Below are 72,089 nucleotides of genomic sequence, written 5' to 3' on the forward strand. Positions count from 1 at the left end.
TTTGTGCATATGTTTGTAACAGGCAAAAGGTTCCTTTTGAGAATATGCATAGAATCACTTTCTAAGTCGATTTATGCATGTCCGACCGTCCGTCTTTCTGTCCATGTTAAATTGTAAACACAGTACTGGTCGCATTTATAATCCGAATTGGATGAAATTTGACATAGGTCACTTAATTGGCTCAAGGACGAACCCTATTGAAATTGGAATAAACCGGTTCAGATGTGTATATAGCTCTCATATATATTTTCGTCTGATTTAATGTAAACGGTCTCTATATATCTTTCAATTAACACGAAATTTGGTACAGCGTAATGAATTAGGTCTAGAATGATGTGTGTTTAGTTTCATGGAAATCGGTTCAGATTTAGATATAGCTCCCATATATATTTTCGTCCGATTTTAGGTAAATAGTGTACCAAAGTCCTTCGATTTGCACGAAATTTGTCATATCGTACTGAATTGAGACTAGAGTGATGTGTGCTAAGTTTCGTGAAAATCGGTTCAGATTTAGATATAGCTCCCATACATAGTTTCGTCCGATTTTAGGTAAATGGTGCACCAAAGTGCCTATATATCCTTCGATTTGTACGAATTTGGTACGGTGTACTGAATTGGGTCTAGAGTGATGTGTGTTAAGTTTCGTGAAAATCGGTTCAGATTTAGATATAGCTCCCATATATATTTTCGTCCGATTTAATATAAAATATGTACCAAAGTCCCTACATATCTTTCGATTTGCCCGAAATTTGGCATAGCGTACTGAATTGAGACTAGAGTGATGTGTGCTAAGTTTCGTGAAAATAGGTTTAGATTTAGATATAGCTCCCATTTATAGTTTCGTCCGATTTAATGTAAATGGTGCACCAAAGTGCCTATATACCTTTCGATTTTTACGAAATTTGGTATAGTGTACTGAATTAGGTCTAGAATGATGTGTGTTAAGTTTCATGAAAATCGGTTCAGACTTAGATATAGCTCCCATATATATTTTCGTCCGATTTTAGGTAAATAGTGTGACAAAGTCCTTATATCCTTCGATTTGCAAAAAATTTGGCATTGCGTACTGAATAGAGTCTAGAAGACGTGTGTCAAGTTTCGGAAAAATCGGTTCAGATTTCGATATAGCTCCCATAAGTATTTGTAAATGGTGCACTAAAGTCCGTATATAACATTCGATTTGCACGAAATTTGGCATAGCGTACTGAGTGAGGTCAAGAGTGATGTGTGTTAAGTTTCGTAAATATCTGTTCAGATGTAGATATAGCTCCCATATATATTTTCGTCTGAATTTATGTAAATGGTGCACCAAAGTCACTATTTATCCTTCGATTTGCACGAAATGAATTGAATTTTTTGAGGCTTGGATTTGTTTTAAAATATTTTTTTCGTAGACTTACTTACCTATCTTATTTTTCACATTCGAATAAAAAAACAAATTTCAAAATTATTGTTTAAAGATATCTTTGCAAATTGTATTTTAACACATTTCCGTTTTTTTCTCAATTCACTTATCAAATATTTACACAAATACACAGATACATACATACGTTGTTTTTTATACAATAAAGTGAGTTTAAAAAGGTGTACTTGTACCAAGTCATATTTTTTTATTATTAAATATACTTAAAAATAATTATAATTTTTCTATTACTTAAAAAAATATTAATTTCATTAAAAAAATCTATTATTTAAACTAAAAACTGAGTTGAAGCGTTTTACTTAAAACTGTACACACACAGAAACAAAAGTGTAGCTCTCTAAGAGTAAAGATCGATTTACAGTGAAGGTTCATTAAAAGTTTACAACTACATGGATAAGCAACCATATTTCTGTTTTGGTGGTGTGGGTGAATTTTCAAATAAGAAATGAAAATAGTTTTGTTGTTGTTGTTTTTTATTTTTTCCTTAAGTTTACAACAAAGAAATTCTTGGTGAACAACCAATTTACACATTTTTATTTAATGAAGATTTCGATTAGTTAGGGTAGGGTGGGTGGCAGTTTGAAGGGTGAGGTGGGTAAGGGGTGAACGGTGTGTGTCACAGGGTGATTGGTAAATGTTTGGTTATTCGCTAATGAATTTTCTTTTTAGCTGCAAGTGGTTTGTGGCAGGGGCCTAAGGGGAAAGGTGAGGGGATAGATCATCTAAAGTGAATCTTCAATTAATGTGGTCTCAAGTAAATTTAAATTATTTTTATTATTTGTTGTCACCAAAACCACTCCAGATGCTGGACCTGACCCGAAACTACTACTACCACTACTAGCCTCTCTCACTGTATCACTGTTCGGGGACTTAGTGGTTGTTGTTGGAGGAAATCCTTTTGTATGGCAGGAGGAAGCGGTTAAGGGGATTACTGGCTGGGTTAAATTGTTGCTGATTGTATTGCCATTGATAGATGATGTTGGCGGCGTGGGTGTTGTTGTAGTACATCGCGGCATTGAGGTTAAATAGGATATTGCTGAGGGCATTGTTGTTGCTGTTGTTGTGGCGTTGCATGTCGACGCCATTGCGGTTGTTGCTGATAGAGCAACTAAATCTGTCGTTGTATTGTTGGAACTAAAATTTCCAGGAGATGTCGTCATTGGCATTTGGTTTAGAATAAAATTTGCAGATTCCTTTGAGGCGGCTGGACATGGTGTAGTTGATGTCATTGTTGTTGCTGTTAGTCTTTTACTACTACCTTTTTCATCAACATTCGCATCATCCGCAACCTGAATGGCACCATCGTCCAGTTCTTCCTCAATTGTGTTAGTCACAAGGGTGGTGGCAAGGGTGCCCCTGTCGTTGGCATTAATAACTGTTGTCATTTCCATTAAAACATCAGTGGCATTTGCATTCGTTGTTGTCGCCGGTGTAGTAGTACTGGTCTGCTGGTGTGGATGTTGATGTTGTGGCGTCACCGACACCGCCTGCGACTCCTCCATCAATGGCTGGCGTATCCGTGAATTATCCATGGTGCTGCGGCGACGAAAAATGTGCACATTTCTCAGGCCATTTAAAATACCAATCCGCCCTCGACTACCACGATGTTGCATAGCTGCTGGGGAATGACCAAAGTCACCGGGTTGCTGCTGTTGTGCCATGATGGCACTACTGTGAGATCTTTGACGTTGATGCTGATGATGGCGCTGGTGTCCTTCACCGCCCATCGACGAGGACGACATCACAGCACTCGATGCCCGCCTTTTGCCAGCCAATGACGACATCTCTTTTAGTCATACCTTCTCCTCGCCGGGCAGGGTGGGACCGCAGCGTACGAACTGAAATCAAAAGAACTAATATTTTTGGTATATAAACTCGCAAAGATAACTGCAATAGAAGTCGTTGTTGTTGGTGGTGTTATCTTTTTTTTTTGTAATACGAAAAAGCCAATTTGGATGAAATGGTGGTGATGATGATGATTATGAGGTTAAAACCAAAATAAAATTTAATAAAATGCAAAAAAGCGGTTCCAAGAGCAAAGCTTTTTAGAAAATGAGCAACGAAACCCTAAGAAAATTAAAATCAAGTACAAAGAACAGAACATAAAAAGCAATTTTTAACAGAGAATTTTTCAAAAAATATTTTTTAAGCAAGGATTTATTAAAAATGTTTTTTCGTCGGTTCGGTTCAGATTTAGATATAGCATCCCTATACATATATTTTCGTCTGATTTTATGTAAATGCTGCATCAAAGTTTTCATATATCTTTCGATTTGCACGAAACTTGGCATAGCGTACTGAATTAGGCCTAGAATGACGTACGTCATGTTTCGTGAAAATCGGTTCAGATTTAGATATAGCTCCCATATGTAGTTTCGCCCGATTTTAGGCAAATGGTGCACCAAAGTCTCTGAAAATCATTCGATTTGCACGAAATTTGTCATAGCGTACTGAATTAAGCCTAGAATGATGTGTGTTAAGTTTCGCATTAGATTTCGATATAGCTCCCATATATATTTTTGTCACATTTTAGGTAAATGGTGCACCAAAGTCCCTATATATGTTTCGATGTGCACGAAATTTGGTACAGCGTACTGAATTAAGTCTAGGGTGGTGTGTGTCAAGTTTCGTGGAAATCGGTTCAGATTTAGATATAGCTCCAATATATATTTTCGTCCGATTTTATGTAAATGCTACACCAAAGTCCCTATTTGTCCTTCGATTTGCACGACATTTGGTATAGCGTACTGAATTGAGTCTGGAATGATGTTTGTTAAATTTCCTGAAAATCGGTTCAGATTTCGATATAGCTCCCGTATATATTTTCGTCCGATGTTATGTAAATGGTGCACCAAAGTCCCTATATATCCTTCGATTTGCACGAAATTTGGCATAGCGTACTGAATTAAGTCTAGAATGTTGTGTGGTAAGTTTTGGGAAAATCGGTTCAGATTTAGATATAGCTTCCACATATATTTTCGTCCGATTTTAGGTAAATGGTGCACCAAAGTCCCTATATATCCTTCGATTTGCACGAAATTTGGCATAGCGTACTGAATTGAGTCTGGAATGATGTTTGTTAAATTTCCTGAAAATCTGTTCAGATTTAGATATAGCTCCCATATATATTTTCGTCCGATGTTATGTAAATGGTGCAACAAAGTCCCTATATATCTTTCGAGTTGCACGAAATTCGGCAAAGCGTACTGAATTGAGTCTAGAACGACGTGTGCTAAGATTCGTGAAAATCGGTTCCGATATAGATATAGCTCCCATATATATTTTCGTCCGATTTAAGTTAAAGGGTGCAGCAAAGTCCCTATATAACTTTCGACTTGCACGAAATTTGGCATTGCGTACTGCATTAAGTCTAGGGTGGTGTGTGTCAAGTTTCGTGAAAATTGGTTCAGATTTAGATATAGCTCCCACGTATACATACATATATTCGTCCGATTTTACATAGATGGTGCACAAAACTCCTAATGTTTATACGATATGAAAACGAAATTTTTAACAACGTATGAAATTGAGACTTGAATAATGTTATGGCGTTTTGCTGCAATTGATGCAGCCATAGCTTCCATATGTATTTCGAACGGGTGTCTGATTGAGATTAAAATTTTGAATAGTGCGGTGTATGAATAGCGTGTATCTAATTTTCTATAAATTCGTTTCCATAAATATAACCCATAGTACGCAGAAAACCCTAAACTCAAATTATTTTCTTTTTAAATTAATTTAATTTAAATAAATCACTTCCCTTGAAAAATTCCGCTTCATTTCTATTAATCTAAGTAACCAATTAAGCAATTTAATCTAAAGTATTCCTTTGATTAATTGATTATTTTCACACGCCAATTACCAGATCTTGTTAAAAATTTGCCCCATTTTTCAATTCAATGATTTTTGAAAGCCAAAGCATTTAAATTACAAAAATAATAATTTAATTAAAGCATAGCTTATGGTAGCGAGTGCGAGGGGGTGCGGAAATGGAAAGCAAAATATAGAAGAACATCTTATTGAGAAAAGTGAATGTGATTGAAAGAAAGACAGCCGACACTTACACGCACACACACATAAGTATACAAAATCTTACCGAGACCTGAGTGGCTGTGTATGAATTGGCCCGTGGTCGATTACTGAGGAATGCAGTGCGCCAGCGGCGCTTTACCTGGGCGATAACTTCACCGTTGCAGAAACAGAACAGCGTGGCGACGCAGAGGCCCTGGAAGTAAAAGAAGAAGAGGGAAAAACGGTGTTAATTAAAATAATGAGGAAAATCAATGGAAAATATATAAAGATGATTAAAATCCAGTTGGTCCTCGAAATATTTTTTTCAAAATCCACGGCACTGTGGGTCACTGAAAAGATATTTCAAAAAATTCTCGCTTCTAGTACATCATACACTTATTAATTACATACGATATATATTTTTCAATTCTAAGCTCCTGGTAGATCCTGAAAATTATTATTCACGTGTCTACTCTTCTTTGAAAAAAATTTCGTTAAAAAATCCGTAGTAGCCCCCACCTTATCATAGAGGTAAGAAAAAAATAAAATTACGCTAATCGCTATTTGCCACATTTAAAAAGCGCTCATACCCATCAGAAAAATTCTTGTTTTTTTTTTTTTCTTCGTTAAAATTCTTTGTAATCAACACAGCAGTAAATAGAGTAAAACATCCTGAACAAAGAAAAGAAAACCAGAAAGAATCCACAAAAAAGCAACAACCAACAAATAAAGTGCTTAACGCTGAATCCAACATCCGTGGCAGCAGACGGCAATGGGAATACGATAAAGAATTCCATTTGGCACACAGTGAATGGCTTAACCCGAAAGCGACCACATTTCAGGGCAGAAGTAAGCCCTACAAGTAAAATATGGAGGGAAATGAAAAACAAAACCCAGAACAGGAAAGGAAGAACGTGCGGAAGAAAGGACTCAAGCAGCATGCTTATGATTGTGAAGCTTATGGCTAGGTTTGCCAGTTTTTGTGAAAAAATAACAGCTGGTTTTTTGTTAGTTTTTTTTCATCCGCTCAGTACATTTTGTGCTTAACATAATATAAGGCTTAAATTATTTTGGCAATTACATCCCAAAATGGTGTTTATTCAGTACATAATAATTAAAAAAATGTTTGCAGAATTGTTTACAAATTACAATAAAAGCCTTAAAAAATATTCTTTATAAACTCCACGCCTTGGGTGGAGCATTGAAAAAATAATCTATAAACCAGTGAGCGGAGCAGTATAGTCGGACGGAGTCGACAATTCGATACCCTAAACAACTATCTCGGAACTCTAAATTTCTGCGGATGTTTATTCCGAGCCTGACCTATATTTCGCAATATTTGCACCCTTTTACCTGATTAGAGGTCAGCAGAACCTCTTCCTAACACTGATATATTTTCCCAATATTACTAATATTCAGTACAGTCCTTCTAATTACTTGTCCATATTCCCTTCACCATGGGTTGTGTTCTGATGTTCGGCTTATAACTGTGACCTTAGATCGACTGGAAAAAACTCAAAAAATTAAGTTTTCGGTCCACTTCATCCCAAAATTATTATCTGATCACCACCAAAAATATAGGCGTTGTCTTTGATCATAACTGGAATCTCATGGAAATTTCAAAGCGATCAGCGCTATATTTCCGCCCTAAAGTATGGTAATGGGTTACTAAATAATATCTCAGTACGTAAGCACCTGTAAATATTTAAGTGTAACTCCCACATCTGAGTACATACGACCATATAAATGGTATAAATTTAAAGGTCAACCACTCCTCTTGGATATACTATCAACTTTGCGGGTCTATGTTCTTCAGGGGTAAATATATATGCCATAGAATACAGGGTCCATTTGACCCTCTAAATATTGACCGATCTTTATCAAAACAGACAAGCTTATTCTTTGGCCCAATGCCTTTTTCCATGGAAAAATTCGGTGTTTGGGCCACAATTGCGGCATCTGGAGCGGCCAGAAAATCTGATAAAAATAAAGTTGTTGGTCCATTTCAACCCCTAAATATTAATCGATCTTTTCCAAAAACAATAGGGGTCTTCATTGGCCAGAACCCATCCTACATGCAAAATTTCGTGAAGATTGGTCCATAACTGGGGCCTTTATCATGTTTACAAATTATAATGTTTACAGATTGACGGACGGACACACGCGTCTAGATCGACTAAGCTAATCGAGATATGACGATCGGTACACTTAAAGGTGGGTCTAGGACAAATATTTCGCGGCGTTACAAACTTTTGGGGCCGCAAAAAGCTATAATACCCTGACAACATAGTTGTGTAGGGTATAAAAATCCACGCCTTGTGTGGAGCCTTGAGAAAATATTCTTTATAAAATCCACGCCTTGTGTGGAGCCTTGAGAAAATATTCTTTATAAAATCCACGCCTTGTGTGGAGCCTTGAGAAAATATTCTTTATAAAATCCACGCCTTGTGTGGAGCCTTGAGAAAATATTCTTTATAAAATCCACGCCTTGTGTGGAGCCTTGAGAAAAATATTCTTTATAAAATCCACGCCTTGTGTGGAGCCTTGAGAAAATATTCTTTATAAAATCCACGCCTTGTGTGGAGCCTTGAGAAAATATTCTTTATAAAATCCACGCCTTGTGTGGAGCCTTGAGAAAATATTCTTTATAAAATCCACGCCTTGTGTGGAGCCTTGAAGAAATATTCTTTAAAAAATCCACGCCTTGTGTGGAGCCTTGAAAAAATATTCTTTAAAAAATCCACGCCTTGTGTGGAGCCTTGAAAAAATATTCTTTAAAAAATCCACGCCTTGTGTGGAGCCTTGAGAAAATATTCTTTAAAAAATCCACGCCTTGTGTGGAGCCTTGAAAAAATATTCTTTAAAAAATCCACGCCTTGTGTGGAGCCTTGAAAAAATATTCTTTAAAAAATCCACGCCTTGTGTGGAGCCTTGAAGAAATATTCTTTAAAAAATCCACGCCTTGTGTGGAGCCTTGAAAAAATATTCTTTAAAAAATCCACGCCTTGTGTGGAGCCTTGAAGAAATATTCTTTAAAAAAATCCACGCCTTGTGTGGAGCCTTGAAGAAATATTCTTTAAAAAAATCCACGCCTTGTGTGGAGCCTTGAAAAAATATTCTTTAAAAAATCCACGCCTTGTGTGGAGCCTTGAAGAAATATTCTGTGGATCCTTATTCTTTAAATCCTTGTGTGAAGCCTTGAAGAAATATTCTTTAAAAATTCCACGCCTTGTGTAGAGCCTTGAAAAAATATTCTTTAAAAAATTCACGCCTTGTGTGGAGCCTTGAAAAAATATTCTTTAAAAAATCCACGTATTATGGAAGCCTTGAAAAAATATATTTGATAAATCCAGGTTGGTTAGCTTGTCTCTCTATTACGTTAGTACTTGCATTATAATTTTTCTTATCTTCCTTGCTATTTATTTCATTCCGTTCTTCTTCTTAACTGTTGTTTTGTATTTAAAGTAAATAAAAACAACAAAAACTACATTTCATAAAAGCCTTCCTCTGTTTCTCATCCACCCTTCTTAACTGCATACAAAGAAACGGCAGACTGAATAATGCAGAACTTCGTTTACAGGATAAAGACTCCTTTATCCTTTGCATATGCGTTAAACAAATTGAATAAATAGAGAAAGGAAACATTTAGAGTAATAATAATGCTCCGTTAGTTGAAGGAATGAATAGAATGGCAATTTCAAAAGGAATGTTTTTTGAAAAAAAAAAAATTTTCGTACGACGGGACATGCTTAACAAAAATGTCGGATGTTCCTTGGAACAATTTTAAACAAATTCACATAGGAGAGAAGCAGGGATAGGATAATTGCAAATAGTTTAAAGATAGACTTTATTGAGACTATATATATAAAAAAGTACACCCTAAAGGTCGGCTACAGATATATTATCTAGGGAAGGCATGTATGAAACAATTAGTCCTGCCAAATCGAATTTGTATAAGAATACAAATATTTCTAAAAAAATATTTTTATTTTTTTTTCTGCCAGCATTGTTGCATCTTATTTTCAACCCTCTCCAGCTGATGACTGCTGACAATGCTGATAAATGTTTTCCCATTTAAGAATTGAATTGATGCCATTTACATGTGGTTTTTAAACACTCAACGTCAAGTGGTTCTATCCTGATATTAAAAGCAGAAGGTAGCAGCAAAACAAATGGTTTTTAAGTTCTGCAATATATCTTCGTAATTTCAGATGCACAAGCAGTCAGTCGGTATGCAAATGCATTTCCCCACAATGAAAAAACAAAATTCACTCACACACACACACATTCACAATAATATTTGCTCATCATGTGAAATATTGTATTTGTCGAGGAGCAGCATGTGGAACTGAAATAAAAAAAATAAAAAATATATATCGTCTTACTGAAACTTCAAAAGTTTCATCTGGCTGCTGCTATCTTATCTACTTATTCAGAGTCATAAATGTGTGTGTGTATGTATGTGAGTCGCATAATAGATAGATAGCATGGGGAATGGCATGAAATATGCATGCACAATTTGTATAAATGTAAAATAGAGTTTTATTGCAATCTGTTAGTGTGTGGATGCTAACATGCGTTAAGCTTAAATACAAATACATATATCATTATGCAAAATTATAACGACAGGAAAAAACATCGACTATATAAAAAAATAAATCTGTATTATCTTGCACTTAGTGGGTTATGATTTGGGATCATAAAAATGGGAATAATAAACAGATATTTTGTAGAGAACACCGATATTTTGTAGAGAACACAAGGCTTCACACAAGGCGTAGATTTTTTAAAGAATATTTTATCAAGGCTCCACACAAGGCGTAGATTTTTTAAAGAATATTTTATCAAGGCTCCACACAAGGCGTAGATTTTTTAAAGAATATTTTATCAAGGCTCCACACAAGGCGTAGATTTTTTAAAGAATATTTTATCAAGGCTCCACACAAGGCGTAGATTTTTTAAAGAATATTTTATCAAGGCTCCACACAAGGCGTAGATTTTTTAAAGAATATTTTATCAAGGCTCCACACAAGGCGTAGATTTTTTAAAGAATATTTTTCAAGGCATTGCCAAGAATAGTTTTACAAGGCTCCACACAAGGCGTGAATTTTTTATACTCTTCACCACACTGTGGCACAGGGTATTATGTCTTTGTGCATATGTTTGTAACAGGCAAAAATAATCGAGATAGACCCATGGTTCCTTTTGAGAATATGCATAGACTCACTTTCTGAGTCGATTTATGCATTCCGTCCATCTGTTGATGTTAAATTGGACAAATTAGTGGTCGCATTTATGATCCGATTCGCATGAAATTTGGCACATGTCACTTATTTGGCCCAAGGACGAACCCTATTGGAATTGGAAAAAATCGGTTCAGATTTAGATATAACTCCCATATATAGTTTTGTCCGATTTAACGTAAATGGGGTACCAGAGTGCCTATATATCTTTCGATTTACACGAAATTTAGTATCGCCTACAGAATTAGGTCTAGAATGATGTGTGCTAAGTTTCGTGAAAATCAGTTCAGAGTTAGATATAGCTCTCATATATAGTTTCGCCCGATTTTAAGTAAATGGTGCACCAAAGTCCCTAAAAATCATTCGATTTGCACGAATTTTGGCATAGCGTATGAAATTAAGTCTAGAATGATGTGTGCTAAGTTTCGAGAAAATCAGTTCAGATTTAGATATAGCTCCCATATATAGTTTCGCCCGATTTAAGGTAAATGGCGTACCAAAATCCTTATATATCTTTCGATTTGCACGAAATTTGGTATAGCCTACTGAATTAGGTCTAAAATGATGTGTGTTGAGTTTCCTGAATATCGGTCCAGATTTAGATATAGCTCCCCTATATATATTTTCCTCCGATTTAATGTAAATGGTGCACCAAAGTCAATATATATCTTTCGATTTGCACGGCATAGCGTAATGAATTAGGTCTAGAAGGATGGGTGTGTGGTAATTTATGGTCACCCAAATTAGTTGTTTTATTTTATTACTAAGTGGTTTGCTGGGATGCAGCACATTACAATTCCCAGTATTTTGATTTTTATTCTTGTTCTCTTTCACTGCACTCGTATGAACAGTCAAATTTGTATACCCTCCAAAAACACCTATTGGTATTTAGCCAACGCACATATAAATATCTATGTGGTCCAGCGGAAGAGCGCCTGCTCGCCGTTCAGTAGGTCCCCGGTTCGATCCCCAGCTGGGACGAAACAATTTTCTTTTCGACATTTATCCATACAGTTGGAGACTTTTGGGACAATTGATATGTATGTAACAGAGAGTATTTGCTGCGCTCTCTCTTACTTACAATCTATGATAGTGTGTGTTGTAATATTGAGTGAGTTCACTTACGTACCCGTTACTAGTGGTGAAGATCACCAATGACAATATTAGGAGATCTAATTGTTATTCTCTGGTGTACCCATAATTAATGGAGAAGATCACAGCATACTCGGATTTTCATATGAAGCCTTAGTATTCTCTCGCGTAACCGTTACTAGTGGTGAAAACTGTAATGGATTGAGTTAGTGTCTTCCTAAAAGTTCGTTTAGCTTAGCGTATTTCTTTCGCATTTTTGGCTTAACAGCAATAAGACGTAGCTACCCAAAGGAAATACAGTGATTGTGAAAAAAGTGAAAATTTATAAAAGTCCACATTTATAAAGTTAAAAAAATTGTAATTAAAATCCATAAATATTTTCGTCATCAACGAGTTTTTTAATAAAATTACTATTGAATATTTTTGGAAACCGGTTGCATTAATAGCATAAATGGTAATTTCGAGAATAAAATTATAATTTAGCCACATTTTTAACCGTCGAATTTCATAGTTTATCCACAGACTTTGGTCTGATTGTCTGAGTATTGTTGGCAGCTGCTATCGTTTGGCTTATGAAAAACCCCAATCCTCAAAATTCAGCAGTAATTACCATCTTTGTAACAAATCATATTTGGGTAAGAATTAAAAATTCTAGAAAAAAATAAGTTACCAACAATATTTACTCTTTCAACGTCTAGATTTTGACATTTTATCCATCGTTTATGGCATATTGGTATGCTTCTTTGGCCGTAAAAGAGAATATAATTTGTATTCCGCCATATAGATTAAGTTTACTACATATTTTAAATGGTAGAATTGTGTAATTGATCACCTAAAACCAAAAAAATGCACTAAAGTAAACGAAAATAATACAACAACAAAAATTAATGAAGGTTACAACTCCAGCTATTGGGTTACCCATAAAAAAATCCAATACCCGAAAAAAAAATCTATTCTAACATTACCAGATCAAGCGGCATGGAAAAGGTTAATTTCTGATGTGCACATTTATTGTCATATGAACCACTGTGCGAATTAGAACTTTGGCGCAAAGAGAAAACGAAGAAAAATAACTGACCAATTACAGCGCAATTCAAATCTAAAAATAGATATTATATCAAGTACTGGTTTACATATTGCCAATGTCAGTGGGTCACTTTAATACTGCATGAGAAGGCGAAAACCTCAATTAACCACCACAACGACAGCAACCACGGTAGCCTAGTCGGCTAGCCGGTTCTGCACACAAACATCAACACCATCACCAAGGTCGTGGGTTCAAACCCCGCCTGAGGCAAATTGTACTTATAATATTTAGAAATATTAAAATTCATGATAAGTATTTAGAAAAACTTTATTAGGATTAATATCAAAATCCTAAACATATGCAACAAATGTTAACTCCTCTAATGATCCTCATTAAGTCCTTACAGCTAAACACACATACACATCAACACATACATTCACACATACAACACCCATACATACATCATCGAGGCCTCGGCGATCATCTATGGAGATGTAAGAAAAAGGATCAAAAAGGATATCCTAAAAACCTAAAAAAATTGCGTGAGTTTTTAACTATAACAATTGTATCATGTAGAAGTTAAAATTGTTGCATATATTTAAATTTATTTATCTTCCTACTGCCTTAATTTTTTTATAAAACTAAATTAATTTTTGAATAACTTCAAAAAAGGATAATTTTGATGACTATCATTTAAATTGCGTATTTATATTAAATAACATTATGGACAGATCATATTCTGCCACTATACTTTTCTAATTTCAAGATGTCTTTTTTTCCCGTAATAAAGAAAAAAACCGAAAACGCAAAGTAAATGAAAGATATCAATATTAGTCCTTAAAATACTCAATTTTTTTTATCTATAACACGAATTCTACTGCGAGATAAATCTAAATTTAAGCCCCTTGAAAATCTACCTAATCTAATAATCTGTCCACATTGAGATATAAGATAAAATGAATTCTCAACTCTATCTTTTTATATGCCTATTGAAAGGCTGATCTGTTTTGTTTGTATTAACTTTGGAATCACCCAGAAGTTATTATTATTGAAATATATCTTATGTTATTAACAACATGAATCTTTAAAAACTTCTCTGTTCTTACTTGAGGTGAGGTAAACAAGGGTAAAACCTGTGTTTGGGGTCTCAACCATTTCTTTCGCCACTGAGACCATGGAAGGGTAGGGTTTTGAGGCACGAACTCCCACTAACATCTGGAGTTCCTTGTGTGTATCGTAGGATTGTTGTTTTTTCTTTGCAATGTAATAATCGGCTGAACCAACACGGGTACAGAGTTGGCCAGCTACATAGTCCATCCAAAATTAGTGTAATGTTTCGGGAGTCTATAATAATATTTTCTTTTATGTTCAGGATGATATGCTACCAAGTTCAATATATACGAACCCCCCCACCCGACTGTTTGTTAGCAATCAATGGCTCCCACTGTCTGCTTTGTTCTTTAAGTCAATATAAATCAAAATCTTCACCAGCATATTATCCCCAAGATCAAGATCGTAAAGTTTAAAAGTTATGATGAGGATTCTCACATACAACAAATTGAAAAATACAACCAACTCTTGATGGGATATAACAGGTGCTAAGTGTCGTGAAAATCGGTTCAGATTTAGATATAGCACCTATATAGTTTTTCTTCCGATTTTTTGTAAATTGTGCACTAAAGACCCAAAGTTTTTCCGATTATCACACAATTTTGTACAATGAACTGTAGTTAATAAGAGTTAATCTCTGGCAAGTCTCATTGAAATCGGTTCTGATTATATATAGAGTTGCTATATATATATATACAGCAACTCTATATCTGACCAAATGAAAAATTTAGTATAGGTTGCAGAATAACATGTTTTGGATCCATTTTCGTGTTTATGGTCCTTCAACGTCTGTTAGTGAAGGGTATCATATAGTCGGCCCCGTCCAACTTTACTACTTTCCTTACTGGTTTCAAGAATATTTTTTCAAGACGCTGATTTTTTTACAACTTTAATATTAAATATTTTAAAACAAAAATATTGTCCCCTTTCTCCAGCCTTTTTAATTACATATTTCATAAACGTTTTTGTTGTTGCGGTGTTAATAGAAGACTACAATTTTAAATATTACAACTTTCCTTCAACAATGTGCCAAGACTAAGGAACTTAAGATTGTTGGCGAAAGGATAATCTCTGTAAATATTTAACATAGCCATCTTTTCTGGTGTTGTTGCACTCAAGTTTTATCTCTTATGACTCAATACATCTTTCATCACTTTTGCCATCATCATCATCACACAATGTCTTAGTAATTTTGTTATAAAGAAATGCAACATCTAAAAGGAAGTGTGGGTGGAAGCAGACCTACGGGGACGAGGAGGATAAGTTTAATAGCAAAATGTAATTTGAAACGACTCTTGATGCTGCTCGGCTACTTAGCAAAAATGCAATTAGTAGTTGTTAATATTATGATGTAGGTATCTATGGGTATGTGTGTGAGGGATAGTTTGAGACACTATCAAAAGTTATAAAAGACATGGATTAAATCGCTTAAAACTAAGGAAAGAAAACTTGAAGTTTTCCGGAGATTACAGTTTGGTCAATTAAAGGCAATAAAGGGAAGAAGAGGATAACCATAGATTACTATCCTGTTTGTAGACAAATTTTAAATGCCGTAAAAATTGTATGTGTAAGGACTCACCTGAAACGATGCTGTAAATGCTGAAATTACTTCATAGGTATGTTCCAAAGGATGTCCAGGATCTGGATGGAATGGTGTCACAATGTACTGTAGACCCAATAAGGGGACAAGTAATAACGTTGCACTGAAAAGAGAATAAAAAGGATTGATTTATAAAAAGGATGTTTTTTTCTAGGCTTCTATAAGACGTGGATTTTATAAAGAATATTTTTTCTAGGCGTCTATAGGCGTGGATTTTATAAAGAATATTTTTTCTAGGCGTCTATAGGCGTGGATTTTATAAAGAATATTTTTTCTAGGCGTCTATAGGCGTGGATTTTATAAAGAATATTTTTTCTAGGCGTCTATAGGCGTGGATTTTATAAAGAATATTTTTTCTAGGCGTCTATAGGCGTGGATTTTATAAAGAATATTTTTTCTAGGCGTCTATAGGCGTGGATTTTATAAAGAATATTTTTTCTAGGCGTCTATAGGCGTGGATTTTATAAAGAATATTTTTTCTAGGCGTCTATAGGCGTGGATTTTATAAAGAATATTTTTTCTAGGCGTCTATAGGCGTGGATTTTATAAAGAATATTTTTTCTAGGCGTCTATAGGCGTGGATTTTATAAAGAATATTTTTTCTAGGCGTCTATAGGCGTGGATTTTATAAAGAATATTTTTTCTAGGCGTCTATAGGCGTGGATTTTTAAAGCTTAATTGAGACTTAACTAGGGCTAGGATTTGTCAAAGGAAATTTTTTTCGAAGGTTAGTCGTGGAGGAATACGAATGTATTTTCTATCAAAAAGTAGTGCTAGGGGACTACGCATTTTTTCTATAGTAAAAAAGTAGTAGAATTTTTTCTATAGAAGAAAGTAGTCCCGGGGGAACCACGATTTTTTTTCTATACAAAAAAAGTAGTCCTCGGGGACCACGGTTTTTTTCTGTAGAAAAAAAGTAGTCCTGGGGGAAAACAAGTAGTCCTAGGGGACTACGATTTTTTTTCTATTGAAAAAATTAGTCCTGGGGGCTAAGAATTTTTTCTATAGAAAAAAGTAGCGCTGGAAGACTTCGAATTTTTTCTATAAAAAAAGTAGTCCTGGGGGACTACAATTTTTTTTTCTGCTAGGTGACTACCAACTTTTGTCTGTATTAAAACATTAAAAAAATTACTCACCGAAATGCTTGTATCACTGGTCTCGAAGGACCACAACTATTTTGCAATGATGCCGGTGCCTTCAACTTCAGCAGGACAACCCGAACAATATTGCAGAGAAAGAGTAAATTAAGGAATATTGAAATGCAAACGGGTACCACCAGGATGGCACGATAATTTTTGTCATCCATCCAGCAGCTGAGATAAGAACAACAAATTTTTAAATTATTAAAAACCATTTTATGTTTAATTCATTCTTGAACTTACTGCGTATTTTCCTGAGCCGTTCCGATAAGGCCACGCACCAAACCATACACCATTATCACAATTGCCGGTGAACCCCATCCAAAGGCTATCAGCCATTTGACCAGTTTCTTTTCTGAGATGAAGGCTGATACCAGTACCGTATGCAGATAGAAGCCCTCACACAACATCCATGAATAGTTGGTTAAAAGGAAATAATGCAGGACTATGTGTAAACCCACACAAGGGGGCTGAAATGGGAGAAAAAGAGAAAAAATGTAGAAAACAAATTAGATTATTAGAAAATACTTTTACTGCTAATCCCCAAATACACATTTACATATGACATAATAAGTTTTCTTCTTTAAAAACTCTATGGCATTTATATATGGATGTTTGCAAACAAGAAAAATTCCTAATAAGTCCCAAGGATTCTCTCTTAACAATCCATGAATTATTAACTCACACATACATACACAAACAAACTAGTATTCCAAGGAAAATGGTAAAAATGAGACATCTATTTTAAAATGTTCAGAAGAAAAACAAATAATCCATAAATTGAATATTCTTATGGGAAATCAATAAGAAAACATTGTTTTGTTTTTTTGGGGAGGTGCAGGAAACACACAATGGTCTATTAACAATGGGTACAAGGCAATGAGACTTGTGGGCAATCAACAGGAAAATTGCCTTGTCTCTAAACTTAAAAAAACTAAATTGAAGCCTTACAAAAATATTCTTTAAAAAATCCACGCCTTATAGAAGCCTTACAAAAATATTCTTTAAAAAATCCACGCCTTATAGAAGCCTTACAAAAATATTCTTTAAAAAATCCACGCCTTATAGAAGCCTTACAAAAATATTCTTTAAAAAATCCACGCCTCATAGAAGCCTTACAAAAATATTCTTTAAAAAATCCACGCCTCATAGAAGCCTTACAAAAATATTCTTTAAAAAATCCACGCCTCATAGAAGCCTTACAAAAATATTCTTTAAAAAATCCACGCCTCATAGAAGCCTTACAAAAATATTCTTTAAAAAATCCACGCCTTAAAAAATCCACGCCTCATAGAAACCTTACAAAAATATTCTTTAAAAAATCCACGCCTCATAGAAACCTTACAAAAATATTCTTTAAAAAATCCACAACTCATAGAAGCCTTACAAAAATATTCTTTAAAAAATCCACGCCTCATAGAAGCCTTACAAAAATATTCTTTAAAAAATCCACGCCTCATAGAAGCCTTAAAAAATATTCTTTAAAAAATCCACGCCTCATAGAAGCCTTATAAAAATATTCTTTAAAAATATTCTTTAAAAAATCCACGCCTCATAGAAGCCTTACAAAAATATTCTTTAAAAAATCCACGCCTCATAGAAACCTTACAAAAATATTCTTTAAAAAATCCACGCCTCATAGAAACCTTACAAAAATATTCTTTAAAAAATCCACGCCTCATAGAAGCCTTACAAAAATATTCTTTGAAAAAATTCGGGCCCTACAAAAATATTCTTTGAAAAAATTCAGGCCTTACAAAAATATTCTTTAAAAAATCCACGCCTCATAAAAGTCTTACAAATATATTCTTTAAAAAAATTCAGGCCTTACAAAAATATTCTTTAAAAAATCCACGCCTCATAGAAGCCTTACAAAAATATTCTTTAAAAAATCCACGCCTCATAGAAGCCTTACAAAAATATTCTTTAAAAAATCCACGCCTCATAGAAGCCTTACAAAAATATTCTTTAAAAAATCCACGCTTCATAGAAGCCTTACAAAAATATTCTTTAAAAAATCCACGCCTCATAGAAGCCTTACAAAAATATTCTTTAAAAAATCCACGCCTCATAGAAGCCTTACAAAAATATTCTTTAAAAAATCCACGCCTCATAGAAGCCTTACAAAAATATTCTTTAAAAAATCCACGCCTCATAGAAACCTTACAAAATTATTCTTTAAAAAATCCACGCCTCATAGAAGCCTTACAAAAATATTCTTTAAAAAATCCACGCCTCATAGAAGCCTTACAAAAATATTCTTTAAAAAATCCACGCCTCATAGAAGCCTTACAAAAATATTCTTTAAAAAATCCACGCCTCATAGAAGCCTTACAAAAATATTCTTTAAAAAATCCACGCCTCATAGAAGCCTTACAAAAATATTCTTTAAAAAATCCACGCCTCATAGAAGCCTTACAAAAATATTCTTTAAAAAATCCACGCCTCATAGAAGCCTTACAAAAATATTCTTTAAAAAATCCACGCCTCATAGAAGCCTTACAAAAAAATTTTATAAAAAATCCACGCCTCATAGAAGCCTTACAAAAATATTCTTTAAAAAATCCACGCCTCATAGAAGCCTTACAAAAATATTCTTTAAAAAATCCACGCCTCATAGAAGCCTTACAAAAATATTCTTTAAAAAATCCACGCCTCATAGAAGCCTTACAAAAATATTCTTTAAAAAATCCACGCCTCATAGAAGCCTTACAAAAATATTCTTTAAAAAATCCACGCCTCATAGAAGCCTTACAAAAATATTCTTTAAAAAATCCACGCCTCATAGAAGCCTTACAAAAATATTCTTTAAAAAATCCACGCCTCATAGAAGCCTTACAAAAATATTCTTTAAAAAATCCACGCCTCATAGAAGCCTTACAAAAATATTCTTTAAAAAATACATTATAAAAATTCTGATCTGATTCTGATTGTATTTTTTAGTGCCTCAAATTATTTAGTTTTTTTATTAAAACTTACGGGACTACTTTTGACGATATCATGATTAGGTACCACAACCAAATACCACACTAACCACAGAGAGTTATTGGCAGCGAACGATGAGAAGAGATTCATGTGCAGGGTGATGCGGGCACATTTTAAAGATCTGAAATGAAAAACAAAAATTGAAATTGATTGAAAAAAATTGAATAACAGAAAATCATCTTAAATTTTGGTGGCCACATATAAAATGCAGTGAACTTAAATTATTGCAACATGACCACTTCGCAGCTACCTCCTCCTCAATGCATATTTCATGATTTCGTTATGGTCAAAGGTCATATGGGGGCGTATGATAGTCCGACATGTCACTTTATAAATCATACGCATACGTTATGGTGGTCAAACACAACAATAACAACAACTACAATAGTTTGTTATTCCATAGCTGATGATAATAGAGGTTGTGTAAATCGGGTAACACAGTTCACACTTTGTGGGGCTATTTGTTACACTTTAACCACTGATTTGTGGGGTGGTGGTGGTGCAAAGGAAGTTGAATTTAAATTTATTACAGCAGATAAAAGAAAAGCTGGAAAATTGTGTTGTAGTGCGAAGGAAAGCAAACTTAATATATTGTCAGGATATACACAAGAAGAAGAAGATGAACAACAGCTGGCTGGCAGTTAATATTAATAGTATCATCTGTCGTCGAATCTTCGAAGAGTTAATACAGGTAGGTACTCTATTAAGTTATCTGCTAGCAAAGGCTGTGAATGATTTTATTTATTTGCGAATTAAATCTGAGATAAATTTTTATAGGAGGGTGACAGGAGAATTCAAAGAGAAATTGGGTTAATTCTTAAAGACTCGACAATAATTTTCCACATTTTGAAATAAAAGTCGGATATACCATACATTATATATATATATATACAGAATCAGAGCAAAATTCCATCCTAAGCTGAAGCTTTGGGCCCTTAAACTCCTTAACGGACTTCTTTTAAAAAACAGACTGTAAAGGAAAGGAAATGTAAAGGAAAATACAAAAGCAACATTTGGGTACCAAAAATCACCACCAAGAAACCCATGGTACGATCAGGAGTGTCATAATGCTACTTGTGTGAAAAACGCAGCGTATAGGGCAACCCTGCAGACAGTAGCAACACGTAATGTGATGGAGAAATATCGGGAGGAAAGGAGAGAGGAGAAACGTGTTTTCAGAAAAAAGAACAAGAAAAACGTGAGCGTGAGCAATTCGAGATGTACAGGAGTCAGAATGAAGTCCGAAAATTTTACCAACGAGTAAAACACCAAACCGAAGGCTTTGGTGCAGGCACATCCTCCTGTAGAGATGAAGAAGGAAACCTGGGGACATATACTGACAGCGCGCTGAGGATCTGGAAGGGGCATTTTGAATAACTTCTAGTATCAAATTGTTGAGGTAAAGAGGATACCCCAGAACCAATAATAGATGACGGTATAGAGTGTATACCACCTAGCCAAGATGAGGTCAGAATAGCAATCAATCGGCGGAAGAAAAATAAAGCAGCAGGTGCCGATAGTTTACAAGCCGAATTATTCAAGACTGGTGGTCAGATGCTGGTAAGGAGCATGCACTAGCTTTTTAGTACAATTTGGCTAGAGAAAAGCATGCCCAATGATTGGAACCTCAGCATCCTGTGTCCCGTGCACAAAAAAGGAGACAAGACGATATGTGCCAACTATAGAGGGATAAGTCTCCTTCCCATCGCATATAAAGTGCTATCCAGTGTGCTGTGTGAACGACCGAAGCCAATGGTCAATGACATTATTGGACCATACCAATGCGGCTTCAGACCAGGCAAATCCAACATTGACCAGATTTTCACTCTGCGCCAAGTCCTGGGAAAAAATCCCACGAATAACACATCGACACATTCCACCTATTCGTCGACTATAAAGACGCATTCGACAGCCTTATCCGTTTAGAGGTGTATAAAGCCATGTCTGCGTTTAGCATTCCTGCAAAATTAATACGGCTATGCAGGATAACTTTAACTGGCACATGATCAGCAGTTAAAGTCGAAAAGGACCTATCAGAGCCCTTCAATATCGAACGAGGCTTCAGACAAGATGACAGTTTGTCGTGTGACCTTTTTAACATCCTGCTGGAAAAGGTCATACGAGTGGCAAAAGTTAACAGAAATGGCACTCTGTACACCAAACAACATATGTTACTCGCCTACGCCGATGACATCGACATAATGTGTCGAACACTGAGAGCGGTAACAGCCACCTTTGAACAAATTGAGAAGGTGTCTGCCAAAGTGGGTCTGGTAGTAAACGGCGAAAAGACCAAGCTGATGGTATTAACGCGCAAGACGTCCAGTAGTCTCGGACCAACTGTGGAACTTGAGAACTGCAGCTTCGAGGTAGTCAAAGATTTTATATACCTTGGTACCGCCATAAATAAAACGAATGACGTCAGTTTTGAAATTCGGAGAAGGATAATGATGGCCAACAGATGCTACTATGGTCTGAGCAAACAACTCAAAAGCAAGGTCACCTCCCGCCAGACCAAACTCACACTCTACAAGACGCTGATATTACCCGTGCTGTTTTATGGATCTGAAGCATGGGTACTTGCGCAAGCAGATGAGGCAGCTCTTGGAGTGTTTGAGAGAAAAATTTTACGAAAGATCTATGCGCCGATCTGCGTTGACGGTGAATATCGCCGTCGAATGAACTATGAGTTGTACCAGCTATTCTCGGACATCGACATTGTTGGACGTATTGAGCTGCAGCGACTACGTTGGCTAGGTTATGTTGTGAAAATGGATGAAGATGCCCCAGCCCAAAAGGCATATAAAAGCGAACCAATACATAGCAGAAGCGTGGTCTTTTTAAAGGACATTTTTTCAAGGCTTATCAGAGGAGTACATTTTTATACCCTACTCAACTATGTTGTCAGGGTATTATAGCTTTGTGCAGTCCCAAAAGTTTGTAACACCGCGAAATATTGGTCCTAGACCCGCCTTTAAGTATACCGATCGTCATATCTCGACTAGCTGAGTCGATCTAGACATGTGTATCCGTCCGTCTGTCCATTATAATTTGTAAACACGATACAGGCCACAGTTATGGAACAATCTTGTGGAACAATCTAAATATTCTTTCCCAAAAAGATCGGTTAATATTTAGGGGATGAAATGGACCAAATACTAAATTTTTGTAGGTTTTTCTGGTCGCTCCAGAGGCCGGGGTCGGGCCAAAGAATAAGCATGCCTGTTTTGATAAAGATCGGTCAATATTTAACGGGTCAAATGGACCCCGACTTTTGTGTGAAAAATGACAAAATTTTTATTCTATAGCGTATATATTTACCTCTGAAGGACATAGAACCGAGAAGTTGATATTATATCCAAGAGGAGTGGTTGACCGCTATATCGCTTTGAAATGTTCCATGAGGTTCTAGTTATGGTCAAGGACAACGCTTATAATTTTCGGTGATGATCAGATAATAATTTTGGAATGAAGTGGACCGAAAACTTAATTTTTTGTGTTATTTTCGAGTCGATCTATAGACCACAAATGAAAGCCGAACATCACAACACAACCCACGGTGAAGGGAATCTGGACAATAGCTGTACTAAATACTCGTAATATTCGGAAAATATGTCAGTGTGAGGAAGAGCTGCTGTTTATCTCTAATCGGGCAAGACGGTGCAAATATCACGAAATATTGCCCAGGCTCGGAATAAACATCCGCAGAACATTTGAGTTCCGTGGTAGTTGTGTAGGGTATCGTATGGTCGGCCACGTCCAACTATACTGCTCCGCTCACTGGTTCAAAATCTATTTGTTCCATCAGAGGAGTAAATTTTTTAAAGTCTATATGTTTCAATGTTTATCAGAGGAGTAGATTTTTTTACAGAATTTTTTTTTTCAAAGCTTAAAGTAAGAAATTAGTATACATTCCTACATAATCTGATGATGATGCTCTATAAGGACTTCTTTTAGTAATCTACTAAAACAGCTTTTCAGGTATTTATAACGGAATATTTGGTATAGATTCCATTCTTGGAGTCTATGCAGATTCATTTCTGGCTCTCTATGAATCCATAAAATTTTGAATTGTATCCTCCAATTCCCTGGTAACATTTAAAAAAATAATTTAATATTGTCATTGTTTCCCCTCTCTACATATCCCTCCACAAGGCGGGCGTAAAAAAATTAAATTTATATATTTGTCAGCAAGTAGGCCTAAGTGTTTCAAATTGTATTTATCTTTTTTGTTGTTGTTTTTTTACCACATCTCAACATAAATACATGTTACAAACACCCTCACACATGTCGAGATACTCTCATTTCACACCAGTTATGATGGTTGGTGTTGATGTTGACATGCCGTGAAATTCCCCATGATAAGGACATTGTTTCAAGTAACATGTTTTTTTTGTTTTTGTTGTTGCTGTGCTTGTTTTTTGCCTTTGTCTTTGTTTGTTTTGTTGGTTTGCTTTTAATATGTTTAAGTACTGCCATTGGAAGAGGCCCAAAACGTATGGCAAGGATGCAAAGAGGTGAGGAAGGTTGGTTTGTCTTGTGGCACATTGCAAAACTTTTTTCTTGTGTTCATAAAAAAATAACAACAACAGCAACAATAAATGTTAAGTATGTAAAAACCACAAAGTTCAAACAGTTATGAACTTTAAAAATTAAGGAGTGACTTTGTGTAGCATTTATTGAAGGGCATAATTAAAAAGGAAAATAAAATGGAGAAGATGTTACGTCTAGGGCCAACAATATTAAAGTCAATGGCCACAGAAAGTTCACATCACTTAAAGAGTTCATTAATTGATGGAGTTAATTAAGGAATTAAATAATTTGATAATTTGTTCTTGCAATAATATTTAACACACATTTCAAGTTTTCAGACGCATGGGCCATTTGGGACCACTCTGCCCTGGAGCATAGGCATAAAAATAAACTTTAATTTTTTTCCTACGAAAAATTCCATGAAATCATATCAAAATATATTTAATAGATAACAGTCAGTTTAAATTTAATTTCATCTTAAATTATAAATTAAATTTAATTACACTAATCTTCTCAGCCTGATACCGCCTGTACAAGAAATTTAAAATAGCTACTGGATTATTTTTTCTAATTTAATTTTAATTTTCTCTGCAATCTGCCTGTCTGCGGTATTTTGATTTTTATTATTTTCATTCATTTTTTTAATTTTAAATGAAAGTTGCCAATTTCAGCCATTGAACCTCCCAGTCGAAGCCCGACGGAAAAGCACGTTTGCCAAAGTATGCAAATTAATGTGGAATTTGTTGTTGTTGTTTTTGTTATTTTTATTTTGTTGCAGAATATCATCAAAAGTTAAGCTATTAAATTTTCTATAAAACTTTTTGATAACAATAAACTTTTTTTTGAAATGAAAATTTACAAATAATAAACTAAATCAGGTATAATACGGGATAATTTCAATTTAAGGGATTTTCATGGGAAGAAAAAAAATGGAAAATAATAACAATAGAATTGGGAAAGTTTTGAATAACATTTAAAAGCAAATTTAAGATTTAACATTTTGGAATATAAATTCATATTAGACTATAAAAGAATTTCAAAGGAAGGTGATTTGAAGGAGATACTTAAATACTAATATAATGGAGATCTTTCAGACTTATGCAAAGAAGTTTTTGTTGTCTCCAAAAAAGGATTCTTAATAGATTCCAGTAAAAATTTCTCTAAGATTAAAAAAATCGAAGCCTGAATTGAATCGATGCTGCTGTACAACAGTGAAACCAGGCAAATGTCTAACACAGTACCCCTAAAAAATCTCATCGCATGTAGTCGTTACAGACTAATTATTTCTTTTTAATGGATTTCCCGAAAGGAGTATTTGTAGAATCTATTTAAACAGGCCTTCTAGAAAAGAGCCATAGAGTCTTTGTTGACACCTATAGAAAAAAACAGGTTTTGATAAAAATCTTCATAAGTTTAGAATGATTTTCTTTTCAAAGGAGGACCAAATTGTTCTCTATAGACAACAATTAACTCATATGCTGACAATAGTCCTTGAAAAAATATTTAAAAAACCACTGGACGGAGCAGTATAGTCAAACTGTATCGACCATATGATACCCTACACAACTACCGCTGAACTCTTACTTTCTGCGGATGTTTTTCTGAGCCTGGCCAATATTTCGTAATGTTTGCACCTTCTTTCCCGATTAGAGGTCAACAGCATCTCTTCCTTACACTGACATATTCCGAATATTACTAATATTCAGTACATCGCTTCTAATTACTTGTCCAGATCCCCTTCGTCGTGAGTTGTATTGTGGTGTTCGGCTTATAATTGTGGCCTATATATCGAAAAAACACAAAAATGTAAGTTTTTGGTCCACTTCATCCAAAAATTATTATCTGATCATCACCAAAAATTATAGAGGTTCTCCTTGACCATAACTGGAACGTCATAGAAAATTTCAAAGTAATCAGGGATGTATTTCCCATATTGGTAATGGGTTACTAAATAATATCATGTAATTACTACATCCGAGTACATATGACAATATAATTGGTATCAATTTAATAGTGAATCAATCCTCTTGGATATATTATCAACTTCTCGGGTCTATGTCCTTCACAAGTAAATATATACGCCATAGAATACCAATTTTGTCGTTTTTCACACAAAAGTCAGGATCCATTTGACCCGCTAAATAATGACCTATCTTTATCAAAACAGGCATGTTTATTTTTTGGCCCAATCCTCTTCTCCATGTAAAAACTCGTAGTGTTTGGGCCATAATTGCGGCCTCAGGAACAACCAGAAAATCAGACAAAAATAACGTTTTTGTTTCATTTCATCCTCTAAATATTAACCGATCTTTACCATTGGCCAAAACCCATCCTACATGCAAAATTTCGTGAAGATTGGTCCTGTATCGTGTTTACAAATTATAATGGACAGACGGACGGACACACATGTCTAGATCGACTCGATCGGTATACTTAAAGGTGGATCTAGGACCAATATTTCGTGGGGAAACATACTCTTGGGGCTGCACAAAGCTATAATACCCTGACAACATCGTTGTGTAGGGTATAACAATCCATCGTTTAATTCCCGAAAGTAGTCTTGAGAAACTCCTAGAAAAGAGCCTTTATACATAGACATCTAGAAAGGAGCCTTTAAATTTATAGTCCTCTCGAGTAGAGCTTTATATAGTCATATAAAGGCGTCCCTATAAACTTCTAGAACGGAGTCTTTATGACCATCAGCTTCTTATATTTATATAGGAAAATAAATCAGACGCTAAGGAGCAAAATTTCCATATAGAAAAAAAATCTCAGAAAATATCTTCTAATGCTGTGGACAGAAATTTTTTTCTATAAAAAATCTTCAGAAGTTAAGGATCCTCAAGCTGAGGACCAAATTATTTTCTATAGAAAAAATGTCATCTTTGAAGTCCTTGAAAAAATATATAAAAAAATCCATCGATTCCATTAAAGAAGCCTTTATAGACTGTTCGAACTCATAGGAAAGAGACATTATAGAGTACTAGAATAATGACTTTGTAGACATCTAGAATGGTGCCTTATAATCTTTTCGAAAAGAGTCTTTATATGGAACTACAAAGAAGTGACTATAGACATCTAGAACGGATGACCTATATGACCTCTAATTTAAAATATTTATATAGAAAAAATCACTTAAGTTGATGAACAAAAAATAAGGCTCTAAGAACCTATAAAACTTATTCTATAGAATAAATCCGCATAGGAGCAATTTGAATACCCTTCACCATACTGTGGTACAGGGTATTATGTCTTTGTGCATATGTTTGTAACAGGCAAAAGGAATCGAGATAGACCCATGGTTCCTGTTGAGAATATGCATAGAATCACTTTCTGAGTCGATTTACGCATGTCCGTATCCGTCCATGTATTTTTGTTAACAAAGTACAGGTCGCATTAATGATCCGATTGGCACAGTTCACTTATTTGGCCCAAGGACGAACCCTATTTAAATTGGAGAAAATCGGTGCAGATTTAGATATGGCTCCATTATATAGTTTCGTCTGATTTTATGTAAATGATGCACCAAACTCCCATTATTTGTCCGATTGGGACAGAATTTTGCAAAGCGCACTGAATCTGGTTCATGCTTATGTGTGCGATTGGGACAAAATTTTCCACAGAATACTGATTTAGGTCCAGACTGATGTCTGCGAAGTTTAGTTAAAATCGGTTCAGATTTAGACATAGCTCCCATATATAGTTTCGACCGATTTTTAGTGAATGATACACCAACTACCAATATTTGTCCGATTGACACAAAATTCTGCACAGAGTACTGAATTAGGTGCAGTCTGATGTCTGCGAAGTGTTTTTAAAATCGGTTCAGATTTAGATATAGCTTTTATATATAATTTCGTTCGATTTTTTGTAAATGATACACCAAAATTCCAATATTTGTCTGATTGAGTAAAATTTTGCAAAGCGAATGCTATTGAGAAAAAAATGATATGTTATAAGGTTTGTTGAAATCGGTTCAGATTTTGGTATAGGTCTTATATATATAGTTTCTTTCGATTTTATGTAAATGGTGGTTACACGAAATTTGGCAGAGGATATTAAATTGAATATTTTGATTACAAGAAACAAATGGTGTATGCAAAGGTTGGTCAATTAGGTCCATGTGTTTATATACATAATTTTACTCGATTACATACAAATGGTACACCAAAGAATCCAAGTCTGTCCGTTTGACGTGCAATTTTTCATTGACTTCAGAATGGTATGTGTATGGGGTTTTTCAATATTTATCTAGATAGCACATTTAATTTCGCCTGATTTCATCTCAATGGTCCTCCCCCCGTCCGACTTTTGGACTTTCCTTACTGGTTTGTTATTGGAAAACTTGTATTGGTAACTTCTGTATCCTATATATCTTTACCGTTAACTTAAATAAAATTATATCTTATTCACATAATCACCCACAATAAGTGCACTTAGTAAAATGAATGGTAAAACCAACAACATTTACTTACACCAGATAATACAACGCACATCTTAATTCTCTTGCCCAATTCCCCAAATCTCGTTAGTCGTCCAATCTGTTCATGTGTAAACTGTTATAACAACGGCAACCGTAGAAAGTCTTTTCCTTTAGTGTGAAAAGTGCACTTAGGAATTCTCTTTCATTGAAATATGAGTTACCGCTGGCTTTGTGTGCATGTGTGTGTGTAAACGTGTATCACACGTTTGTGTAATACGATGTCAGTGTTTTTGTACTTTGCAACCATACAAACACACAGACACACATGCATACAGCATGAGAAAAAAATCATGGATATGGTAAGGACAAAAGGATAATCGTGAATAATAAGGTGGGTATAAAAGATAAACCCATTGAAAAAATATTCTTTAAAAAATCCACGCCTTATAGAAGCCTTGAAAAAATATTCTTTAAAAAATCCACGCCTTATAGAAGCCTTGAAAAAATATTCTTTAAGAAATCCACGCCTTATAGAAGCCTTGAAAAAATATTCTTTAAGAAATCCACGCCTTATAGAAGCCTTGAAAAAATATTCTTTAAGAAATCCACGCCTTATAGAAGCCTTGAAAAAATATTCTTTAACAAATCCACGCCTTATAGAAGCCTTGAAAAAATATTCTTTAACAAATCCACGCCTTATAGAAGCCTTGAAAAAATATTCTTTAAGAAATCCACGCCTTATAGAAGCCTTGAAAAAATATTCTTTAAAAAATCCACGCCTTATAGAAGCCTTGAAAAAATATTCTTTAAAAAATCCACGTCTTAAAGAAGCCTTAAAAAAAATTTTCTTTAAAAAATCCACGCCTTAAAGAAGCCTTAAAAAATATTCTTTAAAAACAACACGCCTTATAGAAGCCTTAAAAAATATTCTTTAAAAAAACCACGCCTTATAGAAGCCTTAAAAAATATTCTTTAAAAAAACCACGCCTTATAGAAGCCTTAAAAAATATTCCTTAAAAAATCCACGCCTTATAGAAGCCTTGAAAAAATATTCTTTAAAAAATCCACGCCTTATAGAAGCCTTGAAAAAATATTCTTTAAAAAATCCACGCCTTATAGAAGCCTTGAAAAAATATTCTTTAAGAAATCCACGCCTTATAGAAGCCTTGAAAAAATATTCTTTAAAAAATCCACGCCTTATAGAAGCCTTGAAAAAATATTCTTTAAAAAATCCACGCCTTATAGAAGCCTTGAAAAAATATTCTTTAAAAAATCCACGCCTTATAGAAGCCTTGAAAAAATATTCTTTAAAAAATCCACGCCTTATAGAAGCCTTGAAAAAATATTCTTTAAAAAATCCACGCCTTATAGAAGCCTTGAAAAAATATTCTTTAAGAAATCCACGCCTTATAGAAGCCTTGAAAAAATATTCTTTAAGAAATCCACGCCTTATAGAAGCCTTGAAAAAATATTCTTTAAGAAATCCACGCCTTATAGAAGCCTTGAAAAAATATTCTTTAAGAAATCCACGCCTTATAGAAGCCTTGAAAAAATATTCTTTAAGAAATCCACGCCTTATAGAAGCCTTGAAAAAATATTCTTTAAGAAATCCACGCCTTATAGAAGCCTTGAAAAAATATTCTTTAAGAAATCCACGCCTTATAGAAGCCTTGAAAAAATATTCTTTAAGAAATCCACGCCTTATAGAAGCCTTGAAAAAATATTCTTTAAAAATTCCACGCCTTATAGAAGCCTTGAAAAAATATTCTTTAAAGAAATCCACGCCTTATAGAAGCCTTGAAAAAATATTCTTTAAGAAATCCACGCCTTATAGAAGCCTTGAAAAAATATTCTTTAAGAAATCCACGCCTTATAGAAGCCTTGAAAAAATATTCTTTAAAAAATCCACGCCTTATAGAAGCCTTGAAAAAATATTCTTTAAAAAATCCACGCCTTATAGAAGCCTTGAAAAAATATTCTTTAAAAAATCCACGCCTTATAGAAGCCTTGAAAAAATATTCTTTAAGAAATCCACGCCTTATAGAAGCCTTGAAAAAATATTCTTTAAGAAATCCACGCCTTATAGAAGCCTTGAAAAAATATTCTTTAAGAAATCCACGCCTTATAGAAGCCTTTGAAAAAAATATTCTTTAAAAAATCCACGCCTTATAGAAGCCTTGAAAAAATATTCTTTAAGAAATCCACGCCTTATAGAAGCCTTGAAAAAATATTCTTTAAGAAATCCACGCCCTATAGAAGCCTTGAAAAAATATTTTTTAAAAAGTTTACGCCTTATCAAGGCGTAAGAAATCCACGCCCTATAGAAGCCTTGAAAAAATATTCTTTAAGAAATCCACGCCTTATAAAAGCCTTGAAAAAATATTCTTTAAGAAATCCACGCCTTATAGAAGCCTTGAAAAAATATTCTTTAAGAAATCCACGCCTTATAGAAGCCTTGAAAAAATATTCTTTAAGAAATCCACGCCTTATAGAAGCCTTGAAAAAATATTCTTTAAAAAATCCACGCCTTATAGAAGCCTTGAAAAAATATTCTTTAAAAAATCCACGCCTTATAGAAGCTTTGAAAAAATATTCTTTAAAAAATCCACGCCTTATAGAAGCCTTGAAAAAATATTGTTTAAAAAAGCCACGCCTTATAGAAGCCTTTAAAAAATCCACGCCTTATGGAAGTCTTGAAAAAATATTTTTTAAAAAATCCACGCCTTGTGTGGAGCCTTGAAAAAATATTCTTTAAAAAATCCACGCCTTGTGTGGAGCCTTGAAAAAATATTCTTTAAAAAATCCACGCCTTGTGTGGAGCCTTGAAAAAATATTCTTTAAAAAATCCACGCCTTATGGGAGCCTTGAAAAAATGTTCTTTAAAAAATCCACGCCTTATGGGAGCCTTGAAAAAATATTCTTTAAAAAATCCACGCCTTATGGGAGCCTTGAAAAAATATTCTTTAAAAAATCCACGCCTTATAGAAGCCTTGAAAAGATATTCTTTAAAAAATCCACGCCTTATAGAAGCCTTGAAAAGATATTCTTTAAAAAATCCACGCCTTATAGAAGCCTTGAAAAGATATTCTTTAAAAAATCCACGCCTTATGGAAGTCTTGAAAAAATATTCTTTAAAAAATCCACGCCTTATAGAAGTCTTGAAAATATGTTCTTTAAAAAATCCACGCCTTATGGAAGTCTTGAAAAGATATTCTTTAAAAAATCTACGCCTTATAGAAGTATTGAAAATATATTCTTTAAAAAATCCACGCCTTATAGAAGCCATGAAAATATGTTCTTTAAAAAATCCACGCCTTATAGAAGTCTTGAAAATATGTTCTTTAAAAAATCCACGCCTTATGGAAGTCTTGAAAAAATATTCTTTAAAAAATCCACACCTTATGGAAGTCTTGAAAAAATATTTTGTAAAAAATCCACGCCTTATGGAAGTCTTGAGAAAATATTCTTTAAAAAATCCACGCCTTATGGAAGTCTTGAAAAGATATTCTTTAAAAAATCCACGCCTTATAGAAGTCTTGAAAAGATATTCTTTAAAAAATCCACGCCTTATAGAAGTCATGAAAAAATATTCTTTGAAAAATCGACGACTTGTAGAACCATTGAAAAAATATTCTTTGAACCATTGAAAAAATATTCTTTAAAAAATCTACTCTTATTGTTCCTTCAAAAAAAAATATTTCTTCCAAAAATTTTAAGTTTTCTCCCCTAGTAGCGGTGTCCCACCCACCACTGATATATTTTCCACCATAAGTAATGTTCACCTATTAATTTCCACCCCTTGGTTCTCGTGGCATTGTCCTACCCCATTTGGCTCCCATTGTAAAATCTTTCGTCGTGGTTGGCCAACCCTATCCTTGAAATATTTCCTGACAAAGGTCAAAAGTGCATCATCAGCTGCATAAAAATGGATAGTCGAGAGAACAAAAGCTGCAAAAATAAAAGTTCAACGTAACGGTGGACCACAGAAGGAGGGTCCTGTTTTTCATTTTCTCTATAAAAACGGAATGCTATTGATTTTTTCGTTTTTCAATTTTTCTTTTTGAATTTATTGGTATTTGCTTTAAAGAAATTCATTGAAAATTTAATTGAGAGAAATGAGTAGTTCTTTATATTTTTCACATCATCCATTCATTCAAACATCCCGACAAAAAAGGGAAATTAATGGAAATTCTTTAAACGCTTTTGAACAACATTTTTTCTTGTTTGGCCTAGCTAAGCTCCTCGAAGCCCGACTATTCAACATTTTATGTTGTAATTATGGTTAAACAACTAATAATATAAATTATTGCCGGCCGACATCCTTGTTGATCCTTTCACAACAAGCACATAAACCTGCAATGGAATGGCAGAACAAATAACTGCTGATGTAAAAATAATTAACATTAATTTCTTCAGTTTTGGTATTTGGTTATCCTTTTGATCGAAATAGTTGCGTTGAGTTGAGTCAAGTGCTTGTCGGGTCATTAATTACCAGAGGCATAGTACGCCATAAATCTTCGGTTAACACAGGGGGGTTTCATACTTACTTGAAATAGCACAGGATGGCCAATGAAAGGAGTATCGCAACTAATGAAATGCCATAGCCAATTTCATAGATTAGATTAACACTACTTTGCCACTGTAATGAAATGGAAGAGAAACAGGATAATAGATTAATAGAATAGGAAATAAAAAATAAATATTTCAAAACAGAAAAAAATATCTATTTAATGAGATGTAGATTCATTAAAGAATATTTTTCATGGATTTTTTTAAAGAATATTTTTTCAAGGCTCCCATAAAAAGTGGATTTTATGTAACTGGTGCAACAAAGCCCTTATATATGATTTGCACGAAATTCGGCATAAGGCACTGTATTAGGTCTAGAACAATGTGTGTACAATTTCTTGAATCGGTTCAGATTTAGATATAGCTCCCATATATGTTTTCGTCCGATTTTAGGTAAATAATGCACTAAAGCCCCTCAACACAAGGCGTGGATTTTTTAAGGAATATTTTTTCAAGGCTCCCATAAGGCGTGGATTTTTTAAGGAATATTTTTTCAAGGCTCCCATAAGGCGTGGATTTTTTAAGGAATACTTTTTTAAGACTCCCATAAGGCGTGGATTTTTTAAAGAATACTTTTTCAAGGCTCCCATAAGGCGTGGATTTTTTAAAGAATACTTTTTCAAGGCTTATCTGAGGCGTGGCTTTTTTAAGGAATATTTTTTCAAGGCTCCCATAAGGCGTGGATTTTTTAAGGAATATTTTTTCAAGGCTCCCATAAGGCGTGGATTTTTTAAGGAATATTTTTTCAAGGCTCCCATAAGGCGTGGATTTTTTAAGGAATACTTTTTTAAGACTCCCATAAGGCGTGGATTTTTTAAAGAATACTTTTTCCAGGCTCCCATAAGGCGTGGATTTTTTAAAGAATACTTTTTCCAGGCTCCCATAAGGCGTGGATTTTTTAAAGAATACTTTTTCAAGGCTTATCTGAGGCGTGGCTTTTTTAAGGAATATTTTTTCAAGGCTCCCATAAGGCGTGGATTTTTTAAGGAATATTTTTTCAAGGCTCCCATAAGGCGTGGATTTTTTAAGGAATATTTTTTCAAGGCTTGTCAGAGGCGTGGATTTTTTTAAAGAATATTTTTTCGAGGCTCCCATAAGGCGTGGATTTTTTAAGGAATATTTTTTCAAGGCTCCCATAAGGCGTGGATTTTTTAAGGAATATTTTTTCAAGGCTTGTCAGAGGCGTGGATTTTTTTAAAGAATATTTTTTCGAGGCTCCCATAAGGCGTGGATTTTTTAAGGAATATTTTTTCAAGGCTACCATAAGGCGTGGATTTTTTAAAGAATACTTTTTCAAGGCTCCCATAAGGCGTGGATTTTTTAATGAATATTTTTTCAAGGCTCCCATAAGGCGTGGATTTTTTATAGAATATTTTTTAAGGCTTTCATAAGGCGTGGATTTTTTAAAGAATATTTTTTCAAGGCTTATCTGAGGCGTGGATTTTTTAAAGAATATTTTTTCAATGCTTGTCAGAGGCGTGGATTTTTTAAAGAATATTTTTTCAGGGCTTGTCAGAGGCGTGGATTTTTTAAAGAATATTTTTTCAAGGCTTGTCAGAGGCGTGGATTTTTTAAAAAACATTTTTTCAAGGCTTGTCAGAGGCGTGGACTTTTTAAAGAATATTTTTTCAAGGCTTATCTGAGGCGTGGATTTTTTAATGAATATTTTTTTAAAGAATATTTTTTCAAGGCTTATCTGAGGCGTCCCGAGGTGGCGGATAGGGGGAAGTTGGATGATCAGACTATCTCATTACTATCAGCTAAACCCTGGAGGTAATGGAATAGTCTGATCACCCCACTTTAGGGCTTTTGCCCCGCGGACCAAAACTGACTACGGGGGTGTTCCCTTAAAACAAAAAACAAAAGATGGAAAGTAAGGAAGAAAGAATAAAAGTTACGGTGCAGAGCCTAAATAACTCAGTACCGGCGGGTGTCGTTGATCTGCCCACGAGTCACGCCCCGTCGTCATCCAGCGATCGTGAGCAAAAATCTCCTACAGATGTGGGTGCCTTGGCATCTGTAGTCGAGGGTATTGCTACAAGCACTCAGCCAGCAGGCACAAATAAGGTAGACTTCAGTCACCACCGGGGTGGCGAAATCCTGACCCAACCTTCAGAGGCAGGTGGGGACTCGAATTCTAACTCCGGGTCTGACCAAGAAGGTAAGACCGATATAACCGTCCTAGAATGCCGGAAGAGAGAAGAGGCCGATAGGATGGTTGAAGAAGTGAGCAAGGACATAGCAAAGCTCACAACAAAAAGAAAGCAGTTATCTGGGGCACAAAGGCGAAAACTGGCCAGGATGAACCGGCCAGGATGAACAGGAACGGGATGCCCTGAAGGATAAGCCTGACCTTCCCTCCACTTCCTCGGAAGCGGCGAAGAGGATTAGGTCTCCGGAGGAGCAGACCAATGCCAAACCTGCAAAGAAGAAAAAGAGCTTCAGGTCGACCGATAGCAAGAGAAGGCTAAGCACGACCCCTAGTCAAGGAGGCTGTCCACAGAATCCATCGACTGAGGTTGGCGAAGCTGGCTCTAATATCGAGAAGACGGGCGCTACACCGAAATCTTCCGATAATACTGGGAATCCCAAAAGGAACGCCCGGTCTTCGCGTAAGAGGAAGGCAGTAGCAACAATCGGTAAGGAGCCGCCATCTTATGCAAAGGTTGCCAGAAAGCGTTACAGGGACGAGCTCTGCTATGCAGTAATCGATGAACGTAGCGCATCCGGTAAACTAAAAAAGGAGACGCATGATGAGGTGATGAATGCGGTCAACAAAAAGATCGTGGAGCACCTGCGGCAAGGAGGGGCTTGTCAGAGCGTGGATTTTTTAAAGAATATTTTTTCAAGGCTTGTCAGAGGCGTGGATTTTTTAAAGAATACTTTTTCAAGGCTCCCATAAGGGGTGGATTTTTTAAAGAATACCTTTTCAAGGCTCCCATAAGGGGTGGATTTTTTAAAGAATACTTTTTCAGGGCTCCCATAAGGCGTGGATTTTTTAAAGAATACTTTTTCAAGGCTCCCATAAGGCGTGGATTTTTAAAAGAAAACAAATAATATTTAAATATTCACCTTCTGCAAAGTGAACAAATAAATTACCGGAATCGGAGAAATCTACACCATCAATAAATTACATGTTATTAGTAAATAAATAAAGTGGCCGATAATTTATGTTTTTTTTTTTGTTCTTCTTTAGATACTCACCTCTAAGTCTTCGATATTTACACAGGTGGTATAATTAGACCAGGATCTATTAGTTAACGGATGTTTATACCATTCACCATTAATTTCACACTCCTTATGGGCATATCCTGGAAAGATAGAAACAACGAATATAAATATAGAGTATTGCTTTAATTGACTCATTAATTTTGGTGGTGTTCTGCAGAATTTTTTGGAAATACTTATATAAGCATGTTTGGAATAAAAGCAATTAGAGAAAATATTTATTATAAGGCAAGAACACTCAAGGTCATCAGAAATGTGGTCAAGGATTTCTACTTTACGATAGTTGTAGTTAAAACAAATCAGCTTTGGATGGATTGTTGGAGAAAATATTTATCGGGATATAAAGGAGAGTCGCCTCTTATCAATTTTGAAAAGAACCATATCTATTACTCCATCGTCCAAAATTAAATTGACCACCGAATTCAATTCTCAATATCCCAAACTAAATGCCTGTCAATATTTACGTTTTATTAAAATTCTGCGAATAAATAAAAATAAACTCCGCCATACACCATTTCCCAGTAAATCCATTGCTTGCCCCAAAGCTAAACATACTTCTGGGAAATGTAACAACAGTTGTATTTGTAGTAGTTGTTGTTTTTGTTCGTGGTGTTGACGGTTGTTGTTGTTGTAAACATACATTTTACACGGTTGTTATTTGTGACAGCAATATGTATGTATGTACGTGCACGCCAACATCGCCTGTACTGCTATAGCTTTAAGGACCAACTGAGTTGTGGATGTATTGGTGGTGTTGCTGTTGTTGTCGGTATCGGTGTGTGTGTGAACATGTTTTGAATTTTAAGTTTAATTTGTGCAAAAGCTAATTTTGTTTACCGAAACGTTTTGCTTAATAAATAATTATGCCTCGGTGGAGAGTATGTGTGTGTTTGTGTGACTCTCTTTCTCAATGTCAAATTTGGTAGAAACATTCATTTCGAGCAGGAAAATTGTGTGGAAAATGTGTGGTATTATTTAAATAATTAAAAATATGTTACCTGGGTGCAAGTACGAACTGCTTTATATGGAAATCAGTGCACAAAAGTTTTACGTGCGTACATAATATTTACATATATCTGCATACTTTTTCAGATGTTGAATTAAAAGCCATGGGAGAACTTTTGTTGTAATTATCCGAATTCTTGTGCAAGATAATTAGGTTTCAAATAATATTCGTTTTGTAAAAAATATATTCTCATAATCCTTGAAAAATAAAACATATATGTATTTTTTCTTTGGTCAGCAACAGGCGTGGAATTCTAAACTTATTTTTTCAAGGCCCACAGCAGGCGTGGATTTTTTAAAAATATTCTTTGCCAATGATTGGAACCTCAGCATTCTGTGCACAACAAAGGAGACAAGACAATATGTGCCAACTATAGAGGCATAAGTCTCCTTCCCATCGCATATAAAGTGCTATCCAGCGTACTGTGTGAAAGACTGAAGCCAATGGTCAATGACATTATTGGAACATACCAATGTGGCTTCAGACCTGGCAAATCCACCATTGACCAGAGTTTCACTCTGCGCCAAATCCTGGAAAAAAATCATGAAAAATACTTCCACACATTCCACCTATTCGTCGACTATAAAGCCGCATTCGACAGCCCTATCCGTTCAGAGGTGTATAAAGCCATGTCTGCGTTTGGCATTCCTGCAAAATTAATTCGGCTATGCAGGATAACTTTAACACAAGATCAGCAGTTAAGGTCGGAAAGGACCTCTCGGAGTATTTAATACCGAACGAGGATTCAGACAAGGTGAAAGTTTGTCGTGTGATCTTTTTAACATCATGCAGGAGAATATCATAAGCGCGGCAAAAGTGAACAGAAGTGGCACTCTGTACACCAAACAACACATGTTACTCGCCTACGCCAATGACATCGACATAATGGGTCGAACATTGAGAGCGGTAACATCCACCTTTGGACAAATTGAGAAGGAGTCTGTCAAAGTGGGTGACAGTTTGTCGTGTGACCTTTTTAACATCCTGCTGGAAAAGATGATACGAGCGGCAAAAGTGAACAGAAATGACACTCTGTACACCAAAGAACACATGTTACTCGCCTACGCCGATGACATCGACATAATGGGTCGAACATTGAGAGCGGTAACATCCACCTTTGGACAAATTGAGAAGGAGTCTGTCAAAGTGGGTCTGGTAGTAAACGGCGAGAAGACCAAGCTGATGGTATCAACGCGCAAGTCGTCCAGTAGACTCGGACGAACTGTGGAACTTGAGAACTACAGCTTCGAGGTAGTCAGATATTTTATATACCTTGGTACCGCCATAAACAAAACGAATCACATCAGTTTTGAAATTTGGAGAAGGATAGTGATGGCCAACCGATCCTACTATGGTCTGAGCAAACAATTCAAAAGCAAGGCCACCTCTCGCCAGACCAAACTCACACTCTACAATACGCTGATACTACTTACGCAAGCAGATGAGGCAGCTTTTGTAGTGTTTGAGAGAAAAATTCTCTGAAAGATCTATGGGCCGATCTGTGTTGACGGTGAATATCGCCATCGAATGAACCATGATTTGTACCAGCTATTCTCGGACATCGACATTGTTAGACGTATTGAGTTGCAGCGACTACGTTGGCTAGGTCATGCTGTGAGAATGGATGAAGATGTCACAGCCCAGAAGGCATATAAAAGTTAACCAGCTGATGGTTTGCGCAGAAGTGGAAATCCATGAATACGTTGGAAAGATCAAGTCGAAGACAATATCGCCGAAAATGGTCTTTCAAATTGGAAAAACTGCGCAAAAGACCGATGCGCTCGGCTTATGGAACGTAAGTAAGTATTCTTTCGAGGTCTGCAGCAGTCGGGGATTTTTGAAGGTCTATCCATAACCGTGCATTTTTGAAGGTATATCCATAAACGTGGATTTTTTTAAAAATATTGTTTAAATGCGCGGATTTTTTGAAGGTCTATCCATAAGCGTGGGTTTTTTTACATAGTTTTCCAGGTCTATATATAGGTGTGCATAAAAAAACATAACCGTGGATTTTTTAAAAGTATTTTTCCAGGTCTATACATAGGCGAGGACTTTCTAAAAATATTTTTTCCAGGTCTATATGTTTTTCGAGACTTTTTATAGGCGTTAATTTTTATACCCTACACAACTGTCAGGGTATTATAGCTTTGTGCAGCCCCAAATGTTTGTAATGCCGCGAAATATTGGTCCTAGACCCACGTTTAAGTATATCGATAGTCATATCTCGACTAGCTGAATCGATCTAGACATGTGTGTCCGTCCGTCTGTTCATTATAATTTGTAAACACGATACAGGCTGCAGTTTTGGACCAATCTTCACGAAATTTTGCATGTAGAATGGGATCGGTTAATATTTAGGGGGTGAAATGGAGCAAATACTTAATTTTTGTCTGTTTTTCCTGTCGCTCCAGAGGCCGCAATTATGGCCCAAACACCGCGAATTTTTACAAGGAGAAGAGGATTGGACCAAAGAATAAGCATGTGTATTTTGATAAAGATCGGTCAATATTTAGCGGGTCAAATGGACCCCGACTTTTGTGTGACAAATTACAAAATTTGTATTCTATGGCGTATATATTTGCCCCTGGGGGACATAGTCCCGAGAAGTTGATAATATGTCCAAGAGGAGTGGTTGACCTTTAAATTGATATGAATTATATTGTCGTATGTATTCGGATGTGGGAGTTACACATATGTATTTACAGGTGCTTACGTGTTCAGATACTATTTAGTAACCCATTACCACACTGGAGGGCGAAAATATATCGCTGATCGCATTGAAATGTTCCTTGAAGTACCAGTTATGGTCAAGGACAACGCCTATAATTTTCGGTGATGATCGGATAATAATTTTGAGATGAAGTAGACCGAAAACTTTTTTTTTTGTTTTTTTGGATTTTTTCGAGTCGATCTGTAGGCCACAAATATAAACCGAACTTCACAACACAACCCACTCTGAAGGGAATCTAGACAAGTAATTAGAAGGACTGTACTGATTATTAGTAATATTCGGAAAATATGTCAGTGTATGGAAGAGGTGACCTCTACTCGGGCAAGAGAGTGCAACTAGCACGAAATATTGCCCAGGTTCCGAATAAAAATCCACAGGATGTTAAGGTTCGTGGTAGTTGTGTAGGGATTTTTTTAGGTCTATCCATCCTTGAAAAAAAAATTATTTAAAAAATCCACTCCTTTTGACCTTTTGCATTTATCCTGAAGATATATGAAAATGCCGCCTGGTTACTTAAATTGAATGTCTACGTAAGTCAACAGCAAATATTTCACGGATATAACAAGGAAATCTATAAAAGCCTCAGTTCGGTCATAACATCACATACTAGCAGCCAACCAGCGATTCAGCCATCCCACCCAGTCAGGCCATGTCACGGTAATCAAAATATTACCTTCCAGCACTTTACTAAACTTGGTTGGTTGACATGAAACACCAAAAATGAGTGTTAATGAAGAGTCATGGAAAATTCTTAAGGAATGGAAGGGAAGGAATGTGAAGATAAAATCAAAGGCGTAGGGAGGGGGGATGCCTTTCATAAATTGAGGGAATATAGTTAGAAGTCGTTACTCTAATTGAAATAGTCGATTGGTATTTTTCAAAAGTAGCTTAATAAAATTTAGTAGATGTCGAAACATCTTCCATCCTCGAGATGCCCATCTACGCCCCTGATTTACCCATACACCTGTAAAGAAATACATCACTATATGTCTACACATTACACACCACGTGTCTACAGGTATAGAAGTGGTCTTTTATAGTTCACAGGGCAAATAGAACATTCAGTATACACGACACTTGAAGATGCGTGGACTCAAAGCCACACATACACCTACAAAGCATTAAGGCGTCTATTTACACATCTATGTATGGGTGTTAATGAGAATTACGCTCCATTAAAGACTTTAAGACACATACGCACACACCTACACACATGCGGGAGCCTTGTTTTTCGTACAATTAAATTGCATCACCTCCGACAGTCCGTCCGTGCTTTATTCGGGAAATTTTAGAACGTTTTATGCGCGGTGTCGTTAAACTGCGTATTACACGCCAACTTATTTCATGAACATTCTTGTTCGTTGGTAATATAATTTAACGATATTTTTTTTTTCTTTTATGGTTTAATGTTAAATAATAGAAGTTAACGGTATTGCATTGGTGCCGATGTCGTATCGTAAAACTGAATTATAGATGATAAGACAATATTGTTATAGGCTAATATGGCGGATTAAAAGAGCGGTTAATATTAGAAAACGGTTTTATTTTGGGTGAGTTATTTAGAAGCAAAATAAATGGATGGGTTATTTTGGTAATGGATGTTGAAGAACATTAAAACTATTCAATAAGCGAGGATTTTTTTTTAAATGTTTTAAAAGGCCTTGGATATATATTTTTATGGACGTAAAAAGGCGTGGATTTTTTAAAAATATTTTTAAAATAGTTTCTTATGGACCTATTGGAGGTGTAGATTTTTGTAAACATAATTGTCCGTTGACCTATTAGAATCCTTTTTTCATCGGCCTTAAATAGGCGTGGGTTGGTTTAAATATTTTAAAATTAATTTTCTGTCTTGAAATTATTGTTTTTATGACCATTTTATACACAACTATGTTGTCAGAGTATTAAAGCAGCCCAAAACATTTTACATGGAGAACGGGATCGGGCCAACGAATAAGCATGCATGTTTTGGTAAAGTATTTAGCGGGTCAAATGGACCCTGACTTTTGTGTGAAAAATGACAAAATTTGTATTCTAAGGCGTATATATTTACCCTTAAATTGTACATGCAGAACGAGAGTTGAGTAAGCATGCATGTTTTTATAAAGAGTGATACCAATAATTTTGTGTGAAAAATGACAACATTTTTATTCTATGGCGAATATATTTACCCCTGAAGGACATAGACCCGAGAAGTTGATAAAATATTCACGAGGAGTGGTTGACTTTTAAATTGATACCATGTATGTATATATTATTTACAGTATTACGTATGTATTATTTAGTAACCCATTACCACACTTACTTAGCTGGCTTGTTACAGAACGGTTGTTCCATAAGCCGAGCTTAAAAAAGATTTCCAATCGCGTCGGTCTTGTGCGCATCTTCACCAATTTGGAAGACCACGTTCCATGATGTTGTTTTCTTCCCCTTCTACGGGAACCATCAGTAGGCTGGATTTTATATGCCCTTTGAACTGGGGCATTCTCATTTATTCGCACAACATGGTCTAGCCATCGAAGTCGCTGTAGCTCAATACGACTGACTATGTCGATGTCCGCGAATAAATCGTAAAGTTCGTGATTCATTCGACGCCGTTTGACCCGTAGATCTTTCGGAGAATTTTTCTTTCAAACACCCCAAGAGCTGCCTCATCTGCTTGCGCAAGTACCCATGCTTCAGATCCATATAACAGCACGGGTAGTATAAACGTCTTGTAAAGTGTGAGTTTCATCTAGCGGGAGGAGGCCTTGTTTCTAAACTGCTTACTTAGACCATAGTAGCACCTGTTAGCTATCACAATCCTTCTCCGAATTTCAAAACTGACGTCATTCGTTTTATTTATGGCGGTACCAAGGTATATAAAATCTTTGACTACTTCGAAGCTGCGGTTCTCAAGTTCCGAGACTACTGGACGTCTTGCGCGTTAACACCATCAGCTGGGTCTTCTCCCCGTTTACTACCAGACCCACTTTGGCAGACACCTTCACAATTTGTTCAAAGGTGGCTGTTACCGCTCGCAATGTTCGACCCATTATATCGATGTCGGCGTAGGCGAGTTACATGTGTTGTTTGGTGTACAGAGTTCCATTTCTGTTCACCTTTGCGTCTCGTATGACCTTTTCCAGCAGGATGTTAAAAAGATCACCCGACAAACTGTCATCTTGTCTGAATCATCGTTCGGTGTTGAAGGGCTCCGATAGGTCCTTTCCTACTTTAACAGCTGACCTTGTGCCACTTAAAGTTATCCTACATAGCCGTATTAATTTTGCAGGAATGTCGAACGTAAACATGGCTATATACACCTCTGAACGGATAGGACTGTCGAATGCGACTTTATAGTCGACGAATAGGTGGTATGTGTCGATGTGTTTTTTTCGTGAGACTTTTCCAGGATTTGGTGTAGAGTGAAAATCAGGTCAATGGTGGATTTGCCAGGTCTGAAGCCACATTGGTGTGGTCTAATAATGTCATTGACCATTGGCTTCAATCGTTCACACAACACACTGTATAGCATTTTATATGCGATGGGAAGGAGACCAATTCCTCTATAGTTGGCACATATCGTCTTGTCTCCTTTTTTGTGCACGGGACACAGCATGCTGAGGCTCCAATCATTGGTCATGCATTTCTCTAGCAAAATTGTACAGCTGGTGCATGCGCCTGACCAGCATCAGACCACCTGTCTTGAATAGTTCGGGTGGTAACCCGTCGGCTCCTGCTGCTTTATTGTTCTTTAGCTGATTAATTGCTATTCTCACCTCATCTTGGCTAGGTGGTATACACTCTATACCATCATCTCTTATTGGTTCTGAGGTATCTTCTTCACGGCCACTATTTGATACCAGAAGCTTTTCAAAATGCTCCTTCCAGATCCTCAACATACTGTCTGTATCTGTCACAAGCTTGCCTTCTTCATCTCTACAGGAGGACGTGCCTGCACCAAAACCTTCGGTTTAGTGTTTTACTCGTTGGTAAAATTTCCGGACTTCATTCTGACTCCTATACATCTCGATTTGCTTTCTCCTGTCTCCTTCTCTCCCGATAATTCTCCATCACATTACGTGTTGCTATTGCCTGCAGGGTCTGCCCTATACGCTGCGTTTTCACATCAGTAGCATTACAACACTCCTGAACTTACCATGGATTTCTTGGTGGTGGTTTTTGGTACCCAAGTGTTGCTTTTGCTACAGTTTGTAGGGAGTGGGCAATTATTTCCCATTGTGCTTCTATATTATTATCGGGACAAGAAGTGCTTTCATCAAGCAAGTGGGTAATCTGAGCGGAGTAGGCTACCTGTTGTGTTTGCAGCATTTCGACATTGAGTTTCCGTGTTGTGTTAGATTGCACCCTTGCTGCAACATTACGTCGTGTGCGAACCTTGGCTGCCACAAGGTAGTGGTACGAATCGATATTCGCTCCTCGGATCGATCGAACTTCGAACACACTTGATGAATGCCTTCCGTCTTTCACAACATGATCAATTTGATTTCTCGTTGCTTGATCAGGAGAAATCCAGGTGGCATTGTGTATATCGAGATGCTTGAATCTGGTGCTACTAACTACCATTATCACACTGGCGGGCGAAAATATAGCGCTGATCGCTTTGAAATTTTCCATGAAGTTCCAGGTATGGTCAAGGACAACACTTAAAATTTTCGGTGATGATTGAAATTAATTGGACCAAAAACTTAATTTTTTGTGTTTTTCGAGTCGATCTATGGACCACAATTATAAGCCGAAAATCACAACACAACCCATGAATATGGACAAGTAAGGAAGGAAGGACTGTACTGAATATTAGTAATATTTGGAAAATGTGTCAGTGTAAGGAAGAGGTTCTGTTGACATCTAATCGGGCAAGAGGGTGCAAATGTCACAAAATATTGCCCAGGCTCGGAATAAACATCCGCAGAAAGTTTGAGTTCCGTGGTAGTTGAGTTGGGTATTGTATGGTCGGGTCCGTCCGGCTATACTGCTCCGCTCACTGGTTTATTAATTTAATTATTTTTTCATAGGCATAGATAGGCGTAGATTTTTTTAAAATTATTGTTCTGTCTTGAAATTATAGTTTTTTAATGTTAATATTTTAATTTTATGGCATAAATAATATATTTTTCAATTAATACTCATGGTAACTTAATACTACCACAGAGTCGGACTTCTCTACCCAGCTGAAAAATACAAAAAGGCTATCACTGACGTCCCTATCTTTCCCTGTCCTGTCAAATGGCTAATGAACACATAACACTTATTTGACGTGCCTTTAAAACATCTAACAAAGAACAAAAAATAAACGATGTTCCTGTCATTCGACAGACAACTGAAAATGTTTGTGCTTCCGTTGATGTGACTAGTCGTGACTATTTCCCTCCAACTCACTCCAACCCCCTGGCTACAATGTGTGTGGTTAATATAGTCAAATACTAGTGAGTTAACAGTGATTGCTACAGAACCAACACTATTAGATAGTGTGTGTTGGTGTGTGTGTGTGCGAGTGTGTTTGAGTGTATGTAGCACATTATGACATAGTCAGTGCTAGACGTCATTAATTTTTATGACACATCCGGGAGACGGATATAGAACGTGTTGATGTTTGCTTTCTTCTAACTGGCAACAAACAACTTTGCCCGTATGAAACAGCTACTCAGTATGTGGGTGTGTGGCAGACACACTCCAACTCACACACTCGCACACTCCTCATGCGGATGTGTGTTTTGTCGCAGTATTCTTGTTTACATTTGTGTTAGTATGCGGCAAACCTCTATATCCGCCGCCATAACAGATATTTGTTTCTAACTAACATCCCAGGTTCGGGGTATTCTTTTTTTGCCGCTGCTTGGCCACATAACTTGACCACATTAAACCAAAACTGGAAAAACAGCAGCAGCAACTGCAAAAAAGCTTTAATTGCTGGCTTTTGTGTTGAAAGGGTCATATTAAAGTTTTTTGATTTGATTCTCCGTTTTTTTGCAATTTCTATTTTTCTTGTTAACCACTATCCATGTAACCATAACACACATCTTTCATTCGCATCAGAAATTTTATTTCATTGGAAAAGTTGCTGTTGGAGCCACACATAAAAACGACAGCTGAGCTGGGGGAATGAGCGAGGGAGAAAACATTTTATGCTTGACTAAATGTTTGTTTGTAGTTTTCTTAAAGCTAATTAAAAATACATTTTCTCTTTAATCGGAAATTAAGCTTATGGAAATAGTTGGGAAACAATTAGGGTTAAACGTGACCGCAGAATATTTAAAAATATTCTGTAAAAGGCCATATATCATCGAGATTTTTTAAAAATAGTCCAGAATTTAATAGTCCAAGATTTAAAACCAGTAAGGAAAGTAGTAAAGTCGGGCGGGGTCGACTATATGATACCCTTCACCACATTGGGTATATTCAAATCGGGAGAAAAAAAAAAATATATATATATATATAGAAGCTCTATCCAAATCTGAACCGATTTCAAAACTTTCCACATTTCAAATTTTAGTACGTGGTGCAAAATTTGTGTCAATTTGGTGTAAAATCGGAAGAAAAGATATATGTAGAAGCTATATCAAAATCAAAACCGATTTCAATACGAATGACAGAGGTGACCTTATATTAACTATAGTTTATTGTACAAAATTGTGTGGCAATCGGACAAACTATGGGTCTTTAGTGCACAATTTAAATAAAATCGGAAGAAAAAATATATAGGAGCTATATATAAATCTGAACCGATTCCCAGGAAACTTTACACACATCACTCCAGACTCATTTCAGTACACTATGCCAAATTTTGTGCAAATCGAAATATGTATACGGACTTTGGTACACCATTTACATTAAATCGGACGAAAATATATATGGGAGCTATATCTAAATCTGAACCGATTTTCAGGAAACTTAACACACATCATTCTAAACCTAATTCATTACGCTATGCCAAATTTCGGGCAACTCAAAAGATATATAGGTACTTTGGTACACCATTTACCTTAAATCGGACGAAGATATATATGGGAGCTATATCTAAATCTGAACCGTTTTTCAGGAAACTTAACACACATCATTCTAGACCCTATTCATTGCCGTGTGTCAAGTTTCGTGCAAATCGAAAGATATATAGGGACTTTGGTACACCATTTACCTTAAATCGGACGAAGATATATATGGGAGATATATCTAAATCTGAACCGATTTTCAGGAAACTTAACACACATCATTCTAGACCCTATTCATTACGCTGTGTCAAGTTTCGTGCAAATCGAAATATATATAGGGACTTTGGTACACCATTTACCTTAAATCGGACGAAAATATACATGGGAGATATATGTAAATCTGAATTTCAATAGGGTTCGTCCTTGGGCCAATTAAGTGACCTATGCCAAATTTTATCCAAATCGGATCATAAATGCGACCTGTACTTTGGTAACAAAAATACATGGACGGACGGACGGACAGACGGACATGCATAAATCGACTCAGAAAGTGATTCTATGCATATTCTCAAAAGGAAGCATTGGTCTATCTCGATTATTTTTTCCTGTTACAAACATATGCACAAATACATAATACCCTGTACCACAGTGTGGTGAAGGGTATAAAAATATACATTTCAAGGGTTACCAAAATCGTGGATTTTTTAAACATAATTTTTCCAATTTTTACCAAAGGCGCGGATTTTGTATACCCTACACAACTCTGTTGTCAGGGTATTATAGTTTTTTACAGCGCCAAGAGTTTGTAACGTCGCGAGATATTAATCCTAGACCTACCTTTAAGTCGATCTAGACATGTGTGTCCGTTCGTCTGTCCATTATAATTTGTAAACACGATACAGGCCACAGTTATGGACCAATCTGCACGTAGAATGGGTTCTGTCTAATGAAGACCCCTATTGTATTTGGAAAAGATCGGTTAATATTTAGGGGATAAAATGGACCAAAAACTTTATTTTTACATGGAGAAGGGGATCAGACCAAAGAATAAGCATGCCTGTTTTGATAAAGATCGGTCAATATTTAGCGGGTCAAATGGACCATGACTTTTGTGTGAAAAATTACAAAATTTGTATTCTATATCTTATATATTAACTCTCGAAGGATATAGACCCGAGAAGTTGATAGTTTATCCAAGGGGAGAGGTTTACCTTTAAATTGATATCAATTATATTGTCGTACGTACTCGGATCTGCTAGTTCCACTTAAATATTTACCGGTGCTTATGTATTCAGATATCATTTAGTAACCCATTACCCCGCTAGAGGACGAAAAGATAGCGATGATCGCTTTGAAATTTTCCATGAGGATCTAGATAGGGTCAAGGACAACGCCTAGATTTTCGGTGATGATCAGATAATAATATTGAGATGAAGTGGACCCAAAACTTAATTATTTGTGTTTTTTCGAGTCGATCTTTAGGCTACAATTGAAAGCCGAAAATCACAACATAACCGACGGTAAAGGGAATAAGGACGGGCGCTGCCTCCTCTACTGAATATTAGTAATATTTGTTGACATCTAGTTGGTCTAGAGGGTGCAAATATCAATTTCATAATATAGAACCACAGAATGTTAGATTTTCGTGGAAGTCGTGTAGTGTATCATATGGTCGGCCCCATCCGACTATACAGCTTCACTCACTGGTTAAAAATAATTTTCCTAATTTTTACGTGGATTTTTTAAAAATATTGTTCCCGGATCCTTTAAAAATATTCAACGTTCTAACAAAAGCGTAAAGATTTTACAAATATGCTATTTCATGGACCCTCTATATTCAACGACTTCCCTTAGCTACTAACAATATACCATTATCATTATCGACATCATTACAAGTCCCTGCATCGAAATATTCCGCTTGACCTTTTCGTTTAATGTCTTCCGACTGTTATCTATTTCCGTTATAATGTTGTTTGTCCTCGATGCGATGGACACTTGGCACACAAATACCCACACACACACACCCCAACCCCAACCGTCAAACATGAATGACACTGAAGTGAATAGAAAATGAATCAATTTGAAATTCTATTTGAAATCTCATTAAATCAGGTTAGTGGATATTCGCTTGGATGCATTTCGTTCGGTCATTTGATTGAAGTTTTTATTTGTTCCCCCATTCGGGTCATAAAAACTACTTTCACTGAATTTGTGTAAATAATGGTCAACAGGATGGAAGTGCATGAATGAATGACAGTCTCTGACTGACTGAATGGAATCGATGTATTGGAGTGATTTCGAGCTTGATTACGCTGCCAATTTAAATTGACAAACAATGGAGATGATGGTGATGATGAAGAGCAGGCTACTCCAACATATTTCCACATATGACATACCAAGCCTCGAGCGTAGGAAGACCTCTCTTCCAACTATGCCAATCTGGTGTCCATTTATGTCTACATTATGGCATTTTTCCCCCGGCTGGGGAAATAGAGCTAATGTGCCATCATTGAAACTGATTCACATCATAATGGTTGATATTTATTATCCATGTTTTTTGTTCGGAGTATAGCGGCTTCTGACAACAACAACATCTACACTAACATAAGTGTTCTATTCTGAAGCATCGTTCACAGCACAATGAAATTTATAAATAATTTCCGTTAGTTAAGCAGTTTGGCAGAATGCTGGAAATATTGAATCCTTTGAAGCTTCGAATGCAATTTCCTGTTCTGAGCATATTTTCAACATTCTGATGAAGGGGCATATAAATGATTGCAAAAATAGAAAATAAAACTGTATTTTGAAGTGGGAATGTGTTATGAAAAAATATATATTTAAATACAAATATGTATTTCAATATACAGTTATTGGAAACATATATAAAATACAGGTACTTGAACACATATTTTTATATTTTGCTAGTCCTTGAAAACAAGGACTTCTTGCAAGGTCTTGTCAATATTGGGACAACATTCTATTGTTGGTATTTGCAAAAATAATTTTATAAAATTTATACCTTAAAAAATATTTTTAAAAAATCCGCGCCTTTGATAGATTTTTTAAAAAATATTTTTTAAAACTCCACGCCTTCCATAGACCCTTGTTCGGTCATTGAAAGAAATATGTTTAAACCAGTGAGCGGAGCAGTATAGTCGGACGGGGCCGACCATACGATACCCCACACAATTGCCACGAAAACTTATCTTTATGTGGATATTTATTCCGAGCCTGGGCAATATTTCGTGACATTTGCACCCTCTTGCCCGATTAGAGGTCAACAGCACATCTTCCACACACTGACATATTTTACGAATATCACTAATATTCAGTACTGCCCTTCTAATTACTTGCCCAGATTGCCTTCACCGTGGGTTGTATGGTGATGTTCGGCTTATAACTGTGGCCTATAGATCGATTCGAAAAATAAAAACAGCAAGTGAAAAAGCGTTAAGTTCGGCCGGGCCGAACTTTGGATACCCTCCACCATAGATATACTGGCAGGTACTTGGAATGAAAATATAGGGAACATACCAAAAAATGGACCTATACCGACATTTGTATAAACCGATTATGTAAACAATAATTTTAAATAGAAAATTATACCCTCAGCCTTATGGGTAATTAGTGTGTATACACTTCACACGGTGAAAATGTGCCTCATCGAAATATTGGTTTATTTGGACCAAATCCGTTTCAGAAAAATGTGATTTCATCCCATCTTAGTATGTCTTCCAAACTTAGTTCAAGTCCGAATTTGGGGAATATCGGTCCATGCCTTCTGGTACCTCCCACACAGCGGTACGGCTAAGCCTAAATGCGGGATATAGTTCACATATAGTTCATTATCGGAACATACGTTCTAGTTTTTTTTTCTCGCGCTCAAGAACCTCAAAATGCCGAAATTTGGGAGTACATTTATATGGGGCCTACCAGAAAAAATGGATTTTTATTTATAATTTTTAGTGGAGATATTTGATACCCAATAAGAACCCAATATACCAAATTTCAGCGAATTCGGTTGAAAAACGCGCTCAAGAACCCCAAAAATTGGGGGTACCCTTATATGGTGGGCTACCAGAAAACATTTACCTATATTCATAATGTTTCGTGGAGTGTTTTGGAACCTATTAAGAACCCAAAGTACTAAATTACAGTCAATTCGGTGGAAAAATACGACCAAAACCGCCAAAATACTGAAAATTAGGAGGTACCGTTATATGGGGGCTACCAGGAAAAGTGGACCTATATTTATAATTTTTGTGGAGACATTAAGTACCCAATAACAAACCAATGTACCAAATTTCAGCGAACTCGGTTGAAAAACGCGCTCAAGAACCCCAAAATACCGAAACTTTGGGGGAACCCTTATATGGGAGCTATGCCTAAACGTGGACCGATATATCCCATCTTCGAACTTGACCTGCCTGCAGACAAAAGACAACCCTATGCAAAATTTCAGCACCCTATCTCAATTACTTCGGAAGATAGCGTGATTACAACAGACGGACAGACGGACGGGCATGGCTAGATCGTCTTAGAATTTTACCCTGATCAAGAATATATATATACTTTATAGGGTCGGAAATGAATATTTCGGTGAGTTACAAACGGAATGACAAAATTAATATACCCACCATACTATGGTGGTGGGTATAAAAAAGTTTACGCTGTCCGCTATATTTCCGCCCTCTAGTGTGGTAATGGGTTACTAATTATATCTGAATACATAAGCACCTGTAAATATTTAAGTGTAACTCCCACATCCGAGTACATATGACAGTATAATTGGTATCATTTTAAAGGTCAATCACTCCTCTTAGATATATTATCAACTTTTCGGGTCATGTCCTTTAGGAGTAAATACATATGCCATAGAATACAAATTTTGTAATTTATCACACAAAAGTCAGGGTCAAAACAGGCATGCTCATTCTTTGGCCCGATCCCCTTCTCCATTTAAACTTTCACGATGTTCGGGCCGTAATTTCGGCCCCTGAAGCAACCAGAGAAACCGACAAAACTAAAATTTCCGGTCCATTTCATCCCCTAAATATTAAGCGATCTTTACTGAAAACAATAGGGGTCTTCATTGGGCAGAATCCATTCTACATGCAAAAGTTCGTGAAGATTGGTCCATAACTGAGGCCTGTATCGTGTTTACAAATTATAATGGACAGACGGATGGACAGACACACATGTCTAGATCGACTCAGCTAGTCGAGATATGATCGGTATACATAAAGGTGGGTCTAGCACCAATATTTCGCGGGTATAAAAAATCCACGTCTCTGTTAGGACTATGAATAAAAAATTTTATATGCACTCCTTTGTTTGGTGCATGTCTGTTGGTTGTCCTTGAAAAAATATATTTTTTTTAATAATATCCTGCCTTATTTATTATTTATGTACATCTAATTTTCACTTTATTATCTACGACTGGTTAAATTTTGCATATTATTTTCGGCATTGTGAAATGGTATCATTCTTTCAAATAAATTCTAAAGTTGACTGAAGCCAAAAAGTGTATCTTCACAAAAGTTTTTCGGTATCAAATTTTTGAGAACAAAACTTCTTCGTTTCCAAAAAATGAACAAAAAGGTGGCAAACTTTGGTTGTTATCTTTTAGCCAAGTTTTCCACTTTTATTTTTGTTACGATGGCGATGCTGTTAAGTACTACGTTTCTTTCTCTGTGTTAACCACAAAAAAACGGAGTTGCATAGAAGTATTGTAAACTTGTCCGACAATGACACAATGAGCGACGTCATTGCCCTAACCTTACCGAATAAACAACAATTGCTTCTGTTCACGTCAAGTGGAAATCATCAGATGAAGTTGTCATATTCCGTTTTCTGTTTTCCAATTTATTTGAAGCTGCTTCAATTTATATTTACTTTTTCGGTTAGATTTACCGGATTTCCTTTTAGCAAATTCCATTTTTGTTCGACAAATCGAAATAAGTGGACTCAGTTGAAATTGTATCCAAGATGTAGAAGATCTGTTCAGCATTTGTTGTTGTGGTTGTTTAACTTCAGCCAAATGAACAAGGATTTTGAAACAAATATTGAAGAGGTTATGATTATTTTTCTTTACAAATTGTTTTGTGGGGATTAGAATGGAAAACTCACTCCAACTTAAATTCGTTTGTTGAAATAACATTTTTTTTTAAGGATATTTATAGATGGAGAGATGTTTTCAAAATTTGTATTCAAGGACTATCAAAATATTTTTTTTCAATGTCCTAAAAGGGTGGTGGAATTTTTACAGATTTATTCAAGGCTTGGATTTTTTAAAGAACGTTCTTTCAAGGCTCCCATAAGATGTGGATTTTTTAAAGAATATTTTTTTTCAAGGCTCCCATAAGGCGTGGATTTTTTAAAGAATATTTTTTTAAAGGCTCCCATAAGGCGTGGATTTTTTAAAGATTCTTCTTCAACTTCCATAAGGCGTAGATTTTTTAAAGAATATTTTTTCAAGGCTCCACACAAGGCGTGGATTTTTTAAAGGATACTTTTTCAAGGTTCCCATAAGGCGTGGATTTTTTAAAGGATACTTTTTCAAGGTTCCCATAAGGCGTGGATTTTTTAAAGGATACTTTTTCAAGGTTCCCATAAGGCGTGGATTTTTAAAGGATACTTTTTCAAGGTTCCCATAAGGCGTGGATTTTTAAAGGATACTTTTTCAAGGCGCCCATAAGGCGTGGATTTTTAAAGGATACTTTTTCAAGGCTCCCATAAGGCGTGGATTTTTTAAAGAATATTTTTTCAAGGCTCCCATAAGGCGTGGATTTTTTAAAGAATATTTTTTCAAGGCTCCCATAAGGCGTGGATTTTTTAAAGAATATTTTTTCAAGGCTCCCATAAGGCGTGGATTTTTTAAAGAATGTTTTTTCAAGGCTCCCATAAGGCGTGGAGTTTTTAAAGAATGTTTTTTCAAGGCTCCCATAAGGCGTGGAGTTTTTAAAGAATGTTTTTCTTGGATTTTTTAAAGGCTCCCATAAAGCGTGGATTTTTTAAAGAATATTTTTTCAAGGCTCCCATAAGGCGTGGATTTTTTAAAGAATATTTTTTCAAGGCTCCCATAAGGCGTGGATTTTTTAAAGAATATTTTTTCAAGGCTCCCATAAGGCGTGGATTTTTTAAAGAATATTTTTTCAAGGCTCCCATAAGGCGTGGATTTTTTAAAGAATATTTTTTCAAGGCTCCCATAAGGCGTGGATTTTTTAAAGAATATTTTTTCAAGCCTCCCATAAGGCGTGGATTTTTTAAAGAATATTTTTTCAAGGCTCCCATAAGGCGTGGATTTTTTAAAGAATATTTTTTCAAGGCTCCCATAAGGCGTGGATTTTTTAAAGAATATTTTTTCAAGGCTCCCATAAGGCGTGGATTTTTTAAAGAATATTTTTTCAAGGCTCCCATAAGGCGTGGATTTTTTAAAGAATATTTTTTCAAGGCTCCCATAAGGCGTGGATTTTTTAAAGAATATTTTTTCAAGGCTCCCATAAGGCGTGGATTTTTTAAAGAATATTTTTTCAAGGCTCCCATAAGGCGTGGATTTTTTAAAGAATATTTTTTCAAGGCTCCCATAAGGCGTGGATTTTTTAAAGAATATTTTTTCAAGGCTCCCATAAGGCGTGGATTTTTTAAAGAATATTTTTTCAAGGCTCCCATAAGGCGTGGATTTTTTAAAGAATATTTTTTCAAGGCTCCCATAAGGCGTGGATTTTTTAAGAAATATTAAAAATGTTTTTTTTAGTGTCCTGTACGTTGAATTGATAATGGCAGAATATGAAGATTCTTGACAAATCCTGTCCCAATATTCAATTATTCTCTTAATGTCTCATAATTGTGGAATTTATGTTTTTAATTTCCTTTTTATCAAATCCCCTTTCAATAAATCACACACAATCAATAAATCAAAATCTTATTGCTGGTCACCTACACCTCGCACCCACCCACACACACACCCATCCATTAGATGGATTCGATTTATTTAATAACTCAATTACACATCAGATAAATGACATTATCCATGTTCGATTTCGTCGTGTTCGTCGAACTAGATGACTAACAGCTGATGGACGGAATTGGACGAAAATGGAATTTTGTCTTTTTTTTGAAAGACAAGCGAAAAATGCAATGGTCCGGTAACAACAATATGCCCTAAATTACTTCTGCTGTCAATTCATGGGGAATTGAAACCGAATTTCAAGGATTTTTTTCTTTGTCATGTGTGGGTGGGGGTGTGTGCGTGCGTGCGTGCATGTGGTTGTTTCAAAGTGGTGTCTATTACACATGAATAAATACAATTTTCTTTAAGCAAAAGGTGGGTGTGTGGCTGGACAGAGAGTAGACATCTGGTGTGGACTTCCCTGCCACAAAATAAAATGAAGATGCCTTGTCAAAACACTAAAAGAAAATAATCACCAAACCATAACAAGTCGAAGCCATGGGGTTTCAACTTGTAGAGAGGGTGTGGCGACTCCAGACATTGGCCAAGGCAACAAATTACATTAAAGCCACAACAACAACTGTCTTCTCTGTGTATTTATGACCATCGGCGTTAACAATTTCGAGTGAACGAACCAAGGAAGTGAATTCAACAATTGTTTGGTTACACTTCAATCCACTTGGAGTTTGGCTTTTTATCTTCCCTTTGTAGTTCGTTTACGTGTTTTTCCTTCCTTGTTAAGCCACAAATTATTGTTGTTCCTTTTTTCAGGATATCAAAACAAATGCCACAACAATAAAAAAAATGGAGGGGTAGCATGTAAAATAAAATATAATGATGCTGGGAAACATTTAAAATATCCCGCAGGATAATTTAAATAGGATGCGTAGGCATAGCCCACAAAAATACTATTTTCTTGGAAAATCATTTCAATGAAACCAATTTTACAGATCACTTATTATTATTGTATTTCATTTAAGCGTATTGTATATTTTGATTGCGGGATTCCGTAAGCCGTTTATTATTGGTGCAAATTGAATAAAGAAATATCCTTACAATAAACGAAATAAAAAGGGTTAGGGAAAATAATCCTAAAACAAGGATATTTCCAAAGTAGAATGGGAAAAGGGAAAGAGACAATTATGTTATTTAAAGTGGCGAATGAAAACCCGGAAGTTTTTTTCAAAGCCTACATTAAGGCGTGGATTTTTATACCCTACACAAATATGTTGTCAGGGTATTATAGCTTTGTGGAGGCGCAAGAGTTTGTAACGCCGCGAAATATTGGTCCAAGACCCACCTTTAAGCAGACCGATCGACTAGGTGAGTCGATCTGGACATGTGTGTCCTTCCGTCCGTGCGTCTGTCCATTATAATTTGTAACCAGTAAGGAAAGTAGTTAAGTCGGACTGGGCCGACTATATGATACCCTTCACCACTTTGGGTATATTGTACATATGTACCCTTACGATTGCATGTCAATATTAACACTAGAACGCCGAAGGCAGTCATTTTGACCGCTTTCCAATTTCAAGTACAAAAGCAACTGTGCATTTAATGACACTTTTTTTTTTAATATGGTTACTTTTTGTACCTCATAGAATTACGTTTATTATAAAAAATTCACCAAATTTAAAAAAAGTGTCATTAAATGCACAGTTGCTTTTGTACTTGAAATTGGAAAGCGGTCAAAATGACCGCCTTCGGCGTTCTAGTGTTAACTACAAGGAACATACTCATGTTTTTCTGCAACCTATGCTAAATTTAATTTCATTAGGGCAGATTTAGAGTAGTCTGCGTACCATGGGACAAATTTATGGAAAACGATTTATAGCAAAATTGATACATGATTACGCCACAGTGTTAAAAATTTAATCTCAATCAGACACCCGTTCGAAATACATATAGAAGCTATGCACAAATTTCAACAAAACGCAATAACGTCATTCAAGTCTCAATTTGATACGTTGTGCAAAATTTCGTGTTAATCGGAAAAAAACATTAGGAGTTTGATGCACCATTTATGTAAAATTTGACGAATATATAGTTATATGTGGGAGCTATAACGAAATCTGAACCGATTGTCCCGAAACTTAGCATACATCATTCTCGACTCAAATCAGTCCACTATGCTAAATTTCGTGCAAATCGAAGGATATATAGGGACTTTTGTGCACCATTTACATAAAGTCGAACGAAAATGTATATGGAGGCTATATCTAAATCTGAACCGATTTTCACGAAACTTAGCATACATCATTCTAGGCTCAAATCAGTACACTATGCCAAATTTCGTACAAATCGAAAGATATATAGGGACTTTGGTGCACCATTTACATAAAATCGGACGAAAATATATATGGGAGCTATATCTAAATCTGAACCGATTTTTCCCAATTTCAATAGTAGTGTAGGGCCAAATGAATGAGCTGTGCCAAATTTCATCCAATTCGAATAATAAATGCGACCTGTACTTTGTTTACAATTTAACTTGGACAGACAGACGGACGAACGGACATACATAAATTGACTTAGAACATAAGTCCATGCATATTCTCAAACGGAACCATGTGTCTATCTCGTTTCCTTTTGCCCGTTACAAACATATGCACAAAGACATAATACCCTGTACCACAATGTGGTGAAGGGTATTAACACGATACATGCCACAGTTATGGACCAATCTTCACGAAATTTTGCATGTAGGATGGGTTCTGGCTAATGAAGACCCCTATTGTTTGGAATTGATCGGTTAATTTTTTTGGGAGATGAAATAGATCAAATACTTACTTGTCGGTTTTTCTGGTCGATCCAGAGGCCGCAATTATGGTTCAAACATCGCGAAATTTTACAGGGAGACTTTTATGTGAAAAGTTACAAAATTTATATATATATATTCCTGCACGACATAAACCCGAGAAGTTGATAGTATATCCAAGAGGAGTGCTTGACCTTTAAATTGATACCAATTATATTGTCGTATGTACTCGGATGTGGGAGTAACACTTAAATATGTATAGGTGCTTACGTATTCAGATATTATTTAATAACCCATTACCACACTAGAGAACGGAAATATAGCGCTGATCGATTTTAAATTTTGCATGAGGTTCCAGTTATGGTCAAGGACAACTACTATAGTTTTCGGTGATGATCAGATAATAATATTTGGATGAAGTGGACCAAAAACTTAATTTGTTGTGTTTGTTTTTCGAGTAGATCTATAGACCACAAGCCGAACATCACAACACAACCCACGGTGAAGGGATTCAGTACAAGTAATTACAGGGCTGTACTGAATATTTGTAATATCTGTAGATCTCTAATCGGTCAGAAGGGTGCAATTATCTCGAAATATTGCCCAAGCTCAGAAGATTGCCGAAGCACAAAGTTACTTTTTTGTGGAAGTTGTGTAGGGTATGATATGGTCGGCCCCGTCCGACTATACCGCTCCGCTCACTGGTTTTAATTTTTTTCAAGGCCTACATTTAGGCGTGGATTTTTAAAATTAATTTATAAAAGCCTAGCCAAAGGCGTGGATTTTTTAATAACTTATTTCAGGGGTTTACTTTAGGCGTGGATTTTTAAAAGCATTTTCCAATTTCCAGGGTTTATTTTTAGGCGTGGATTTTTAAAAGCATTTTCCAATTTCCAGGGTTTATTTTTAGGCGTGGATTTTTAAAAAGCATTTTCCAGGGTATTACAAACAATTTCCAGGGTACAATTTTAGGCGTGGATTTTTAAAAGCATTTTCCAGGGTATTACAAAAAATGTCCAGGGTACATTTCTAGGCATGGATTTTTAAAAGCATTTCCCAGGGTATATTTTTAGGCCTGGATTTTTAAAAGCATTTTCCAGGATATATTTTTAGGCGTGGACTTTTAAAAGCATTTTCCAGGGTATATATTTAGGCGTGGACATTTAGAATAATTTTCCAGTGTATATTTTTAGGGTTGGATATTTAAAATATTTTTCCAGGGTATATTTTTAGGCCTGGATTTTTAAAAGCATTTTCCAGGGTATTAAAAATAATTTCCAGGGTATATTTTTAGGCTTGGATTTTTAAAAGCATTTTCCAGGATATATTTTTAGGCGTGGACTTTTAAAAGCATTTTCCAGGGTATATATTTAGGCGTGGACATTTAGAATAATTTTCCAGTGTATATTTTTAGGGTTGGATATTTAAAATATTTTTCCAGGGTATATTTTTAGGCTTGGACATTTAAAATTATTTTCCAAAATTGTTTCTTTATTTAAGGCATACAATATATTCTCCATTTTTCCATTCAATTTCCCCATTTGCCAGCTGTTTCCATCGATTTGTAATAAATTGTTAAAACTATCACGAACATTATTATGTTATTTTATTACTTACTTGCCGGATCGAAGCCAACTATAAACTCTGGACATCGCTCGTATGCTGTTTTTCCCGCTGGGGTATCTGGCCAACACAGCCATCCGTCAAATGTGCCAGGACAGTATTTCCCTTTAGGGCAGAGGAGGCCATGCAAATAGAAATACATTTAATAAGTTTTGTGTTGTTTAAAACGGGATTTAATTAGGTTACATGTAATACGATAGGAAAAGTTTAATATGTTGTCAGATTTGCATATAACAAATTTATTGTAACCCCCTTTAATTTTCATTTGAATTGATTTCCCCTCCTCTACTTACCCGCTTCATATTGTGTTGTACTTTGATTAAGACGTTCCCAGCACTCCGTTCTAAGTTTATCTAAAGGATCTGGTTCGGGATCGGTAATTTCAGCATCACCATTTTGAACGGCAACAGTCTCACTACTGGTACTACTACTGACTTCGGTTGTAAGCATCGTTAGGACATTAGACGATGTTTGCATTAGGGCGGAAGTATTGGGTGAGAATTTATTCATGACTTTGTCTAGCTGCTGTTAAGAGATGTTCTGATACCGATTTTCAAGGATATTTGTGTTTAACATAAATTTAGCCATAGATTTATGATTTTTTTTTCTTCTTCTACTTCGTTTTGTATGCTGGCCTGTTTAAATATTCATTTTAGAGGGGTGTAGAATGGTGTGAAGCTATGCTTTAATAGTTTTATTTTTCTTCCTTTTTCATTTAGTCTCTCCCTATCAGGTTGTCTTTCTTGGTGCGTATTAAAAAGGGATTTATGGCATTATCCTTGATGTTGGCTCCTTTTCTTTTTTTCTCTGTGTTGATGAAGTCTTTCCTTTGCATTTGTTCTGCCAAAGCTCTTCGTTTATTTTTGTCTTATGCGAGGGAATTTTTCTGTTTAGTTGTAGCTAATAAATAGGATACGCCAAGACCCTAGCACAGGGACACACATACCGACACAAATCTGCAAGAAATGAAAAGGCAAAAATAAGATATCAAATGAGAGGAAGACAAAAAATATGATGGTGGGTAAGAATAGGGGAACATTTTGTGATAGCAAAATAAGGGTCCTTTCTTTTCTTCCTATTTTATATTAAAATATGTAAGGACAATAGTATTAGTGAATGTGACAAACTTAAAGAACCAGTCAACCAGAGTAGAAAAAACAGGAAACGACAGTGTTGATAACTAAAGTATTTCATAGCAGAATACGATTATGGTAATGAAAATATATTTATTTTTATAAAGAGTCCTGTGTGCTGAGAATGCTTTAAATTGTTGAATAAGGTGTGGATCGTCCATTAAAGGCGTGGATTTTATAAAGAATATTTTTTCAAGGCTCCACACAAGGCGTGGATTTTATAAAGAATATTTTTTCAAGGCTCCACACAAGGCGTGGATTTTATAAAGAATATTTTTTCAAGGCTCCACACAAGGCGTGGATTTTTTAAAGAATATTTTTTCAAGGCTCCACACAAGGCGTGGATTTTTTAAAGAATATTTTTTCAAGGCTCCACACAAGGCGTGGATTTTTTAAAGAATATTTTTTCAAGGCTCCACACAAGGCGTGGATTTTTTAAAGAATATTTTTTCAAGGCTCCACACAAGGCGTGGATTTTTTAAAGAATATTTTTTCAAGGCTCCACACAAGGCGTGGATTTTTTAAAGAATATTTTTTCAAGGCTCCACACAAGGCGTGGATTTTTTAAAGAATATTTTTTCAAGGCTCCACACAAGGCGTGGATTTTTTAAAGAATATTTTTTCAAGGCTCCACACAAGGCGTGGATTTTTTAAAGAATATTTTTTCAAGGCTCCACACAAGGCGTGGATTTTTTAAAGAATATTTTTTCAAGGCTCCACACAAGGCGTGGATTTTATAAAGAATATTTTTTCAAGGCTCCACACAAGGCGTGGTTTTTTTAAAGAATATTTTTTTCAAGGCTGCACACAAGGCGTGGATTTTTTTTTAAATATTTTTTCAAGGCTCTATCAAAGGCGTCGATTTTTTAAAGAATATTTTTTTCAAGGCTGCACACAAGGCGTGGATTTTTTTAAAAAAATATTTTTTCAAGGCTCCACACAAGGCGTGGATTTTTTAAAGAATATTTTTTCAAGGCTCTATCAAAAGCTCCACACAAGGCGTGGATTTTTTTTAAGAATATTTTTCAATGCTCCACACAAGGCGTGTTTTGTTTAGAGAATATTTTTTTCAAGGCTCCACACTAGGCGTGGATTTTTTAAAGAATATTTTTTCAAGGCACCACACCAGGCGTGGTTTTTTTAAAGAATATTTTTTTCAAGGCTGCACACAAGGCGTGGATTTTTTTTTAAATATTTTTTCAAGGCTCTATCAAAGGCGTCGATTTTTTAAAGAATATTTTTTTCAAGGCTGCACACAAGGCGTGGATTTTTTTAAAAAAATATTTTTTCAAGGCTCCACACAAGGCGTGGATTTTTTAAAGAATATTTTTTCAAGGCTCCACACAAGGCGTGGATTTTATAAAGAATATTTTTTCAAGGCTCCACACAAGGCGTGGATTTTGTAAATTTTTTAAATAATATATTTTTAGGTTCTTCAAAAGGCTTGGATTTTTAGATAAATTTTTTTTTTTTAACTACGATTTAACTCCTTAATAATGTCCCCTACATTACACATCCTCCATATCAGTTACCAATTTCCACTGAATGTCCATTGCAATTACACATGCCACGATTCACAATCCTTAATCCTCTTTTCGGTGTCACTCTAGTCGCCCGCTCGATGACAACACTTGGCCATTATGCTGCAGTTGATGGTGGTGACATGTTCGTACACTTAGCGCTGGCGATAATTGTCATGTTATGCTTTACCTCTAAATGTTCGATTCGAGTATCGGAATTGACACTGCGGATTATCATATAAAGTGACTACCAATCCGAACCCTATAACAAATCACGTTAGTGATTTTGTTGTCATGCTGGCACATGACACTCCTAATGGCATATCAATCAGTGACGAACTCACCAGACACCACCCACACATACAAATGTCTTCGAACGTCATCGATAAGTGTTATTGAACACCATTAACCAAAAAGGGAGAACAGCACTTCTGAAGCAGTTGAAATGAGGACGGTTATGGACATTTGTCGCCATCGCCATCATTGAAATCTTGGGAAATATGAAATGTTGTGGGTAGGGGTCTTAAATGAGGTAATAAATTGTTTGTATGGGCAGATTACAGTCTCTGAGGCTATAAGTAGCCCTGGGGAGTAGGTTTTTTAAGGCGTAGATTTTTTAAAAATCATTTTCAAGGGACTTTCGAAGGCGTAGATTTTTTTAAAAATCATTTTCAAGGGACTTTCGAAGGCGTAGATTTTTTAAAAATCATTTTCAAGGGACTTTCGAATGTGTAGATGTTTTAAAAATCATTTTCATAGGACTTTCGATCGCGTGGATTTTTTAAAAATCATTTTCAAGGGACTTTCGAAGGCGTAGATTTTTTAATAATCATTTTCAAGGGACTTTCGAAGGCGTAGATTTTTTAAAAATCATTTTCAAGGGACTTTCGAAGGCGTAGATTTTATAAAAATCAATTTCGACGGACTTTCGAAGTCGTAGATTTGTTAAAATTCATTTTCAAGGAGTTTCGAAAGCGTAGATTTTTTAAAAATTATTTTCAATGGACTTTCGATGGCTTAGATTTGTGAAAAATATTTTTCAAGGGTATATCATAGAAGTCCATTAACTTCCCAACCACAGACATTATCCCCCGAAGTTTGCTGAATGATTTGTGTCACCTTGTGATATCGAAAATTATTTCCATTTTATGAGTTGTTGTTTCTGTATTTATTTTTTTTTTCGAGATTAACCAACCCTTCACCAGAATCAGATATCAATATGACATTATCAACAAAAAGCATGTGGTCTGGTCCTAGCCACCGCACGTCCAGCATTTACCAAAATGTCAGTGCACTTTTCGGTGTTAGCCATTTATTGCCAACCAATTCGCATACATTGTCCAAAGAAGTGAAGTGTTAAAGAGCGCCACAAAAAAACAACAACAAAAATCGAAACGAATATAAAACAACGCCCGTTACTCATATGACATGTACGGTGTTGGGGACAAGGATTGTTCGGCAGCGGTAGCAACTGGGGAATAAAAATCTCAAAAAAATGTCGTTTATCCTGTGACACGTGCGAAACATAAAACTACTCGTGATGTTTGAAGGAGCAGGATTGTGAGAGTACAAAAAATGTGCAGGCAACCACTAACTACCATCACCATATCGTTCAAGCACGAAAGCATGCACGCACACATACACAATAACAAGGAAACCAAATGGCCATCGAGAAACGAAAAAAACAACTTTGTAAATGTGGACTATAATCGGTCACACTGAAAAATCCACGCCTTTGATAGAGCCTTGAAAAAATATTCTTTAAAAAAATCGACGCCTTTGATAGAGCATTGAAAAAATATTTTTTAAAAAAATCCACGCCTTGTGTGCAGCCTTGAAAAAAATATTCTTTAAAAAAATCGACGCCTTTGATAGAGCCTTGAAAAAAATATTCTTTAAAAAAATCGACGCCTTTGATAGAGCCTTGAAAAAATATTTAAAAAAAACCACGCCTGGTGTGGTGCCTTGAAATAATATTCTTTAAAAAAAACCACGCCTTGTGTGGAGCCTTGAAAAAAAAGAAATTCTTTAAAAAAATCCACGCCTTGTGTGGAGCTTTTGATAGAGCCTTGAAAAAATATTCTTTAAAAAAATCCACGCTTTTGATAGAGCCTTGAAAAAATATTCTTAAAAAAAATCCACGCTTTTGATAGAGCCTTGAAAAAATATTCTTTAAAAAAATCGACGCCTTTGATAGAGCATTGAAAAAATATTTAAAAAAAAATCCACGCCTTGTGTGCAGCCTTGAAAAAAATATTCTTTAAAAAAACCACGCCTGGTGTGGTGCCTTGAAATAATATTCTTTAAAAAAAAACCACGCCTTGTGTGGAGCCTTGAAAAAATATTCTTTAAAAAAATCCACGCCTTGTGTGGAGCCTTGCAAAATATATTCTCTAAACAAAACACGCCTTGTGTGGAGCCTTGAAAAAAAGAAATTCTTCAAAAAAATCCACGCCTTGTGTGGAGCTTTTGATAGAGCCTTGAAAATATATTCTTAAAAAAATCCACGCTTTTGATAGAGCCTTGAAAAAATATTCTTTAAAAAATTCACGCCTTGTGTGGAGCCTTGAAAAAATATTCTTTAAAAAAATCCACGCCTTTGATAGAGCATTGACAAAATATTCTTTAAAAAAATCCACGCCTTGTATGGAGCCTTGAAAAAATATTCTTTAAAAAAATCCACGCCTTTGATAGAGCATTGAAAAAATATTATTTAAAAAAATCCACGCCTTTGATAGAGCATTGAAAAAATATTCTTTAAAAAAATCCACGCCTTGTGTGGAGCCTTGAAAAAAAATTTCATTAAAAAATCCACGCCTTGTTTGGAACCTTGAAAAAAATATTCTTTAAAAAATCCACGCCTTGTGTGGGGCCTTGAAAAAATATTCTTTAAAAAAATTCACGCCTTGTGTGGAGCCTTGAAAAAAAAACTTCTTTGAAAAATCCTTGTGTGGAGCCTTAAAAAAACTTCTTTAAAAAACCACGACTTTTATGGAGCCTTGAAAAAATATTGTTTAAAAAATCCTTGTGTGGAGCCTTAAAAAAAACTTCTTTAAAGAAACACGACTTGTATGGAGCCTTGAAAATATATTCTTTAAAAAATCCACGCCTTGAGTGGAGCCTTAAAAAAAATTCTTTAAAAAATCCACGCCTTGCGTGGAGCCTTGAAAAAATATTCTTTAAAAAACCAATCCTTTGATAGAGCCTTGAAAAAATATTCTTTAAAAAATCCACGCCTTGAGTGGAGCCTTAAAAAAAATTCTTTAAAAAATCCACGCCTTGTGTGGAGCCTTGAAAAAATATTCTTTAAAAAACCAATCCTTTGATAGAGCCTTGAAAAAATATTCTTTAAAAAATCCACGCCTTGTGTGGAGCCTTGAAAAAATATTCTTCTTAAAAAATGTGTGGAGCCTTGAGCCAAATATTCTTCTTAAAAAATGTGTGGAGCCTTGAGCCAAATATTCTTTAAAAAATCCACGCCTTGTGCGGAGCTTTGAAATAGTATTCTTCTTAAAAAAATGTGTGGAGCCTTGAGCCAAATATTCTTTAAAAAAATCCAAGCCTTGTGTGGAGCCTTGAAAAAAAAATTCTTTAAAAAACCACACCTTGTGTGGAGCCTTGAAAAAAAAAAACTTCTTTAAAAATTCACGCCTTGTGTGGAGCCTTGAGCCAAATATTCTTTAAAAAATCCAAGCCTTGTGTGGAGCCTTGAAAAAAATTTCTTTAAAAAAATCCACGCCTTTGATAGACCCTGGATCTGTAGCTCCGAAGTTCCTAGTGGTGTAGAGTAGAGTGTCAGAAATTTTATTCCTGTGTCCATTACAACATGTACACATACATACATATATAGTTGTTTGTCCATTAACGCCTTAATTCTCGTCGTCGTTATTCCTTCCTTGTTGTTGTTGTTGTACAACATAAATTTGCAATTTTTCATTTTGTTGGCACATTTAAGTGTTTCTTTCCCCACCACTACCACAACGTACGTGCGTACACTTGCCACTCGGTGACAAACGTCCGTCCGTCCATCGTGCTTATGTACGTGGCAAATATGTTGCAATGTCAGACATTTTAATAGTCCGAATGTTTTTTAAAGGAAAACCCCCACCCAACTATGGGGGAACTATGCTGACCAGCAGCAACAGCATTGTTCAGGAACTTCATGAGGTTATGACGGAAATTCTGTTGTTAGGTTTTGTTGATTGCTTGGTTTTTCCTGTTCGGGACTTTTCACAATTTGTTTAAAAACTTTGAGGTAATTTCCTTTGTTTTTTTATTTTCAAAAAACTAATTTCGTAACTTCGAACAAGCCAAAACAATTATAATTCATAGTGTCATGATTAAACAAAGTGATTGTTGCAAAATTAGTTCCTTGACAGGACAAGGGAAATGTTGGTATCCATGTTAGAATGTCAAAGGCGGAACTTGTTGAACACATTTTTGGATTTAAAGAAAGAAATTTAATTTAAATCCCACTGAACTCCACCAAGCAGGGCATTTTCCATTCACTGTTAATAACTTGACGGAAGAATTCATTGCCTTGTCGTTATTTTGAAAATTCTGTTTTTTTTTTCGTTTTCGTTTTCTTAACAAGGGTTCGACACATAAAAATATGTTAACGCTTTTTATTAATGTCTTCCCCCACCCCGTTGTTGTAACACGAAACACAAAAAAGTTGAGGGGGCTGTAAAAAATAACACTGCCTTGCTATTAAATATCCATTGTAGATGTCTTCCGACTTACCCCCCCTCCTTCTGTTGTTACACAATCGTAAAATACCAAAACATTCAAATTATATTTCAATTACAGGATTGGGATGGTGAAAAGAACAACAAAATGCCAATGACTTTCCTAAAGAAGGTATCGTAAAATATAAACCTAAAGGAAACATGAGATTATTCACCAGGCGAACAGTGTAAGGGAATAGGGAAAACAAGAAAAACAACAAATACCTTCAAGGGACAAAAAAAAAACAGGCGAGGATTCAAAAAAAATAAATTTTGAGGTTCTACCATATTCCTGGGTTTTTATACCCTACACCACCCTGTGGTACAAGGTATTATGTCTTTGTGCATATGTTTGTAACAGGCAAAAGAAAACGAGATAGACACATGGTTCCCATTCAGAATATGCATAGAATCACTTTCTGAGTCGATTTATGCATGTCCGTCCGCCTGTCCGTCTGCAGATGTTAAATTGTAAACAAAGTACAGGTCGCATTTGTGATCCGATTTGGGTGAAAATTTGGCACAAGTCACCTATTTGGCCCAAGGACGAGCCCTATTGAAATTCAAGAAAATCGGTTCAGATTTATATATAGCTCCCATATATATTTTCGTTCGATTTAAGGTAAATGGGACAACAAAGTCCCTATATATCTTTCGATTTGCACGAAATTTGGCATAACGTACTGAATTGAGCCTAGAATGATGTCTGCCAAGTTTCGTGGAAATCGGTTCAGATTTAGAAATAGCTCCCATATATAGTTTCGTCCGATTTTATGTAAATGGTGCACCAAAGTCCCTATATATCTTTCGATTTGCACGAAATTTTGGCATAAGGTACTGAATTAGGTTCAGAATGATGTGTGCTAAGTTTCATGAAAATCGGTTCAGATTTAGATATAGCTCCCATATATATTTTCCTTCGATTTAAGGTAAATGGTGCACTGAAGTCCCTATATATCATTCGATTTGCACGAAATTTGGCATAAGGTACTGAATTAGGTCCAGAATGATGTGCGCTAAGTTTCGTGAAAATAGGTTCAGATTTAGATATAGCTCCCATATATATTTTCGTTCGATTTAAGGTAAATGGTGCACTGAAGTCCCTATATATCATTCGATTTGCACAAAATTTGACATAAGGTACTGAATTGAGACTAGAGTGATGTCTACCAAGTTTCGTGAAAATCGGTACAGATTTAGATATAGCTCCCATATATATTTTCGTCCGATTTAAGGTAAATGGAGCTCAAAGTCCCTATATATCCTTCGATTCGCACAAAATTTGGCATAGGGTACTGAATTAGGTCGACAATAATGTGTGTGTGTGCTAAGTTTACAAGAAATTTGGCAGAGTTAATACCCTCTGCCAAATTTCTTGTAAACTTAGCATATGAATATAGAGTGATTACAAAAACAAATGGTGTATGCAACGGTAGATCAATAAGGTCCATGTGTTTATATATAGTCCCCATACATAATTATACCCGATTACATACAAATGGTACACCAAAGAATCCAAGTCTGCCCGTTTGACATGCAATTTTTTCATAGATTTCAGAATGGTATGTGTAGGGTTTTTCAATTGGTTGAAATATCTATCTAGATAGCACATTTAATTTCGCCCGATTCCATCTCAATGGTCCTCCAAAGATTCTATGTATGTTCTATATACAGGATTTTGTAGATATTAACATCTGTTGTATGAAATACAACCGTGAAATATTGGTCCTAAACCCACCTTTAAGTATACCGATCGTCATGTCTCGACTAGCTGAGTCGATCTAGACTTGTGTCCATCCGTCTTTCCATTATAATGTGTAAACACGATACAGGCCACAGTTATGAACCAATCTTCACGAAATTTTGCATGTAGAACGGGTTCTGGCCTATGAAGACCCCTATTTTTTTGGTAAAGATCGCTTAATATTTAGAGGATGGAAAGGACCAAAAACTTTAACTTTGTCTGATTTTCTGTTGCCGCAATTATGGCCCAAACATCGCGAATTTTTACATGGAGAAGGAGATCGGGCCAAAGAATCAGCATGCCTTTTTTGATAAAGATCGGTCAATATTTAGCAGGTCAAATGGACCCTGACTTTTGTGTGAAAAATTAAAAAATTGCATTCTATAGCGTAAATATTTACTCTTGTAGGTGATAGACCCGAGAAGTTGTTAGTATATTCAAGAGTAGTGGTTGACCTTTAAATTGATGTCAGTTACATTGTCGTATGTACTCGGATGCGGGAGTTACACTTAAATATTTAATGGTGCTTGCATATTCAGATATCATTTAGTAATCCATGAAAGGGCGGAAATATAGCTCTGATCGCTTTGAAAGTTTCCATGAGGATCCATGTATGGTCAAGGACAGCTCCTATAATTTTCAGTGATGATCCGATAATAATATTGGGATGCACTTCATCCCAGAAAACTTATTTTTTGGTGTTTTTTTATCGAGTCGATCTATAGGCTACAATTGAAAGCCGGACATCACAATACAACCAACTGTGAAGAGAATCTGGACAATTAATTAGAAGGGGTGTCAAGAGGATGCAAATATCGCGAAATATTCCCCAAGATCAAACTATAGGACCACAGAAAGTTCGATTTTCATGGAAGTTGTGTAGGGTATCATATGGCCGGCCCCGTCCGACTATACTGCTCCGATCACTGATTTTATTAATAATTACCTAACAAATGTCTGAAGGAATTTGTCCACGAGGTTTGAATTGTTTATAAAGACATTTTTCAATTTTTTGTCTTCTTATTTTTATGTTATGACTTTTATTTAATTTCATTTATTTAATCATTAAGCTACTATTGTTTAATACCATTATATCAACAACAACAAAAATATTCCTATACATAAATACATACACAATAACAAATTCTATGTTTTTTTCTTTTTTTAAAGAAAACTAAAAAAGAAACTATAGCTAGCTTTATGATTTGCATATGAACAACTCGAGTGGTGAATGTTGAATATGGGTTGCCTCAGATGACAATCGTACTGGGTATGCAAATAAGTTCGAAACAAAAAGCGCTGAAAACAACAGGAACAGGAACACCGAACATGAACAACAAAAAAACTTCGCTGTCACATTGTCGCTCAAACATTGCATAAATTTGTAGCCATTCTCTCTATGGATCATAGCATACATATATACATAGCATGGATGGTGTATGCGGTGACATAGTTTTTCTTTTGTTTTCCAAGAGGTTTCCTTTTTTCCATTTTTTTTCTTTGAAGAAACATCAAATGACTTTAACATTTATGTCATTGATTTTGGGATATTGTTTTCTTTTGTGTATTGAAATTCAAAGCAATGACTGGCAGTTGAACGTCATGTGGTGAGACTTTCGAGGACAAATGGGCAAAACATGTCAACAGCACTTCAGTGTGTGGGGCAATGACCGTCAGTTTTTATGACTTGTAAAAAATTTTAAAATTCCAAAATGTAAGGAAATATTAAGATGAAATATTATTTTGTTGGCCATGTTGGGAAAAATAAACCCAAGCCCCTTTAAATTTCTAAGTAACTTTTTTTCGTATCCCCTTTAGAGATAGATATATTTTTTCACAAACAAAAACTGTAAACCGTTTTTAATTGAAAGGTAAATATGAAATTTGTATCTGCTCATATTACACAATGTTTAATAACAATTATATCTTTGTATTCAATTTTCAATAACTCCTACACTACAAGGTATTAAAACTGCAATATTTACATTTTTCAATATTCAATCAAAATATTTGTAATAAAAATGAACGAAGAAGCATTTATGCATTTACAGGTTGTTACATTAAGGGTGATAGCAAAAAATAAAATAATTTTTCGAAGATCTCTCGTAGGCTTGGATTTTTTTAAATACTTTTTCAAGGATCAATATAAAGCATGGAATTTATTACTAATATTTTTCAGGGACACATCTGAATGTTTAAAAGTAAGTTATGAAGGGTCCATAATAGGCGTAGATATTTTAAAAATATTTTTTGAAGGTTCCATAATGGGCGTGGATTTAAATATATTTTTGAAGAGTCCACAATGGGCGTGGATTTGAAAATATTTTTTTGAAGGGTCCATAATGGGCGTGGATTTAAATATATTTTTGAAGAGTCCACAATAGGTGTGGATATTTTAAAAATATTTTTTGAAGGTTCCATATTGGACGTGGATTTAAATATAATTTTGAAGAGTCCAAAATGGGCGTGTATTTAAAAATACTTTTTTTTTGAGGAGTCCACAATAGTTGCGGATTTAAAAAAAAAAAACAAGGATAAATATAAGGACGGGATTTAAAAAATCAACGCTCAATACAAGGTCTGAATTTTTAATACATTTTTTTCAAGGGTCAATACAAAAGAAGTAAATTTTTTAAATATAATTTTTCTAGGGTCCACAAAGGACGTCAATGTTCTAAAAATAACTTTCTATGGTCCGCAAAGTGTCGGGATTACTTCAGAATATTTTTTCTGAAGTCCACAAGATGCGTAGATTTTTTAAAAATTATTTTTTTAGGGTCCACAAAAAGCTTGGATGTTTAAAAATTTATTTATCTAGGGTCCACAAAAGGCGCATAGGGACATAATAAACCAGTAAGGAAATTAGTAAAGTCGGGCGGGGGCGACTATATGATACGCTTCACCACTTTGGGTATATTCAACAGACGTCGCATTTTTAAAGGTAAATAAAAAGTAAAATGTAATTTGATCAATAAACATGTCATTCTGCAACCGATACTAAATTTTTCATTTGATCAGATATTGGAGCTATATCTAAATCTGAACCGATTTCATGAAACTTAACACACATCATTTTAGATGTGTTTGCCAAATTTTGTGCAAACCGAAAGATATTAAGGGACTTTGGTACACCATTTACCTTAAATTGGAAATATATATGGGAGCTATATCTAAATCGGAACCGATTTTCAGGAAACTTAACACACATCATACTAGACCTAATTCATTACGCTGTGCCAAATTTCGTGCAAATCGAAATATATATAGGGACATTGGTGCAACATTTACATTAAATCGGAGGAAAATATATACGGGAGCTATATCTAAATCTGAACCGATTTTCAGGAAACTTAACACACATCACTCTAGACCTAATTTATTACGCTGTGCCAAATTTCGTGCAAATCGAAATATATATAGGGTCTTTGGTGCATCATTCACCAAAAAATCGGACGAAACTATATATGAGAACTATATCTAAATCTGAACCGATTTTCTCCAATTTCAATAGGGTCCGTCCTTTGGCCAAATAAGTAAACTGTGCCAAATTTCATCCAAATCGGATCATAAATGCGACCTGT

General features: G+C 35.5%; 1 protein-coding gene across 1 annotated transcript; it reads right to left on the minus strand.

Annotated features, from left to right (window-relative positions):
- Positions 1-3,092: 3,092 nt before the first annotated feature.
- Positions 3,093-59,894, minus strand: LOC133328175 (calcitonin gene-related peptide type 1 receptor). Its single transcript, XM_061536730.1, has 10 exons — positions 59,678-59,894; positions 59,379-59,489; positions 36,360-36,466; positions 33,134-33,225; positions 19,625-19,751; positions 16,889-17,115; positions 16,643-16,819; positions 15,486-15,609; positions 5,520-5,648; positions 3,093-3,261 (listed from the first exon to the last, which is right to left on the minus strand). Exons 1-10 carry the CDS (start codon positions 59,892-59,894, stop codon positions 3,217-3,219), a joined length of 1,356 nt encoding a protein of 451 aa, XP_061392714.1. The 3' UTR covers positions 3,093-3,216.
- Between the last annotated feature and the right edge of the window lie 12,195 nt (positions 59,895-72,089).

The sequence above is a fragment of the Musca vetustissima genome, unplaced genomic scaffold (genome assembly GCF_032173495.1).
Source record: "Musca vetustissima isolate MV318-11 ecotype Yass unplaced genomic scaffold, APGP_CSIRO_Mvet_v1 utg26657, whole genome shotgun sequence".
NCBI classification, from domain to species: domain Eukaryota; kingdom Metazoa; phylum Arthropoda; class Insecta; order Diptera; family Muscidae; genus Musca; species Musca vetustissima.

Bases quoted from the DNA above. Each gene is read 5' to 3' on its own strand.
- LOC133328175 (XM_061536730.1), bottom strand. From the start codon at position 59,894: ATGAATAAATTCTCACCCAATACTTCCGCCCTAATGCAAACATCGTCT. The intron at 17,116-19,624 runs GTAAGTTTTAAT...CTCCCATTTCAG, and splicing joins ATATCGTCAAAAGTAGTCCC to CCCCCTTGTGTGGGTTTACA. The intron at 16,820-16,888 runs GTAAGTTCAAGA...TTCTTATCTCAG, and splicing joins ACGGCTCAGGAAAATACGCA to CTGCTGGATGGATGACAAAA.